The sequence below is a fragment of the Phodopus roborovskii genome, unplaced genomic scaffold (genome assembly GCF_943737965.1).
Source record: "Phodopus roborovskii unplaced genomic scaffold, PHOROB, whole genome shotgun sequence".
Classification (NCBI taxonomy): domain Eukaryota; kingdom Metazoa; phylum Chordata; class Mammalia; order Rodentia; family Cricetidae; genus Phodopus; species Phodopus roborovskii.
This window is the reverse complement of record NW_026126541.1, coordinates 28683839-28755927: the sequence shown is the minus strand read 5'-3', so window position 1 is coordinate 28755927 and position 72089 is coordinate 28683839. Positions and strand designations below refer to the sequence as shown.

At 43.1% G+C, this 72089-nt stretch overlaps 1 protein-coding gene and 1 non-coding gene across 2 annotated transcripts; one reads left to right on the top strand and one right to left on the bottom strand.

The window, feature by feature from the left end:
• The first annotated feature begins 17947 nt into the window (after positions 1 to 17947).
• On the top strand, positions 17948 to 56025 carry Pdcd1lg2 (programmed cell death 1 ligand 2). The gene is made up of 5 exons (XM_051199960.1): positions 17948 to 18187; positions 31023 to 31328; positions 41201 to 41470; positions 46964 to 47099; positions 55904 to 56025. The coding sequence occupies exons 1-5, from the start codon at positions 17950 to 17952 to the stop codon at positions 55938 to 55940; spliced, it is 987 nt and encodes a 328-aa protein (XP_051055917.1). The 5' UTR covers positions 17948 to 17949; the 3' UTR covers positions 55941 to 56025.
• On the bottom strand, positions 52715 to 52855 carry LOC127233590 (small nucleolar RNA SNORA42/SNORA80 family). The gene has a single exon (XR_007835487.1). It is a non-coding gene; the product is annotated as a small nucleolar RNA SNORA42/SNORA80 family (small nucleolar RNA).
• Positions 56026 to 72089: the final 16064 nt, after the last annotated feature.

The window sequence follows — 72089 nt, the reverse complement described above, 5'->3', positions numbered from 1 at the left end:
TAGGGAAATGTCCACAGATTTACAAGGATGACCTCAACTAACAATCTAGGCAACAGTGGAGAGAGATTACTTTAAATGCCCTTCTCCTATAATGAAATTGATGACTACCTTATATGTCATCCTAGAGCCTTTATCCAGTAGTTGATGGAAGCAGAAGCAGACACCCACAGCTAAACACTGAGTCGAACTCCTGGTATCCAATTGCAGAGAGGGAGGAGTGATGAGCAAAGGGGTCAAGAACTGGCTAGAGAAACTCACAGAAACAGCTGATCTGAATAAGGGGGAGCTCATGGATCCCAGACTGATAGCTGGGAAACCAGAACAGGACCGACCCAGATCCCCTGAATGTGGTTGTCAGTTAGGAGGACTGGGCAGTCTATGGGGCCTCTGGTAGTGGATCAGTATTTATTCCTTATGTACAAACGGACTTTGGGAGCTCATTCCACATAGAAGGATACTCCCTCAGCCTAGACACATGTGAGAGGACCTAGGCTCTACTCCAAATAATGTGACAGACTTTAAAGAATCCCCATGGAAGGCCTCGCCCTCCCTAGGGAGCAGAAAGAAGATAGGGTATCTGTGGGGGGAGGGCAGAAGAGGATGGGAGGGAGAAGAAACTGGGGTTGACATGTAAAACAAGATTGTTTCTAATTTAAATTAAAAATATCATTTAAAAAAATAAGCTTGCCTGAGGATTCAGAAAGTAAAGTCAGCCATAAGCAATAGAAGCCAGGCACACACCTTTAATCCCAGCAACCAGAAGCTAGAAGTGGCCCTACACACCTTTAGTCCTAGGACTCAGGATTAAGAGGTCGCTGGATCTGTGTGAGTCCAAGGCCACCCACATCTACACAAGATTGATCCAATCCTAAAGAGAAACAGCTCACACAAAAAGATGACCTCAGCACCTGGGATCACATGCCTTTAATCCCAGCACTGGAGGGTATAAAAGACAGGAGCAGGGGCTTCAGCAGGTATGAGCCATTCATTCTCCAGCCACGATGAGAACAGGAATGACCCAGCCCTGTTAGAGGTTAAGAGCTCTCTGATAGCTTGGCGGCTTTACTTCCCTGATCTTCAGATTGAACCCCAATATTTTTTGTGTTACAATACTGCAATCAGATTGCAAACATTTTCATCCCAAAATGAAACCATGCACCCTTTAGCAGTCCCCGCTGATACTTTCCTCTATTAAGCAGTCATTCAGTGTTCTCTGTCTCTGTCAATTTGTCTACTCTGGATGCTTCATAGCTATGGCATTACATAACACGTGGTCTTGTCGTTAGTGCCCAGTTTCTTTGTCATTGTGCGCCTTAAAGGTATATCATATTGTATCTATATCATACATACTGTATCATATCATCATCACATATCTCCATGTCATTTATTCCAAGGACTGACTTGCATTCCATTGTATGGAGCACTCTGTTCTTGCACTCTTTCTGGGCATTTAGGTTGTTTCCACTTTGTCTATGATGAATAATGCTGCAATGAATATTGACGTAGACTGTGTGTAAATATATATTTTCACTTCTCTAGCCGTGTATATACATCGCTAATGAGTAGAATACTAACTAGGTCATACGGGAACTCTGTGTTATGGTTTGAGGAACTGGCAGAGTCAGTCCCATTTAAAGTTCCAATCCCATATCTTCTCAACTCACCCTTACTCCCAAAGCAAGCTAAGCTTCTAGCTTCCCTGCCTTGGAGCGGAACTGGACAAGGCCACCTTAGCCTGATTGCATCCACTGTTAGTGGCCTTAGAGCCCTGCCTTCTGATGCCACAGGTGTCCCTCCGTTCTGCATTGTTGTAGCGGGTATTGGGGTTTTGTAGCTCCTGTGGTCCAGGCCTAGGAGCAAAGGTGTTCCCATCTCCTTCAGAGATTTCAGGCAGCAAGCCTTTGTAGTGAGTACACGGTCATATACCAGAGGAAAGCACAAGTCCTTTCTAGGCTCCTAGAAACGTCTGCCACACAAGTCCCTCTCCTCTATTTTTTATTGCTGAAGGCCATGACAAAGGTTCCATCTCTTCTCCCTTACTTCCTGCTTGGCCTCTGACCCCTGCTCCTGAGACACCTTCTTGGAGGAAGTGGTCTGACTTAAATTTGACAGTTAGGAGTTCGGGAGCCATCGCCTTAGTTATTCCCCAGGCGCTGTGCAGGTGTGGTGAAATTGGAGCGGGAAGGCCGTTCACTAGAGCCTGGCACCAGCCCGACTTTCGGAGCCCGTGTCAGTGAATGAGCCCGAGGTAGACTCTGGTCATGAAATGAACATCTCAGCTGTCTTGGACAGACGTTTAATCTACGCGCCTCTCTCTGCCTCACCTCAGGATCAGGCCTCCCTCAGCACAGATCTGCCAGAATCCTAAGCCAGTGTATATCCAGTTCCAGGGCTGTAATAAAAGAGTTTTCAGGCAGATTTCCAGGTGTGAGCATCAATCTTCTCCCTGTCCCCAGCTGTTTATGACTGTCCTTCTACCCCATTCTCCAAAGGTTAGCCTTTCTCCCTACTATTATTATGTTCCAGGTAAAACCCACATCTGAATCTTGGCTATGGACTTGGGAGAGTCAGGAAGACAATTCTAGAGTAGGTCTGGCTCCTCACAGGTCTCATGGCTTCCCCAGCTCTTGCCCTTTGGTTATTCCTTCAAAACCATTTTTCCCTCATCCTCATACTGTGAGCTTTCTCCCTTAGACAATCAGAGTGGACAGGATGGGATAAATTATTTCAGATCCGCAGGGCTATGGCTGAGCTGACTGAGCCCCTGACAGACACTATTCTGGCTGGCTGACATAAACATTTCACACTGGCATGTTTGTTAGGTGGCATCAAGTTCCATACATTGAACAGCATTTTCATGACAGTGCATTTAGAATAAAAGTCTTAGGGAAGGGTAAAATGGGTGTGACATATCCTCTCCTTGTCCTGTACTAGCCTGATAAACAATATAACCTCTCATTCTTCAGCTTTTCTCTGTACAGGTGGAAGACTGCTAGGTTTTGTATACTGATGAGAACATTGTCATGCATATTATAATGTATTATAGTGGCATGTTTTCTGACCGTATTTATCATTTTTCCTTTACCAAATATCCATTCCAATCTATCTCCTCTCTCTTTCCCTCTCTCGCTTTCTCCCTTCATCCCTCTCTCCCTCCCTCCCTCTCTGCCTGTCAGAGACCTTTGGGTACAAAGCAAAGAGCTTACAGGCATTTCTAACTTAAAAGCTTCCACAGTTGTGTGTGGAATAATTAAAACCATAGATGCTTGCTAAGTTCTTAAAATGTTCCCTTGGTTTTGTTCAGCAATCTAACAGTACTCTCCATTATTCTTTTGTTTTAAGTTATTTCTATGTGCTTAAAAGAATAATTCATGCTCATAAAAGGCAGAAAATACAATGTAACAGGGAAAAGAGCAACTGCAAACTGCAACGCCACCTCCATGTCCCCCGACCATGCTCTGTGGAGGCTTCAGTGTCTGCTCCCTCTGATATTGTTCTGACAGAGCAGGCCAGCATGACGAGACGCCAGCTTGAGTTGACTATGAAGAGACCTGGGCTCTCCCTTGCTCTAGATCCCCCCAGAAGAGACTGAGGGGTGAGTGGTGTCTGGAGCAAGCTCAGAAGGTGGGAAGAGTGGATTTCACATGCTTCACTCCTGGGGGTGGGCTGAGGATTCCACAGGGCTAAACTCCCAGAGCCACTCAGGGTGTGCATCTTAGAGTTGGGAGTGGAAGGCAGTCCTGAGAAGGAGGGACTGAGGGCTGCTTCTCAAACTGAGGTCCCGTTATTATGGTTACCCGCTTTGTGTTTTGTAGTTGAGGCAACCACCCCTTTTTGTAGTCATTCCTTCTTACCCAAGGGAGAGAGTAAAATGAATATGTTTTTAAACATTTAAAAAGCATGTAGACAAGTGTGAAAGGAGCCTGCCTTTTCAGAAGGAAAACCAGAGGTCAGAGGTCAGGGGGCAGGAGCAGAGAGCACGAAAACCCATGCATGACCTGCCTGAGCCTGCAGACCTAAATCTCCGACAGCCATAACCCTGGCCCAAGTGCAGGAAGAAGAAAACTGCCCCCCTCATCAGCACTTACTCCAGCTTTCCTTCTCATCACTGGGTTTGAATCTTGCCCTGCTTAGCTCTGTTAGAAGTGCTTTAGTGAGTTAGTGCCCCCATCACACCCACCTATATGCTGTAGTGAGTTAGCACCCTCCCAACCACCGCCTCTGGTCACACCCTAGACCTAGAACTTCAGGATTTACTTGGAAATTGGGAATTTACAGATAAAGTTATAATGGATCAGGGCGGACACTAGTCCAATGGCTGATGCCTTTATAAAAACAGGAATCACACAGGGATACACAAGGAACAAAGGCTGCATGAAGATAGAGGGTGATGCTCCACATGGCAAAGGATGCTCAGGATTGCTGATTGGCTGCCTGTTGAAAAGTGACGAAGAAGCTGGGAAGTGTTCTCATTTATTTGTTTTTCAATTTTGTGTGAGCACATGTGTGCATGTGTATGTATGTTCATGTGTGCATGTGTGTGGGGGCACATGTGTGCATGTGTGTGGGCACACTTTTGTGTGGATGTACATGTCCTTGTGTTTATGAATGTGGAAGCCTGAGGTTGATGTCGGGGATCATTGTCAAGGACTCTCCCACCTTATTCGACGAGGCAGGGTCTTTCTTTCAAACCCAGAGCTTGTGACAGTCTTGAAGCCAGCTTGCTGTGGGGATCCCCATTACATATGGGCCAGGAGCACGGACAGCTGACAAGGGCAATAGCTCCAGGGTGACTGACAAAGATGTGAGTTGAGAGCACCTACAGACAGAGCAACTGTGCTGAAAGCAAAAGCAAAACTCGCTTGCATCCAGTTCCTCAGAAACCATTCTGGGTGAATTACAGCCCCCACCCCCACTTTTTTTTTCTTTTTAACAGGAAAACAGAACTTCAAGGATCATGACCACATCTTTTCTTCCCTTGCTGAATATATCGTAATCTCAAATATGGGCATATTTTTATTGCATCCTCCTGTCTTACAACTAGGGAGAATCCACTTGCTGTGCCCTTGGTGGACAGTTTTGGTTGTGGGTGTCACTGGCTTCATGGGAATCTGATGCGAAGGCCTGTGGGAGCTGCTTTTCCTGGCTCTGCGGGCAGGGCTGTGCCTGGGCTGCTGTGAGTGCAGAGGGCGGTGCACTGAGAGCATCTCTTACTACCCTGTTCCGTGGAGGTGAGTCCGCCAAGGTGGGGAACACAGAGAGTACATCTTTTCTTTATGCCACATTCCGTCTGAGAAATTGTGCTTACAGGGAAATTTCTTTCTGCCTCCAGAACATCAGGGTTTCTCTCACTTCTCCCAGGGTTTGTTATTCTAGTTGAAACTCTTTACGTGGTAAAGATCTTTCTGCATTTAAAAAAAAAAAAAAAGTTTCACTGTGGATTAAACTCTTCTTGTTTGGGTTTAGATTATTTATTAATACTGTGCCGTGGTTGAGGAGTGTCGCAGTAGATGTGTTAAGGTCAGAGATCGGCTTGTAGCAACAGTTCTGCTTCCTACCTTTATGTCATAGGGATGGAGCTCAGGCTTGGAAAGCAAGCACCTTTACCACCAAGCCCTCTTAGCAGCCATTCTTGAGACTGCCTCCCTCAGAGGTTTTGAAGGGTTAGCAGTTTAAAGTTTTTCAGAATCTGGTTTTCTACAACTACACCTGTGGGTGATTGCCCTTTTGGACAGCAGTCACTATCCCCAGCTGGCCTGTGTTTACCAAACAAGGCTCTATCAGTATGATATTAGGGAGAGAGAGAAAAAAAATGTAAATGTAAATGGTTGTACTCCATGAATCTAAACTTTTTTCTTTAATTATTTTTAAATGTGAAATTGTAATATATATACATATATTATATATATTAATCATTCCCCCTTCTTTTTCCTTTCTCTAAATCCTTCATGTACGACTCCTTTCTTTCAAAGCCAAGGCCTCTTTTCTCATTAGTTATTGTTACATGGATGCGTGTGTGTGTTGTGTGTGTGTGCACGCACGTGCACGTGTTCTCCTAAGTACAGCCTGCTCAGTCTCTATAATTTTACTCATATGTGTATTTTCAGAGCTGACCATTTGGTATTGGATAATCAATTGATGGGCCCTTCCCCTCCCTGGGGAAGACTATTCCTTCCATCTCAGCATTCCTTAGTTGCTTGGAGTCCATTGTGTGGGGTTGAGGCCTTATAGGCTTTCTCCTTTGGCATGTCTATTGTTGTCCTTATTCCCTCCTGTTTAGGCAGTCGTGTTGCTGAACCTTTATGGGCATAGTTTCCAACATTTCTAGAGGACACATTCTCACAGTAAACTCCCCCACCCTCTGACTTTTACACTCGAATTTCTGCCCCCTCTTCTGCAGTGGTCCCTGAACCTTAGTGCAGAATGTTTTGTAGAAGTGTCCTTTGGAAATGGTCTCCACGAGTCTGCATTAACCACTATTTAGTTTAAAAAATAGGATTGCAGCCTACTGAGTAGCTTAATTTTACATATAAGGTAATCAGAGGAGAGCTAGGAAAGTTAAAACTGCAGTAATTGCTATTTATTCACATACCAAAGAAGAGAGTGTGATGTAGATTTGTGCATGGAGAGAGAGGGTGGGGTTTCTCCAGACAGTGCTGAGATCCATGCACTAGGGCACTATGTTTCACAGTTGATCAGGCCTACAAGGCGGTTTCTTCAGTCCCCCGTATTTGCTGACATTTCCATGTTGGAAATAACTCTTTGTCTAGCCCTAAAATGTTCTGGCCTTGGGACTCTGGTCATCCTCGTTGCTTCTCTTTTTCTCGCCTGCATGGTTGATCAGTTGCCAATTGTTTTGTCAACAGTTCTGTCAATGGTCTTACAGTTTCTCCTTTCTCTTGCTTCCCTTTTCTGACTCTAAACAAAAACTTTCTGAGCAAACATATAGAGGGGGACAATGACTCTCCAACCCTCCCTCAGTTGTGTGCATATGTACACACACACACACACACACACACACACACACACACACACACACATTTGGATGGTGGGCACTACAACCTCATTGTCACCTCGCCCTGGCACTGAGCATCTAATTATTCAGTTTGAATTTCAGAAACCACTTTAGTCTTTTGTGTTCCCTCAGCTTCCCCATGCATTTGCATTTCTGAGGTTTTGTTTCTGTACTTCCCAGGTGCCTACGCAAAGAACTTTCAGGCTAAATTTCCCAGAGCTTTAAAAGCCACTTCAAGGCCCCTAACCCTAGAAAGTCTCATCTCTGTAGTCAGTTTACATTTCTTTTACACCAGCTCCTACTGAAGTGTGACTCTTAGCTTTCTGACAAGGTCATAATGTCTTTAACTTGCAAGGGTCTTTTCTCCACAGACGCCTATAAAGACCGCCAAAAGCCAATGTGGATATTGGGGGCACTCAGTATTTATTGAATGAAAATTTGAGATGCAGCTTGAAGTTATGTATCCCACTAATGGAGATGAATAACAGTTTAAGACTATAAGTTGTCTGTGATGCCACAGGTGACTTAAATATGACACAATTGCTCATCTCCCCATGATAACAGGGCACTGGCTCTAAGATCCCCTATTATCTATGTAAACTAACTGTTAACCAAAATACTTGAGTCCAGGTAAATATGACACAATAGGGGGTGACATAATTCCAGCGCCAATTCTGCATTCTTTTGCTGAAATTATTTTCAAACATATTTCAAAAATATGACTCCAGTTTCAGTCTTAGATACTTGATTTCACAATCAGTAGCTAATTCAGACATGTTAATCTAGTCTAGATGTCTCTTTAATCTAGGTTGGTGTGGGGATGCTAGGCTGTGCCAGACACTTAGAGGATGTAAGAAACAAAGCCAGACAAAACTGGCAATGTTTAGTAATAATGAGGTTATACACCGAAATGATCTGATTGTCTCTTGGCCTTTTGGCTAAGACCAAGACATCCAGGATCTGTTATGCTGATCATTATTACAGCAAGGAACAATCTAGGATTCTTCAGATGTTGCCAGTCTGAGCCTGGGTTGTTCAAAGATTGAGGAGACTTTCTCAAACTTGTTGGCTGTGTCTTATATTCTGTAATAAGAGCTTGGCACTCAGTAAAGATTCTGAATAAAATAACAAATGAAAGCTTTTCTGCATTTTTATAACACCACAAACTTAATTTCTTTCATTTGTTAATTTGGTCAGATGACAGAAATGTCAAGAAACTAAACCTGCAACAACCCAGAAATGAAACTACTGGTCCCACTATGATTTTTGAGTCTCATACGTTTTTCTTGATTTCTCTGGAAAAAAAAATATGACTTCATAATACAATTGAATAAACTAATCTAAGTACTTCTTATGTAAAAATAACGAGAAAGGGAACTAAAATTCTACTAGGGAGCCAGGTCTATTATTGGCTCATGCCTATAATCCCAGCATTCCACTAGTAAAGAAGGAAGATCAGATGTTCAAGGCCAGTCTGGGCTGATGGGAGATGCCATTATGTATATATGTTTCTCATACTGGTCAATGAATAAAGCACTGTTGGCCAATAGGAAGGAAGATAGGAGGGACTAGGAGACAAGGAGGAAAGAGGAAGTAGGAAGGAGAGTCAAGATGGAGAGACTGGGGAGACGAGACACTGTCCCCTTTCCCCGGTAAGAAGACCATGTAAGACCATGTGGAAATACATAGAAATGGGTTAATACTTAAGACAGGGCTAGCTGATAAGAAACAAGTAACTGGCCAACAGAATTATATCTAATACAGAGTCTCGGTGTGTTAATTGGGGCTGGCGCTGTGGTGGGACCAGACCAGTGGCGGGAGGAAAAACCGTACTCCTTACACTGGGCTACATAAAACTCCACCTGAAGAAAACTGGGTAGTGATGATGATATTATTAGTAACTATACTCAGAAGAAAGTTGAATACAAACTACTGAAAACAAGATAGATAAAGAATACACTTGAGGTGTAACTACCTTACAAACATGTGCTTAGAAAGCCTAGGGGAGGTTCCTCAAAGTAGGTAGCCCTGTAAGTTTTGTAAACTATAGGGACCCTAATGGGACTTCTAGAGGAACCCTAAGTGGGCTGATGAAATAAATGGGCAGATGTAAAGTCATGCAACTTCTAAGCCTAAGATTGCCTGTCACTTAGAAGGGATAATAGCCATAAATTCAAAGAGTGATTTATTATTTACAACATATCACTCAAATACCCACAAGAATCTCTGTTCATTTCCTGAGGTTTGACCAAGTGTTAGTGAACCTGATGGTGTCTAGAATCCATCACAGTACAATTTTTTTTAAAAAAAAAAAAAAAAAAAGGACAGACAACAAGACTAGATAGATGGTGGGGTACTGACTTATAAAACAAGTGCATTTCAGAAAGGAGACTGGAAAGATGGTCACCTGCACATTTCATTTATCCGTGTTACCACTGTGTTCATGCAGCTAAAGGAGTGGATGGCCTGTAAATGATGACTTCATTAATTTTGTCTGTGTATTCACTCCATGCATCCTCTAAACTCTCCATTCATTCCATGCATCCTCTAAACCCTCCAGACCCTGCTTGCCTGGCTACAAAAGAATTCATGCTTCCTTCACTTCATTGTACTTGACTTTTGCTTTCCTAACTATAAAGGCTCTAAGGACCTATTCATTCAGAAAATATGGTTGTCACACAGAACTCAGAAGACAAAGGTCTTAATTGCAGTGAATAGTCTTGAGACAAGTCGATAAAGCAAGGTCTTAAGATGCCTGGGCTGACAACCTTGCAAGTCCTTTCTACCAATGGAAACTCTTGCTTTAACATGGGCCTTTGTCTTAATCAAGTCCTAGGAAGATGATTGTTTACCCATTACTAGCTCATCCCATTGTGGCCTTAACTGATAGAAAATCCTTCCTAAAGTTTCTGTTTATCTAAAAGAATCCATCTAGGAGCCAGAATCCTGAGGAAATGATCATGCTTATGAGTAGCAATTTATTGTCTATTCAACAACATTCTGAGACCCCTAAATAAATACAAAAAGCTTCCATTTTAGCAGGGAAGACTATGGTATAATCACTTGACATGCCAGTAATGAGCTACATACTAGCATTAGAATATACTCAAGATACAGGGAACGGCATAAGGCAGTTAGGAAAAGTTTGTGTCGAATGTGGTATGATATAAGGCATTTTAACAAGACATGTATGATGCCATGTCAACCATTGAAAACTCATAAATGAAGGTAGAATAAAACAAAATATAAAGTAAAATGAGATTAGAATTTTCATAACCATCCTGAACGTTCTTGTTCATGGAAAGGGCATGGGTTATTATTTTGTGACTAAGGAGGCAGAGGGGGCCAGGGCAGGAAAGGAACTAAAGACTGTCCCAACGAAAACTTGACCCCATAAACAGTAACATGTATGTTTTAAAAGAATCACTCTGGCTGCTGAACTAAGGGTGGGTGGGATAAGGATCTTAATGTTTTATTATCAAAAAGTTGCAGAAATCATCAAACAAGGGATGATAATGGCCCCACTGATATGGAATCTCTGGGGGTGGTGATAAATGACTAGGTTCTGAGTGTATGTGAAGAGAGAGAGCTTATAGGATGAGTTGATGAATCAAAAGTCAAAAGGGAGACGGAAAGAGTGAAGAATGAGTCCAAGACTGATGTCCTCTATGTCACCACGGCTGGTAGAGAGGAAGCCGTGACACAAGGAGGAAACCAGCAGTGAGGAGGCTGCACTGAGGCAGCAGGGGGAGGGATGAAAGTGCCCTACGGGGTACCAGTGGGTAGCAGAGAGGAGAGGGATCATCTAAGATGTGTGGCGGATGTAGAAGTAAGATGGTTAGAGCAGAGGATGAGATAACGCCTAAGATTCTGGCATGAGATGGTTATTATTACGATTATAGGAAAGTGCAAAGCTTTTATAAGTTGTCCAAAGTGTTAAAGGCTAATAACTAGTAATTTTATTGCCTGTGTGTCTATTTTTAGAGTCTGTCCTTACGAGTGACACAGGTTACATTTTCCCTAGAATCAAAAATAATTGGGCAGGCGTTTGCAGGCAGGAAAGTGCCTTTAGAACAGCCTGTTCCTCCGCTTTCCAAGGAGGCAATGTCCCAGAAAAGTTCCATTGGATGGCTACTGAAGAAAGGGAAGCTGGGCCAGTGGTGAGTGACCCTGGAGGGCTTTATGTCGCTAGAACACTGCTGTGTGTCATCCTTTCATGTTTTAAAAATGAATGCTGGCAAGTGACAGGCCTGCTGCCATGCATGAAGACAGTAACTTTTAAGTTATGCCTGCATCTTGTTAAGAGGAAGGCCATTGTCTGGTTCAACTAAGGTACACGGCAAGTGGTATGCCCTGAGTATTACCTGTGTGATGTGGCCCTTCCTGAAATAAAGGCAAGGACACAATGACTGTGGACTCATACATCTTTTCTTGCAAGTGTTCATTGCAATGAGTCATTGGTCTGGCTCGAGGCCTCTGGTCTCTGCTACACCATGATACTGGGCTCTCACTGGGGCTCCTCTTGGCTGTCCTGTTGTTGCCCTGTGTCATGGAGACCCTGTAGCTTTGGATCTATAGTACTGGCACTTTCACATGCTCTCGCAGTTCTGGGTTCTGGGCCTGAGTGGTATTTGGGTTGGGCAGCCCGCCAGCGCTCCCTCTTCCTCACCACCAGGGAGAGCTCTTACTGGCTCACCCAACACAGCAGGAAGCAAGAGGCGGGGCCTGTTCCCCTGCTTTCACACCTTGTGGGCAGCTTACCCCACCCCCCTCCACCACCTCCAGAGTCAGCTCTACTGGGTTCCCCAGACAGGGTGTGGGGCCCTCTCTCCAGAGTGCTGCAGCTGGTGCAGGGCAGGGCCAGCCCTCCTGCTTTCCTGTCCCTGAGACCAGCTCCACTGTGCTGCCCAGGCAACGTACAGGGCCTGCCCTCCCACTCTCATGACCCCAGGGCCAGATCTCCCACCTGCCACAGGCCTTGGGGGTGGGAGGGGCAGCTCTCCCATGCTCACATTCTCCATCCAGCTCGTACTCCCCACATCACCTCCCACCCCTCTCTGCAGGGTACAACGGGCCTTTCGGAACTTTTATTGATACAATGTCTTGGCCAGATATTCTGGCTTCTTCTAAGACTGTCCATTCTAGAAACACCAGTTTCACCATCCCCCCCCCACACACACACACACCTCAAGTGGATTCTGCAGACATGGCCTGAAAACAACCTAGGTACTTTGCTATTTAAAGAATGGATACCTGGTGTGTCAAGCATTAGTTCATTTTGTCTTTGAGAAGATAGTCTGATATGGTTATAAATCTCAAAGGAATTAAAGCCTTGGGCCACAGGGTCCCACATGGGGAAACATCGGGGTTATCCAGGAGGCTGAAGAGAGAAATGTAGGTTGGTGTCTGTCTGTGTTACTGTTTCACCAGGAGAAAGAAGTGAGACAGAAAAAGCAGGAAGAATTAGCACAACTCTGCTTGCTTTCAGCAAGGACTTGTTTCATAGGTTTGGCTGTGAGGAGTGAGACAGAAAGTGAACACAAACGTCAAGGTCCCCAATAAGGCAGGGCAGAGATCACAAAGACTCTTGAGTTGCCTGGTTTACATTTAAACAAGAGTTCCTGCTCCATCGATGCCACCATGCCACCTCTTAGAACTGGCTGACTTGGGGACGGTGGTCTGTTCAGCATCAGTAAGCTTTGAATTTACCAAAGATCAGAATACCCAGAATATCCATCGTTAGCAAATGCTGCCATGGGGGCTTCTGCCCTTCGCCTGCCTCGTCTCTGCTGGTACCTGTCCTCACAAGGGTGTTGAAATACCCCAGGTCTGTTGCTTCATACTTTGTCTTTCCCAACTCTCATGGCTGATGTCATGCAGGCTGTGGCCTCTTTCACTGTTACACAGGTCTTCTCATAACCTCCAACTTTGGACAGTCTGCCCTCCCACCTCTGGAGCAGCTTTACTTGGAACTCTGGCAGGCTCCTCTGATCTGGTGGCTAGCTGTTGCTGGCTATCTGCTACCCTAATGACTCCATCCCCAAGCCAAGAGTTTTTGCTGTATTTTTGTAACTACTTATCTACACAATCAGCAATTCCCTACAGGTTTCCTTTCAAAATATAGATCTAAGAAAAGGGATCTAAGTCAGTGACCACACAGCTCAGATTGTGATCGCTCACACCCTTACTCCATTGTCTCCTCACACTTGTGTGAAAGACCAGATGTGGCTGACTTCCTGAAAGTCAGTAAGTGGACACTGAAGAACCCAGAAATGTACAGGGGAATCTCTTCCTTCGAGAGAAAGAAGCAGACAGACAGGAGTGGGAAGATCACAGGCACTAGCAACATGCACTGCGTATCCCATGAATATGGCCTCCCGATTTTGCTTCTTTACACTGTTTAACTTTGTAATGTGAAGAGATTGTACCAAGTTTAAATGACTGGGCTCTCCTTTTCACATCACAGAATCCATAACAACTGGTAACAAAATCCTCTGCTTGCCTCTCCCATCAGGAGATCTGGCCAGCAGGAAAGGGAAAGGGAAAGAACTTCCTGCTGGGGAGCTAAGAAGCTGGGTGAGAGGTGGTGAGATCTAGAATAAAATCTGAGATAGTCCATGGTGTCCTGGAGGCTGCAACATGCAGTTTAATCAGAGTGATATTTTTTTTGTTCAAATTATTGTAATTATTAGAATGTGTAACATTGAAATGTGCAAGTAAAAAGTTTTAAAAGCTTGGGATGGTGAGATCACTCAGTGAGTACAGGTGCTTGTTAAGTAAGCTTGGAGACATAAGTATCATTCCCAAACCTCACAGAAAGGTAGAAGGAGAGAACCAAGTTCATAAAGTTGGCTTCCATGTGAAATCAGAGCACATGTACCCACACCTGCTCATATCACCAATAATAATATAATAGCAATAATAATAATAATAATAATAATAATAATAATAATAATAATAATATTTTTAAAGAAAAAAAGGGAAAAGGAGCCAGACAGACAGGCTTCTTTCAGGGCTTGGAAGACTTAATGTTGAGATGATCACATGCTCCTTGGATGAAGCTGCGAAGTCAATGCAATTCTTACCAAAGCACAAAGTTCATTCCTTTTGTGCAGAATAGACAAATCTATACCAAAATTCACACAGTAGTTCAAGGGAGAGGAGGAAAGTTGTGGGAAGGGCTGCAGGAGGGAGAGAGAGGACGTGAGAAGGAACAAAGTTGACAATCTCACTTCCTGATTGCAAACCTACCCCAAAGCTACAGTAATTAGCACTGTGTGCCAGGGACATGGAACAGACATAGAGGTGAGCAAAAAAGACGAAAAGTCCAGCAATATGTCCCCACATCTATCATCCAGGATGCCGTGACCATTCTACAGAGAAAGGATGATTTAGTTTTTTAAAATAGATTTTATTGGAACATGTGCAAAAAAAACCTTATTTATCCACCAAAAATTCATTCAAAACAGGATAGAGACCCAGATATGAGCAGAACATAGTTTGTTCTCACAAGAAAACATTAGCAAGTGATAAAGTGTGGTTTATTATACAATGGAATAGTTTCCCATTACAAAGGGATAAGGTATTGATTTGATGCACAGCAGATGAATCTTGACATTATGTTTATTGTAAGAGGATAGCCACAAAAGGTCAAAAGCCACTTGATGTCATTTATGTGACATGTTCAGCACAAGTAGTTGACCAAGACAGAAAGCAGATTGGTAACTGCTAGGGATTCTGGGGAAATGAAGGGGAAATGGGAAATTCTCTAACTGGGTATGGTTCCTTTCAGTGGTAATTAAAATGTGGCAAAATTAAATAGGGGTGCTGGTTACCCAACTCTACGTAATTATAAAACAACCCACTGAATTAATATTAATATTCTACTTTTTAGAATCTGTATTAAATTTATACAGCTTTCTTTGTGTGTTAACTTTAATAATTTTAATAAAGCTATTGAACATTTAAAAATATCAAATTTAAGGAACACATAGAAAATAAAACCCTCAACAGAACACTTCTCTCTTCCAGCCCCAGCACCCCAGTGCAAGTTATCACACTGCCCTCCTTAGTCTTATTGCCAGTTAACTCATCCTTCTGATAGCAGGCAATTCTCTAACCAAAGCAACATCCTCTTCTAAAACTGCAAAAACGTTCCCCAGGCTCAGAGAGAATCCCTCTGCCAGCTTACTGTACTCTCTGAACAGCTCTGCTTCCCCAGGACTTACATGTACAGCTTTCCCTGGAGAAGTGGGTCCTCAGCTACTAAAGCCTAAAGGTCCTTTTAGGAGAGAAGAACTGACAGGAGCATGCCTTCCCATCTGTGTTCAAACATGAGTATTCTGTGGATGCAGAAACCCTGAGATCAGAAGTAAGACAGGAGGTGGGACCAGGCTGAGTTGGAACAGGACCCATCACACCTCCCATTCCCACTAGACCCTAGAGCACTACCCTCTTTGTCTAGAACTCTCAGAAAACATTGAGTTTCCTCCCTGCCCCCTGGAAGATTGGCTATCATCAAGGAAACAGCAAAACACAGCAGATGCTAGAAAACATTCAGGGAAAATGAACTTTTGCACACTGCTAATGGGAATGAAAATTAGTACAGCCACATGGAAATTAGCATGGATATTCCTCAAAAAACTAAAGCGGATACCATCCTATGGTCCAGCCATTCCACCCCATTGGGAACCCAGTGGGGTCTAAGTCATCCACCAAAATACTTGTGTATCCACACTTATTGCTGTACCATTCATAGCAGCCAAGTTATGGCATTGGTCCAGGTGCCCACTGATGGATGGATAAAAAAATATGTTGCACATTTATACAATAGAACATTATTCAGCCATAAAGAATAATTCAGCCATTTGTTGAAAACAAATATGTGAAAGTAGGAGAACTACTGATGAGGAAGGGGCCATAACAAGGTGGGACATATAGGGTAATGGGAGTAAACATAATCAAAGTACATGTAGGAAAAGTCACAATGGAATCCCTTGTTTTAGACAATTAGTAGTTAATAAAGTTTTTACAACATGATTGTATTTTCAGCATATAAATCGTAATCAGCTTCTTTGAGGTATAACTTAAAATAAATAATAAATCATCTCCATTTAATGTGTTCAAAGAAATAAAAAGCAGAGCAGGCACAGTGGCCGTTGCGTACTCAGTGGGTAGAAGCCGGAGAACCAGGAGTTCAAAGCCAGGCTCTGCTACATTGGTAGAGTCAGCCTGAACAACAGGAGACCCTGTTCCAAAAAATAATTTAAAAATAATAATTAGAAAACTCATTAAGAGGCAAGTTACATTTCCCTGATGGCTAAGGATATTGAGCAATTCCTTAAGTGCCTTTTAGCCATTTGATATCTCTCTGTTGAGAATTCCCTATTTAGAGTTGCACCTCATTTTTTAATTGGATTAATTGGTGTTTTGGCGTCTTTCTTGAGTTCTTTGTATATTTTGGAGATCTGCCGTCTGTCAGATGTCGGGTTGGTGAATGTCTTTTCCCATTCTGTGGACTGCCATTTTGTCTTGTTGACTGTATCCTTTGCCTTACAGAAGCTTCTCAGTTTCAGGAGGTCCCATTTATTGATTGTTGCTCTCAGTGTCTGTGCTATTGGTGTTATGTTCAGGAAGTGGCCTCCCCTATACCAATTCATTCAAGGGTACCTCCTACTTTCTCTTCTAAGAGGTTCAGTGAGGCTGGATTTATGTTGAGGTCTTTGATCCATTTGGCCTTAAGTTTTGTGCATGGCAGTAGACATGTAGTCTTCTATACACTAGCATCCAGTTGTGCCAGAATCATTTGTTGAAGATGCTTTCCTCCTTCCATTGTATAATTTTTGCTTCTTTGTCAAAAATCATGTGTTTACAGGTGTGTGGATTAATATCAGGGTCTTCAATTCTATTCCATTGGTCCACTTGTCTGTTTTTGTGCTAATACCAAGCTGTTTTCATTACTATAGCTCTATAGTAGATTTGAAGTCAGGGGTGGTGATGCCTCCGGAAGTTCTTTTATTGTACAGGATTATTTTGGCTATCTTGGGTGTTTTGTTTTTCCATATGAATTAGTATTGTTCTTTCAGGGTCTGTGAAGAATTGTGTTGGGATTGCTTTTGGGCAGAGAGTCACAGCTAAGCACTGAGCTGAACTCCTGGAATCCAGTTGTAGAGAGGGAGGTGAGATGAGCAAAGGGGTCAAGACTAGGCTGGAGAAACCCACAGAAACAGCTGACTTGAGCATGTGGGAGCTCACAGACTCCAGACTGACAGCTGGGGAACCTGCACAAGACAAAACTAGACCCCTGAATGTGGGTGTCAGTTGGGGAGCCTCCTGGGAATAGAACTGATATTGATCCCTAGTGCATGAACTGGCTTTTTGGAGCCTATGGAAGAATGCCTTGTTCACCCTAGATATGGGGTTGGGGGGGTGGCCTTGGTTCTCCCCATGGGAATCCTCACCCTCTCTGAGGAGTAGGGAGAGAAGGGTGGGGAGAAGGTGGGAAGAATGGAAGGAGGGAGGGAGAGGGAAATGGGATATAAAAAACAAACAAACAAAACGAAACAAAAGAGGCAAGTTACACAATAGCACATGGGTCACAGCACTCAAGAGCAGGAAAACGTCTTCCTGCTCAACCAACTAGGAAGATTGAGATGGCAGCTCTGATCTCTCAAGCTGATCTCCTGTTCTCCAGGGTCCCCTTTCCAAGTGCTAGTCCAGCTAGAGAAGATGGTGCACCTGATTTAATTTGTAAACAAGGCTGGTGTTCAAGATTTTGATATTCAACTTTAGAAGTGAGATGGGAGGCATGAAAAAGTACAGATGATGTGGGTGACTGATGAGGTTCAGCCTCTTCTCCAGAAAAGGCTGCACGAGAAGAAAAAAGAGCATCTCATTTGAATTCAGAAAGAGTGCCTTCCTCCTCCTCACTGTGCATGGCCTCTTCTGCAGAAAAGGCACCTACTGCTTCTCCTCTTGCCTTTGCTGGCACCTCTGTCTCCCACAAGATTTGTATCTGGGTCATTACCATGCTCTTGGGAGTAGTTAAACCAGCAGAGACTGAGAAAGTTCACCAAGCCCTGAGACTCTCGATTGTCCATTTCAGATCGGCACAGACCATGCTCCTCCTGCCGCTGATGTTGAGCCTGGGCTTGCACCTTCATCTTATAGCAGGTAAGGAAGGACAGTGGGAGGGATCTGGGAGCGGCAAGCAGGTGATGGCCCCTAGCCAAAGCCGGAAATGAATGTGTTCCTCCATCTGTACGCTTTCTTTGAGAGGGAGTGTGGTTCAATTAGCAGAGAAGATGGTTCCCAGGGTGGCTGGCCCCATCTTTAATATTACTCCATCTGCCCCCATCATCTAATGCTTGCAATGAGGCTGGACTAGTCAGAACACACTCGTCTGAAAGGATGTCACAGAGAGGTGCTTCAGTTCCGTTTAAGGGAGGGTGCTAAGCAGCTGCTTCCCCTCTATCAGGGACAGGGACCAGGGCAAACATAAAGCTCTTCATAATGTATGTGAATTCTTTTAGCAAGCAATGGCAGCAGCCACTTGTCATTTAATGTCTTGATGTGGACTGGATTGAAAACTCGAAGTCTCCGTAAAGCCCTGATGGAAACCGAATCTGAAACCTCTGCCTTTGAACTTGAAGATAGGACATCTAGTGGAGGATGTGGTTGAGCAGGGAGAAAGCAGTTTCAGAATTGTTTCCCTGGGGAAGGCATTTCAGATCACTGGAGTGTGCCATCAGGGCGACAGTACACTTTCAAGAGAATACTGGGAGCTAAGAAAGGAGACCCGGCAGGGGGCTAATGGACCGGATGTTCCACAATGGAACCCTTGAGAGGAATCATGGCCAAAGTGGTCCTTTGGCACTGGATAACCTTTGGAGGAGTGGTCTCCTCATCTCATCCTGTCCAGGTTCGGTACCACACTTCTCTTCCAGCCATAATCTTCCTTCCCTGTGGGCCTCTGAATCTGATCTGTCACTAGGACACATACTGATACACTCTTCCTTTAAAAGACCCTAGTGTTTTTCCTCCTTATTGCCCCCCCACCCCAGTGCTAGCTAAAGGAGCTTGTAATGAGTGTGCCCTAATTGGACTAGAGCTTTTGTTCCCATAAAGGGACCAGTAGGCAAAAGCAGGGTCTGAAGCTGGAGTTCCCCTGCCCTAACAGCATTCTGCATTCAGAAGAAACTTCGGGAGTGTGCAGCCTCTATAGATTAGTAACTATAAAACCACCAGTGCTGGTGAATTGCTGGTTTTCTTCTGTGTTTTCTCCAGGAAAGAAAGGGGCTAGGGAAACAGGAATGAAGGGTGGCAAGGTTTTGTTGTTATTTGGTTTTTTTGTTTGTTTGTTTGTTTTTGCTGTTTGTTTTTTTTCCATTTCTTTTTCCCCCGTTTTAAAAAAAATTATTTATTTTACATCCCAAACGAAGTTTCCCCTCCCTCCTCTCCTCCCATTCCCTCCCTGAACATCCCTTCTGCCCACCCTCACTCCCCCTCAATCCACTCCTCTGTTTCTCATAAAAGGGCAGGCTTCTCATGGGTATCAACAAAGCATGGCATATCAAGTTGCAGAAAGACTAAGCTCCTTCCTTTGTATTTAGGCTGGGAAAGGTGATCCAGTATGAGGAATAGGATCTCAAGAGCCAGTCAAAGGGTTGGAGGCAGCTCTTACTCCAATTGTTAGGAGTCCCACAAGTAGGCCAGGCTACACAACTGTCACATAAATGTAGAGGGCCTAGGCCAGTCCCATGCAGGCTCCCTGGTTGTTGGTTCAGATGCTGGGAGTTCCTATGAGCCAGGTTAGTTGTTTCTGTGGGTTTTCTTGTGATGTCCTTGATCCCTCAGGCTCCTATAATCCTTCCTTCCTCTCTTCAGCAGAATTCCCTGAGTTTGGCTTAATGTGTGGCTGTGCGTTTCTGCATCTGTTTCCATCAGTTACTGGATGACTCTCTGATGACAGTCGGGGTAGTGACCAGGGGTCACAGGAGATGGCCAGTTCAGTCTACATATCCACTATTGCTAGGAGTCTTAGCTGAAGTCATTCTTGTAGATTCATGGAGTTTCCCTTGTATCAGGTTTCTACCTGACTCTGAAATGTACCCCATTTCCAGTCACCTCTCAGTACTCTCCTGCTCCATTCAGCCCCCCCCCCAGTTCCCATCCCCACCTGCTCCCAATCCACCCACAAGGTCTCCTCTATTCCCCTTCCCAGGGAAACCCATGCATTTCCCCTTGGGCCCTCCTTGTTACCTAGCCTCTCTGGGTCTGAGGATTACAACCTGGTTATAATTTACTTTACAGTTAATATCCACTTATGAGTAAGTACATGCCATGCTTGTCTTTCTGGGTCTAGGTTACCTCACACAGGATGATTTGTTTCTGGTTCCATCCATTTACCTTCAACTCTCACTGGCTCTTCCCCTAGAAGAAGGACTGTTATCTTTAAGAAAAGCATCACAGGGCAATTACAGTCATTATGAGCTCTGAGTTAGATATTAAGGGAGAAGGAAGGATGTAGGGGAACAGGTATGTTTACATTCACAAGAGGGCTTATAGGTGCTGAATGTTGAATAGGGCAATGTGCGTATCTAATTCAATCTTTACAACAGCGGTTTGGCAGGTAGAGAAACTGAGACTCAGGAACTTGTGTGTGTGTGTGTGTGTGTGTGTGTGTGTGTGTGTGTGTGTGTGTGTGTGTGTGCCCTGCATGAGTTACTAGTGGCATATGAAAGATTTGTATACCCTGATGTCCTTTCTGCCCTGTTAGCTTGGTGCTAACAGTATGATGTAATGGTAGACAATCTGTAAATCGATTAATTGGGGATGGCACTTTAAATAAGTTTGAAAATGGGAAACCTGTTTAATGCTTATTCTGAGCATTTCACAAACTAAAACAAATATATAACAAGTTATCTGATGAATTAATAAAAAGAACACCAAACCAGCACATTTTGCTGTCTCCATAAACTTGGAATTCTTTTTTTTTTCTGCTCTTTGTGATAATTTCAATACAAATGAGTATTAAATCAGAATGCCTCCTTCTTCTTGTGTTTCTTTTTAACTTTATCATTGTGTGTCTTTCTAATTAAAGCATTTTGATTGCAAACAAAGCTGTTGGTGGGAGTTCCTAGAAAACAAAGCTGAGGGATGCTGATCGATGAGCAAAGGAAAAGGTCTGAGATAGGGATAAAAAGGGAAGCTTCAGTATCCGTGTTTATTTCTTTGTTTAGGCTTTTCTTTCTAGGAACTGTGCATTTGGGTATTATTTGTTTAATAAGAAATTCAATTTTAAGAATATATGGAAAAGAGGATCCTGAGGGCAGTTGCCTTATAACATTCATTGTCTGAGAGAATGCCCTGGCTGTCATAATGTTCAAAATGAAGATCCCATTTCCTCAGTTGTTTGGTGTGCAAAACTAGGTCTGAATTCTTCACTGAAAAAGGAGTCCCCATACTCGAGTTACATCAGTCTGATTCCTCATTGCCCCATGGATACATTTCTAACTTTAGATTCTAAAACTAATGCTTACTGCAACATGTAGTCATTAGAGATGAGTAGTGACATCCTTAATTCTCTGCTATAGTTAGAGTATTATAGAGTGTGGAAGTGTAGACCTGGTCCTGCTTCCCTTCAGTCCCAAATAAACACACAGAGGCTTATATTAATTATAAACTGTTCGGCAAGTGGCTCAGGCTTCTTATTGGCTAGCTCTCACTTAATTATTAACCCATTTCTATTAATCTAAGTATTTCCCCATGATCTTGGCTGACCGAAGACTGCCTGGTGTCCTATCTTCCTGGTAGCTATATGGCGTCTCCCTCCTGTTTGTCGGTACAGACTTCCAGATCTCTATGGTTAGCTAGTTTCAAGCTTCATTCTCTGGCCTTCAGACAGACTTTACTTGTATAAGCAAGATATCATCACCACATGAAAGTAAATCACAAACATGTTGCTTCATCTGTGAATTTAGCAGTGTAACACCGAGTAAAAAGCCAAGCCCTGAAAGATGATATACAGCACAGCATCTTTTTCATAAGCCTGTTGCTCAAGGACCCTTAAATTTATAAGGTCAAGCTGAAATAAGCAGGAGATTGAGACACAATTCAGTATCAGTTGCTTCGAGGCAGTATACATGTCATGTGTCATGTTCAAGTTCTTGGATAAGAGGTGGCTTCTCAGATGTTTGCTTTTGTTGTTGCTGTTTCAAGACAGGGTTTCTCTGTGTGGCTGTCCTGGAACTCACTCTGGAGACCAGGCTGGCCTTGAACTCAACAGAGATCCACCTGCCTCTGCCTCCCAAGTGTGGGGATTAAAAGCATGTGCTACCACGTCTGGCTGATGCTCACTTACTTACATGAATTGCTTTAATAGCTCTTCTTTAACTCACTCTGCTGCAAAATATACCAATGACACTGAATGGAGCAAATTCAAAGCTGACACAACTGAACACTTTTGGAAACACCCCAGCCTAAATATTCCTCTTCAAAACACTATTCATGTTTATTCTTTCTGCACTGAGCTTCATAAAAATAAATGGCTACAGATTAGTAAAATAAATCTTTTTAAGCATTCAAACAGCATGAACTCTTTGTAAATGCCAAGCCAGCAAATGGAAGTAGCCCTAGTTTGGTTTTTTGTTGTTGTTGTTGTTGTTTATTTGTTTGTTTGTTTGGTTGGTTGATTGTTTTGTTTATTTGTTGTTTTTTTGTTTCGGTTGTTCAAGACAGGGTTTCGCTGTATTGCTTTGGAGCCTGTCCCGGAACTTGCTCTGTAGACCAGGCTGGCTTTGAACTCATAGAGATCTGCCTGCCTCTGCCTCCCAGATGCTGGAATTACAGTTATGCACACCAACTCCCAGCACAGTAGCCCTAATTTTTAAGTGACTATATATTTTGCTGGACATGCTATAGTTTATTATTTTGTCCCCCCTCCCATTCATGGGTACTGTAGTGATTTCAATTTCTGGGTTAAGTGTATATCTTCGAGACTGTAGAGAAACCTGACTCATTCTGATTCTATGAGCCATTGATTATTAACTCTTTCCTTATGTATGTTCTGTTGATATATACCATCTATAAAAGTTCAATGGGATGACTAGAGATACATTTTCATATTAAAAGTATTCAAGTCTTCTTAGAGTAAAATTTTCTCTGTCGCTAAAAAAGTCTGTGTATTTTGAAAAATACAATCAAAATGTGATTAGATGATCTTTATGTAATTACATATTCTTTTATTATTACTATATGTTCATTATATTGCTTATGGAATTCACTGTGTATAACATATACTGTAGATACTGTGTATAAACTGTAGATACTCTTTGTTTTCTGGCTTCTTTCTCTCAGTGCAGTGCATTAGAGGCTCAGCCAAATTGCTGTCTGTATCAATAGTTGATTTCCTTCTGTTACTGAGTAGTGTCCTTTTGTAGGCATGTGCTGCATTTTGATGACCCATTTCACACAGTTGAAGTGCATTTGGGCTGTTTCTCATTTGTGTCGAGTTTAAATCAAGTTGGGGCAAGTGCATGCAAGTAGGTTTCTGGTTTGACATATGTTTTGATTTTTCTGGTTAACTACATTGAACTTCAAGACCCTATGGCCAAATAAATGTATAGAAAACTTCCAGAGCTTTCCATGGCAATTGTGCCTACTTAACGTTGCCATCAGCAGTGTCTGAGAGTTTCATTTACTCCTGGTATTGTTCTGTTATTGTATGTTATCTCAAAAGATGTATAGAAATACCTTGATGTGGTTTCAGTTTGCAGTGGTCCAGGGACCAGTGATATTAAACACATTTTAGTGTGCTTATTGGCTAGCCATCTTAATGTGCTTATTGGGTAGCCATTTATCTTTGTTGGTAAACTGTGCATGCAAGTCACCTGATGGTTTTTAATTGTTTCCTGATGAAGTGTTGATTGTTCTTTATTTACTTCAGATATAAGATCATTATCGGGTATATGGTTTGTAAATATCATCTCTCAGTCTGCTTTTCCATTGGTTTTAAACGGTGTCTTTGCAAAGATGCCTCCTGTCTAATGTATGGGTGTTGGCATATCTCATACTTCTGACTCCATATCTAGGATCTCTCAGCAGCTCAACTAGAAATGATTTTTCTTTCTGAACATTTAGTAGCTGTACGTTTTTCATTTAGATTTGTAATCCACTTTGAGTTAGAGTTTGTGCAGAGTGTGGGGTAAAAGTTGAGGCTCATTTAACCTTTACATTCCAGTGCCCACTCATTCCCTTTTAGGACTTCCCTTTCTTTATATGGACACACCATTGAGTTTTTGCCACAAACCAAGAGTTCATATTTGTGTGGTCCATTGATCTTTGTGTCTAGCCTTTTGTCAGTATCTCTTTTGTAAGTATCTTTTCTTGATTATTATAAATTTGTACAGGTGATTTAATTTTTTTCATCTTTTATTGCAAAATCTAAAACTATCTTGAAACCCCGATATACTTAAGAAATAGTATTTCTTATTTGTTTTCCTTTTTGTTTTGTTTTGTTTTGTTTTTTTGTTTTGTTTGGTTTTTTGGTTTTTTCAAGACAGGTTTCTCTGTGGCTTTGGAGGTTGTCCTGGAACTAGCTCTTGTAGACCAGGCTGGTCTCAAACTCACAGAGATCACCTGCCTCTGCCTCCCGAATGCTGGCATTAAAGGTGTACGCCAACATGGTCCAGCTCTTTTCTCTTAAACTTATGTCTTACACAGAAACAAAATAACAATTTTTTCTATCATTGATGTTTGCCTCTTTCATCTTCCTCCATCTTCCAGGTGTGGATGAAGATGATAGGGTGGGGTAGGCAGGGAGACTTAGACTGTGATGATGCGTGAAGGACCCTGGGACAGAGAACACCCTAGTCATTCTCATTTTCAATCTCCAATGACTGTTGATATAAACAGTGTAATGGCTGATCTGATCTTGATTGTCAACCCGAGGAGCTTTAGAAACACCACAGACACACACCTTTAAGTGTGTCTGTGGACATGTTTACAGGAAGTAAACTGGGCAAGAAATACTCAGCCTGGATGTGGGCAGCACCACGCCATGGGCTGCAAGCTTGCACTAAATAAAAAAGAAAAAGTAAACTGAGCACCAGCACCCATCAAAGAGGAGATTGTGAACTGAGTACCAGCACCCATCAAAGAGGAGAAGGTGGACTAAACACCAGCACCCACTTCTCTCTTCTTCCAGACTGCAGATTCGATCCTTGCCTCTCTGCCTCTCTGCCTCCCTGCCGTGATGGATGCACTCCCCCAGATTGTAGCCAATGCAGGCCCTTTCTTTCTCACATTGCTTCTTGTCAGCCGTTCTGTCACAGCAATGTGAAGAGTAAGTTAAATAATATGATCAAGGAATGGAATCTGGCCAGGACAATGTCTCCAATGAAGGGTGTCCCCTGCAATGCTCACACACAGATCAGAGCATGAGCCTCGTGCACACAACAGAGTTTTCCGAAGAACAGTGGCTGTATAAAGCCTTCTAGCCCCTTCTCACATTTCAAGAACACTATATAGGAAGGCCAGAAAAGTAAACTTCTGTTGTTTAATGGAAAAAGTTCAAAATTAGCCTAAGGAAGAAACTATCTTGGGAGATCATGCAAATGATTTGTTTTGTATTTCCTGGAGATGTGACAGGTGCTAGCTGTCATCAAGGCCTGTTTGCAAATAAAATGCTAAATTGACCTCAAAATCTTCAAAAAAGACTCTAGAAGTATCTAGTTGGATATCCTTTGTCTGATCACCTCAAACGTTCAGTTCTAGATGGAAGCTTAATTTAGTTGCTGATGGCACATGAAATATAAACAAAACACGTTTACTTTAACGTACAGCCAAAAGTTTACCTATTTCAACCACAGACATTGTCTCTTCATGCCAATAGTAGCTGGCAGAATTTGGTAGTAGCTGGTAGAATCTGGTAGTAGCTGGTAGAATCTGGTAGTGGCTGGTGGTAGAACCTGGTAGTGGCTGATAGAAGCACAGCCATGAGCCATGGTGAGCAGCAGATGAAAGTGAGTTATACATAGAGAAGAATTTGAATTCCAGCTCCATGGCCTTCATTATTGGCCTTAAGCAAACTGTGTCCTTTGTAAAGCCTTGGATTCCTCACCTGTTAAACATGGATTATTCCTCCCACTTTGGAGGGTTGATGGGAGAGCCAATAAGAGGGGGATATAAGGGTTCCTTTAGTTCAGGGATCATTTAGAAAAGTCAATTATCAGCTTTTCCCAGTTATAGTCCAAATGCATCAAAGCCATAGTCTGCCTCGCAGATCCTGACTCTCTGGGTTTGGGGCAAGCCTGAGCATCTACATCCTAATTAGAACTCAGGTGAAGCTGAAGGCAATGCTTTGGCAAGATGGTGAAAGTATTTACAATTGCAGATGTTTGATTTGCTTGACTGGAGTTGTTCAGTACGGTTTGCACATTAGAAGCTCCCAGGAGAGTTGCAAAATGGCTGTCTGCTCTACGCCTATAAGCACTTTTTTTTTTTTTTTTTTTTTTTTTTTTTTTTGCAACAGAATGAGTTAAAGAAGAGCTATTAAAGCAATCCATGTAAGATAGTGAGCATCAGTCAGGTGGTGGTGGTGCATGCCTTTAGTCCCAGTACTGGGAGGCAGAGGCCCCTGAGTCTGAGTTTGAGGCCAGCCTGGTCTACAGAGTTCCAGGACAGCCAAGGTTACATAGAGAAACCCTGTCTCAAAAAATCAATGATGATGATGATGATGATAATTTCATCTAAAGAAGCCAACTTTGGACATTCATATTTCAAAAAGCCTTTGCTATGGTTTGGTTATGAGCTTCTCGAAGGTTCTGGTAGGGGCGCTTAGCCTCCAGCACAGTGGCATTATCTTGGCGGAAGCTTTCAAAGGTGGGGTTTAGTGGATGGTAATTAAATCCTGAGTGTCCACACTACCAAATGGATGATATCTGTCTTTGAAGAGTGGGTAGTTATAATGGGAAGCCACCTCAAGTATATGGCCATCCCTTTCTGCTTCTGCACCCTGTTGTGACACGGATAGACCTGGATGGTGGCACCTCGCCTCTTGGACCCTCCATTACCAGAATCTTGAGGCTCATTCAAAATAAAGCTCACCGCCTTTGGTGTTTTGTTCGAACAACACAGAATGGGTGCAGGCAGTGTTCCAAAGGATTCCCGAGTCAGGCAGGCTGAGGCCTTCTGCTTGGTTGCTCTACTGTGCACACAGCCTTGAGGAACAGCTCTTCACAGACTTGATTGTATTTTCATTTCCTCTGTGAAATGAAATGACACCAAAAACCCAAAGTTATAGTATTTCAAAAGTATGTTGCAACTCTCAAACGACCCATTTTATAATGAGCAAACAAGCTCAAGACTTTTCACATCTTGGAGGCTAAAAACGGAGTCAAAACTCGTGGAGAAAACAACCCTCGGTCATTCTGAGGTACTCTGGTGCATGGCTTATGTTGGCTAATTGCTCTCTCCACTCAGGAAACTTCAGCCCCCCCAATGCCACCTGTCTGAAAAAGTAAAGCATTTTATTTCTAAAGCTGGGGCGTCTTCTCCACAAAGTAGATGGGGGGGCAGTTGAAAAGAAAAGAGAAGCCACGCATAGGTTTGTATAAGGCTGGGCAGTGATTGGGGAAGTTCTGTCATAATGGGGAGTTCCAGAGGAAGTACCCGCGCCTCTCATGAGAAAAAAGTGTAGAGTGGTAAACAGATGAGCTAAGTCAGTCAGCACATCTCCACGTCCATGCAGCCCTGTCACTCAGACACACAACTAACACTCCTTGTACACCCGTCTCCCATGCCCCCTCCTCTCTCCCTGCTTTCTGTTTGGATGTCTGTAATTTTAAAGGGGGGATGTGATTTAACAGTAGTAAATTGCTACACTAAGTGCTCAGAAAGTAGCTAGTGTATTTTTTGATGGGTGATTAGTAATCATGACTCCTCCCAGGACAGAGTGGATTTGGTACAAGGTATCTCATAGTTATAAGGCAGTGAAGGATTTAGAGATGATTTCTTTTGTAGCCATTTTACTTCCCTGGCTGTGACAAAGTACCCAATGAAAGCAACTTAAGGGAAGAAAGGTTTATTTTATTTCAGTTTGAGAGGTGGTAGGGGAAGGCATGGTGGTAGGCGTGTGAGGCAGCTGTCACAATGCATCTGCAGTCAGGAAGCTGAGAGAGAGGGACACTGGTGCTCAGTTCACTTTCTCACAGTTATTTAGCCCAGGACCCTAGTCCGAGCATGGTGCCACTCACATTCAAGGTGGATCTTCCTTGCTCGATTAAGTCTCTCTGGACCCTCTCACAGACATGCCCAGGGGTTTAGATCCTAGGCGTTTCTAAATCCCATCAAATTGAAGGAAAAAAAAACCAAACTAATTATTACAGTTCTCATAAAAACAGATCTTAACACTGAGAGGGTCCTGCTATGGAAACTACGTGTAAGGTATGTAAGAACTTGTGATTTTAGCATTCAGTAGAGTGTCCAAAATGGAATCGTACAGGAATTCTTGAACTCCGGCATCCTTCTTCACTTGTATGAGCCTAGGGTCTTCTCAGCAAGGGCATGCATGATTAGCAATGTTTTGCAAAGGAGCACACACCTTAGAGTCTTTTTCCTGACTCTGCTGCACAAACAAGTGCTGATTCCCCATAGCTGAGACCAATATGCTAGATAGTAGAAAAAACACCAAAGCAAACTTACTCTTATCTTTAACTTCTTAGGATATCTTAGGATAAAGAAGGAAAAATTTGAATCAGAGGAGACTTGCAAGCTGAGTATGGTACAACACCCTGGCCACCTCCAGTACCCCGGAGGCTGAGGCAGGAAGGACTTGAGTCCAAGACCATATGGGACTACCTAGCACTGCCCTGCCTCACAAACAAAAACAATCTAAAAGAGAATTTCAGTGTGAGTCATCAACCAGCAGGAAACACAAACTTACTCACACTTTGGAGTTGGGTCGGGGAATAGACAAGCATTCTGGTTAATTAATATCCTAGTTCACCACAATTGTGGTGTGCAACTAGAATCTGAGGGCCTAGACCGCTGAGGCAGGAGTAAAAGTTAACAGCCAGCCTGGCTACATAGTGAGACCCAGTCAGTGAAAGAAAGAAAAGAGGGAAGGAGAGAGGAAGAGAGAAGGGAGGAAAGAAAGAAAGAGAGGGAGAGAGAGAGGGAGGGACGGGCAGAACATCCTAGCTAATAAAGAATGACTACCTGTTCCATATGGACTACTACTGTCCCAAGAACTAAACCATCCCCTGGAAGAATGTTTTCTGACAGATGTGGGTGGTACATGTGTTCCACCTTGCCCACATTTTCCCACAGAACCAAGAGATAGATCCTAGCCTCCTTAAAAGAAAATGGACAGGCTCACGGAAGTTGAATGACAGGTCCGCACTCAGAGGCTCCTAACTGATCAGGCTACTACTGGGATCTGAATCCAAGCTCACCTCTCACTAGATGAAAATACTTAGAAAACACCCACAACTATTTGATGATCAGATTATTTGACTGTATGACTGAGTGAAAGCTATATTGAATATAATTCGATCTGATCTTCTGCAGTGATTCAGAAATGGCTTCCAGATCTTTCCATACCTTCCTCTAAGGGTGCCCCGTCAACACTGATGGATACAGCACACACTTTCCCACCCACACACTACTGCCCTTCCTATTTCTGCTATGTTAAAGGCTTATTCAGATTAACCAGGCTTTTAAAATGCAAGCAAATGGGTCACTCTGAGTAGGCAGAAACCCAGTAACACACTAGTAAAAGAGAGGCTAGGCACAAAAGCAAGAACTTTTTAAATTTAAGTTCTCTGCTGGCACTGCTCATCTTCCTGGGAGCTCCCTGCCTTCGTAGAGTAAGAAATATTCATCCCCAAAGAATACAAGTCTACTTAGAAAACATGTAGGGGGATTGAAATCAAATTAAAGAGGGGTAAATTTCCCTCTAAATAATTCAACTCCCCTAGCCTGTGGTTCTGCCTCCATATGAAACTACCTTGCATATCTCTGGTGAGATGTGTCTTATATCCTGGGAAACACTGCAAATAGATACTGCAGCTTTTCAGGCCAAATACCAATGGACCCGGAATTGTAAGCATATTAACTGTATTCTTGGAGCCAAATGTCTTTGAACAAAATCATAAGATCCTAATGACGACACATGTTTCAGGTCAAGGTAACAGTATTAAAGAATATAGTTATAAAATACCTTCTGTGAAACTTGGCCTGTAGTAGTTAAACATCGTTCCCTATCTTTTTCCTTTGACTTTATTGATCCAAAATAGTGAACATCCATGGTGGATTCACATGACCTGGTGGTCACCGGTGAAAGATAGAAATACAGCACAGGTCTTAGCTGTGCACTCTTAGTTAAGTAGATTAACCTTTCTGTGCCTCATCCCGTTTTCAAAAGGGAGGTAGCAATACCACCTGTCTCACTGGCTTCCAGGAGGACTAAATGAGGTGCTGTTGTGTCTAAGTATATCTAAGAGCTCTGTATGAGGTGGGTGTCATTACCAACACTGGTTAGAGATGGTGCTATTTGGCAAAGAGAGGTTAAAAACTAAAGGAAATCATCCCAGATGATAAGATAGAACAACAATAAATAAAATGGAGGTAGCCCTCGATGGTAGGGCAGCCTATGGTCTCAGGAGTAGCATGCTCTGGGCTAACTGCAGGGCTCTGAGGTGGGATATTGTTGGGAGCAAGGAGGCCTGTCCATCAGAAGCTCCTACTGGGCTGTTCAGGAGAAGCAGGAGTGGGGATCAGCTGGGCGGGTGGGAATGTTCAGAGAAGGAAACCACCTCTGCATGCTGAAACAAGAACTCCACTGTTTCTGTATGGGACGGGAAGGGAAGCAAGGAGAGCCATGAGGACAGCCCAGAGAATGACAGGGGTCTCCTGGAAGATGCCGGAGGGGTGGAGCCCAGCTCCCATTCTACAAGAACTGAAATGTGACAGAATTAGACAACAGCAAGCTGTCTTTGCCTTTCAGCTTTATTCACAGTGACAGTCCCTAAGGAAGTGTACACAGTAGAGTTCAGCAGCAACGTGAGCCTGGAGTGTGACTTTGACCTCAGTGGATGCGCGGAGCTTGAAGAAGTAAGAGCCAGCTTGCAGAAGGTAGAAAACGATACCTCATCGCCCAGTGAGAGAGCCACCCTACTGGAGGAGGCGCTGCCACTGGGGAAGGCCTTGTTCCACATCCCCAGTGTCCAAGTGAGCGATGCGGGGCAATACCGCTGTCTGGTCATCTGCGGGGCTGCCTGGGACTATAAGTACCTGACGGTGAAGGTCAAAGGTGAGTGTTTGCAAGTCGTCGCTGATGGTAGGTTGTAACAGCTGCGCACCATAGCACTCTACTTTCAGTAGCTCGAGTGAAAGCTGAAAACCTGGTTGAAAGAGGCTATATTGGTTGGTTTTTACTCTTTCGGCTCTTTCTCTGTTGGGGGGGGGGCACCACCCACCTCCCAAATGAAATCACACAAGCAGAGGCTTATTCTTACTTATGAATGCTCAGTCTTAGCTTGACTCATTTCTAGCCAGCTTTTCTTAACTTAGCCCACCTACCTTTTGCCTCTGGGCTTTTATCTTTATTCTATATTCCTTTCCTTATTTCTTACTCCTTGGCGTCCTGTGTAGCTGGGTGGCTGGCCCCTGATGTCCTCCTCCTCCTTTGCTCTGCTCTCTCTCTTCCCTTCTCTCCTTCTATTAATTCTCTCTGCCAGGCAGCCCCACATCCTTTCTCCTGCCTTGCTATTGGCCATTCAGCTCTTAATTAGGCCAATCAAGCTTTACAGAGTTAAACAAATGCAACGTAAAAGAATGCAACACATCTTTGCATCATTAAAACAAATGTTCCACAGCATAAACAAATGTAACCCATCTTACAGTAATGTTCCACAAGAGGGGCAGCTACTTCAAAGGGGACAAAGGGGCATCTGAAAAGAAATATATTTTGACATCTGGTATAACTAAAGGTAAACTGGCTAAAGGAAGTCAGAATGAGGAGACATCCTGCCTTTTCCTCTGCTGGACTCAGGACCCCCTGTGCAGGGAGATTTCTTCCTTAAAGCAATGGTTGTCACAGAGGGAACCTTTTGGTTCCCACAGACTCTGTGAGGGAAACACAGGCTTGGGGTCTACATCTTCATTGTTCTCAATCTCTTTCCCAAATGGATGAACCTGAGAATGAACCACCAGGCAAGGCATTTAGGGCTACCCTTTCTCTCTCCTCACGAAAGGCCTGCCTCCCTTCACAGATATAATCCATTGCCCCAAGGTTTAAAACCTCCACAGAGCCACACAAGAGTGAAGAGAAACCCCATGCCTCACAGAGCAGTGTAGCTGCTGCCTCTTCTACCTGGACAGCAGCTGCCAGATGCTCACCTAGAGGATCCTCGCCTAGAGATAACAGCTGGCAATCTAAATTAGCAAGCTTTGCCTGATAAACTATGCCTTTCAGCTTGCTTCCAGTTCCTACCTAATTCAAAAAGCAAGATTCATTAGCCATTTTAGCTACAAAAAAATGAAAAATACAATGAATGTTTTATTTTTCCTTCATTTTTCACACTTAAGAATTGTCAATATCCATGATATTTTACATTTTGGTAATATGTGTTGATAATGGCAGTTGAATCACATGTCTTAAATAGCACCATCTCTAACCAGTGTTGGTAATGACACCCACCTCATACAGAGCTCTTAGATGCACTTAGACATAACAGCACCTCATTTAGTCCCCCTGGAAGCCAGTGAGACAGGTGGCATTGCTACCTCCCTTTTGAAAATGGGATGAGGCACAGAAAGGTTAATCTACTTAACTAAGAGTGCACAGCTAAGACCTGTGCTGTATTTCTCTGTCTTTCACCGGTGACCACCAGGTCATGTGAATCCACCATGGATGTTCACTATTTTGGATCAATAAAGTCAAAGGAAAAAGATAGGGAACGATGTTTAACTACTACAGGCCAAGTTTCACAGAAGGTATTTTATTTTTTATTTTTTTTTATGCATATAGAGTATTTTTTATTTAATTTTATATAACAAAGTCCAATTAAATGAAAACAAACATTTATACACAATATTTGGGAATTTGGGCGTCGTTCTTTCCAAACTACTTCCTGCTGGTAAGGGGCGCTGTCTTGGGGGGATTCGAAGAAGATTCAGATATCCTAGCTGTAGTCTGTAGGGCTGTTTTGTCCAGCTGTTTGGAATGTAGGATCAGCTTGTACTCTGTTTCAGGCGGTCTGGTGTGATCAAACCACATTAGTCTGGAAGGAATCCACATCTTTTCATTTTCTGTGGAAACAAAAATAGAAATACTTTTCCCCAGTAACTTGTTCTTCAACTTAAATTTTGGAGTCAAAGCGTTTTTTTTTTTTTTTTTTTTTTTTTTTTTTAATTATTATTTTACATGTCGATCCCAGTTCCCTCTCCCTCCCTCCCTCCCTCCCCCCAAGCCCTCCCTCCCTCCTTCCCTCCCTTTTGCCCTCTCTACCCTCTCCCATGCACTCTAAACACCCTCCCCTCCCAACCCCCCACCACAATACAATATGTAGGGGAATGCCATCCAGTTGGGGTCATGTAGATCTGACAGGTCCTGTGAAGTAGGAACTAGGGCTTCTCTCCTATCTCTAGAATAAGGCAGTTATCCCTCCATGGGGGATATGTTTGCAAAGTCCTTTTGTGCACCAGGGATACATCCTGGCTCCACTGTCTGAGGTCTCTTAGACTGCTCAGACCTTCACAGAAGGTATTTTATAACTATATTCTTTAATACTGTTATCTTGACCTGAAACATGTGTCGTCATTAGGATCTTATGATTTTGTTCAAAGACATTTGGCTCCAAGAATACAGTTAATATGCTTACAATTCCGGGTCCATTGGTATTTGGCCTGAAAAGCTGCAGTATCTATTTGCAGTGTTTCCCAGGATATAAGACACATCTCACCAGAGATATGCAAGGTAGTTTCATATGGAGGCAGAACCACAGGCTAAGGGAGTTGAATTATTTAGAGGGAAATTTACCCCTCTTTAATTTGATTTCAATCCCCCTACATGTTTTCTAAGTAGACTTGTATTCTTTGGGGATGAATATTTCTTACTCTACGAAGGCAGGGAGCTCCCAGGAAGATGAGCAGTGCCAGCAGAGAACTTAAATTTAAAAAGTTCTTGCTTTTGTGCCTAGCCTCTCTTTTACTAGTGTGTTACTGGGTTTCTGCCTACTCAGAGTGACCCATTTGCTTGCATTTTAAAAGCCTGGTTAATCTGAATAAGCCTTTAACATAGCAGAAATAGGAAGGGCAGTAGTGTGTGGGTGGGAAAGTGTGTGCTGTATCCATCAGTGTTGACGGGGCACCCTTAGAGGAAGGTATGGAAAGATCTGGAAGCCATTTCTGAATCACTGCAGAAGATCGGATCGAATTATATTCAATATAGCTTTCACTCAGTCATATAGTCAAATAATCTGATCATCAAATAGTTGTGGGTGTTTTCTAACTTTGGGCAGCTGAAATCCCACAATAATAAGGAAAGATTTAATTTCAATAGCTGTACCTATTTTGTTATTAAGTATAAGAAGGTTACAAATGATAAATCAGAGAACAAACATATATGCATGTGTATTTGTAAGAATGAAGCAATTATTTGTTGGAAATATTTATAAAATTCTAAATATGTATTTTTCAATATAAAAGCTTATAGAAAAGTCTAAGAATCACAGTGACACACAAGAGGGAACATTGTGTCTAATTTTCATCAGAGGAGTGTAAACAGAGAGCAGTGTTAAAGACTAACAAGTAAGAGTAACTTATGGAGATGCTGAGCTTCAGATCTGGGGCCTAGGGAAACATCCTACAAATGGAGTATGAACAGAGGGTTAGTTTGACCTTCAAATCTAGGGAATAAATCTGTTCAATAGGGTATGTAACACCTCTCTCCACACAGTGACTCATTAAATATAGGGGGGGAAAGTGGACTTCAAAAGGATAGAAAAATGATGAGGCAGAAAGAGGAAAAGATCCAGACGAGATGGTGGCTTCCAAAAAACCCTGCTGTAGCCACGTGACTAAAAGCCATCAGGCAGGAGAGTGGCTGAAGAGTACAGAGGCACTGAGAGAGGCCAGGGCCTCACAAAGCTGCCAGGTGGACGAGTGATGTGCAAAGAGGCCTCCAGGCAGGCTCAGAGCAACGGAGCAGCAGGCCACAGTCAAGCTGGAGCTAAGCATAGAAACAGATGAGCCACTGTGGGGAATGAAGTACTTTAACCCAACAGGAAGATATGAATACAACTTCAAAAGGCTGAGGAAGGAGGCAACATGCCTCCCATTGCAGGGAATCCACCAGAAATGATGACAAAGGGCATAGCAAAGGAAGCTGGAAAAGAAGCCTTGGGTGGAAAGGTAACTGACATCTGAAACTCTGGGCCTAAGGAAAGCATAGGCTGTATTGACTTACTGAGGGAGCCATACCTCTTTCCTCAGCTCCTTTCCCCTCAGGGAACAAGGGAATAAGGCTATTAGAGTCAAGAACATACTGTCCTGACTTTCCAAGAGGGTCAAGCATCTGGAATCTGACCCTATATTATTGTGCAGGCTGTTTAATGACAGACTGAAAGCAATCCTCAAAGTTGTTTCAATGATTATTTGTACTTTGCCTGGATCCTGTAAGACAAAGACACCTAAGAACTAGGTTTCCCACTTTATTTGCAGTCACTATGATGATTAAGATAATAATACTTTAGGTACAGTTTGTTCTAATCTTAGAAGTGATAAGGAGACTAAGAGATGGGTAAGAGCACTTACTGGGCAAGTATAAGGATCTGAGTTCGAATTCATAGCACTCACATTAAGAAGAAACCATGTCTGTATCCTCAGTGTTGTAGGTTAGGTACAGCAGGTTCTGGAACTCACTGGTCATGGTATCCTAACCAAAAACAGTAAACTTCAAGTTCAGTGAGATATCCTGTTTCAAGGGAATACAGTGGAGAATAAGAAAAACATGCAGGAGTTTCTTCTGATCTTCACATGGGCATGCCCACCTGCATACACACACGCACACACACACACACACGTGCTCACAGAAACATGTACCGTATATACCACATACCTCCAATGTGAACATGCCCACCTGCACACATGTCACAAAGAAACATACAACACATACTCCCCCCAACCCACACATACCAGAGAAATAGAAACCATGAAATTTGTAGAAATCAAAAGTAGAGAGTTATCATTCTTTTAGAGACTGAAAGTCAACAGGGACCAAGGGACGAAGTCACATCATCCATGGTGCCAAGGAAGAGGTAAAGGGGAAAGCCGGGCCGATAGACCCCCGGATGATCACTTCACAGACTCATCGGTGAGAGCTGGTACCAGGAATGAAATGATTCTGCTGCTATAGAAACCATCAGAGCAGAGATGGAGGGAGATGGCCTTTGATTAATGAGAAAGCTGAGAGTTTGAAAGATCATGTCACCAGCCATTGGCTAACACCTTTCAGATTTGCGAGAGCAGGTTCTTAGCCACTGAGCTTATTCTGTGTGTTTTACTCAGCCAAACACGTGTCTGTGGGATGAAACTGATGACATAAAAATGAGCTCAGTTACTTGTTGTGTTCATAGCAAATACAGCCTCTGGGGGAAGTAGGGACTTCTATTTATAGATATAACTACAAGTTAGGTAGCTAACTGATTGCCATTATGAGAAAAATAGAGGTTACTAAAGATAAAAGGCAGTGTTTTTAGTTGGTCTAGCCACAGTGGAAATCAGAATAGAGGTTCCTCAGAAGACTAAAAATAGTACTGTGTTTGATCCAGCTATAGTAGTCCCGAGTATGTATTCAAAGGACTCTAAGTCAGCACAGCCTAAAAATACCTACCATGTTTATTGTAGCACTACTCATAATAGCCAAGTCATAGTCTAGTTGCCCTCAATGCACAAAGAAAATCTATATGTGGTTAATGGAATATTTGCCTATAACAAAGAACAAAATCAGGTCATTTATAGGAACATGGATAGAGGTGGAAATCATTGCGTAGAGAGACATAATGGAGACTTGGGAAGAAGGTATGTGTTTGGTCTCATCTGTGGAATCTAAGGGGGAAAGGGATGCCATCAAAGGAAAGGATGGAAGTGGGAGGGAATATAACTGAGGATAATGGAGGAGTGACTGTCATTCGAGTACAGTAATGCATTATGGAAATGTCAATATAATCCATATTTTATACAGTTCTTGTATGCCATAAAAAGAATGGTAGGATCTTTTAAAAGCCACATTCCATAATGATAAGAATAAGCTCCATAGGGAGAAGTGACTTTTCTAAATGTACATGCATCTAACAATATATCTTCACTTTGTCCGCACCTGTGGCACAGACCACACCCATTGGGAGTGGGGACAGGGGCAGATGTTACCTGAGGGAACTAAGTGAATATCTCACTACACAAGATGAAGAAGACAATGACAAATGAGTGTATATGTGAGTTTGTGGTTCATCTCTGCATTTGACTCATCTGTATTTGATTCATCTCTGCTGTAACAGGTAGGGCAAATAGGAAGCAGAAGACTACTTAGCCGTCCTGGCCAACCTCAGATTACCTGTTGTTTCTAGGCTTATGTCCAACACTAACCAAGGTAGCTATCTAGCAAAGTTGCTAGAGAAGATACTTCTCAGTGAGCAGGAAGTTGGAACTCTTGGATTTTAAAAACTATTTTTACCACTGAATCTCTAAATTTTACTCATCTTTTCTCAAGAAAAGTCTAGCTTCCCCATTATGCCTTTTTGGGGGTGATGCCTCTCTAGCCACTTCCCAAATGAAAAGGAGCTACGGAAGCATTTTTGATACTGTAATTGTTCCCCAAACCCTGCTGGTTCTTTTAGCTGAGTATCTATCCCTTTCCCATGTGTCACTTCATCTGAACATCACAAGGCAGAGTTTTAGCCAGCCCTGATCCCTGGTCCTGTCCTCCATCTTCAGAATCATATCTCTGTTCAGCACAGACCAGTTTCTTTCTGTTTGAAGCTTTCCTGCAGGAGCTGGCTGGAGTTCACCTATAGCACACTACTCCAATAAATCTAGGCTGCTTTGTTTTGTTTTTTGTTTGTTTTTGTTTTTTTCTACCCCCAATCCATAAAAGATAGAAATAAGATGCAGTGTAAAGTGTGGCTAAATTAGAGATAAAGTGGCTACTCCCAAAGGTTGCTTTAGACAGTGTTTGGTTGCCCCAGACAGCCGAAAACTTGGTTCCAAGGTGATTGGTAAAACTAGACCAAATCATTCAGTAGACTATCAGAACCCAATTCTCTTCATTATCTGTGAGCTCTGGGTATTACAGTTCCAAGTTATAGTCTGTCATTGAGGGAAAATCAAGGCAGGAACTCAAGGTAGCTACTAATATTACATCCAGGGTGAGAAACAGAGAAAAATAAATGCATGTACACCTGCTTGCTTGTGCTGTTTAATTCTCTACTTTTAGGTAGTTCAGTCCCACCTGCCTAGGAAACTGCGCCACGCAGAGTGAGTTGGGTCTTTCCATATCAATTAACTTAACCAAGATAATACCCAATAGAGCTTCCCACAGACCACCTCAGTGTGGACCACCCCTCATTGAGATGGTCCTCCTCACCAGATGACTATAGGTTGCATCAAGTTGGCAACTAAAGGTAACCATCGAAGACCCTACTCATAAAATGTAAGAACATCTGCATCGTGGCTGGGGATAAAGCACAGTGGAAAAATACTGGCCTAATATGTACAACCCTAGGATTAATCCCTAGAGATGGGGGTGGGTGGGGACCTTGCTCCATGCCCCCAGATATAGGCAAACTAGAAAAATGTCAGAACTTTTGAGGCAAACTTTCCGGTCCGGGTGGGTATGCTCACTACATAGAGACACAAATGTAAAGAATGGGCCCAAAGGTCCACTGGTTATGATCACAGTACAGCTCTCTGGGAAAGCCCTGATTCAAAGGGTGTCTGGATAAGTAGTCAAATTAGTAAGTAAAGACACAAAAGAGGACGATGGAGAGGCAAAACACAAAGAAAAGGACCTGACCATTCCTTCTTCTTTCTGATTTACATTATATAAAAAGAGCATGCCACAAAACTTATAGTTAAGATTAAGTCAATTGAATGTATTTAAGGGTCTTTATAAAGCCGTTACCAACCTGACCATGGTGATTCAGGCCTATAATCCCAGTACCTATTAGGGTGCAGAAACCAGAAGGCAGCAAATTCAAGTTCAACCTGGGATGCATAGTGAGTTCAAGGCTAGCCTGGGCTACATTGAGATACCCTGTCTCAAAAATAAAATCTAAAAAAAAAAATATGGTTTTTAGTACTTTAGTACTTTAGTATAAAATAGTTTGGGATGCAGAGGCAGGTGGATCTCTGTGAATTCGAGGCTAGCCTGGTCTACAAAGTGAAAAACCCTGTCTTAAAAAACAAAAAAGAAAATTTTCATGCTTGTACATATTCTATTTGTTGTGCCTACCTGGTTTCCTCAACCTCCAAGAAAGTGACTCCCGACTGCAAAAGCAAAAGATTTTTATTGCTAAGAACAAAACAGGTTGGAACCTCACTCTACCGGAAGAGTAAGGCACAATCGTGAAGCATTTTCAAAAGGGAAAATGGAAAGAGAAGCTTGAGACCAGACCACTAGTCTCAGTCACAAGGTTTTCAAGGTTACAGATTTCACAGAGTACAAAGTTTCTTTACAAGGTTGGCAGGCTCAGTGGCCTTGTTCTCAAGATAATAGGGCAGCGAGGATGCTGGTGGTGGGTTCCAGCTTACTCTTTATCTCCTGGGCTCTGGTCCCGTACTCTGCAGTCAGGGAGTTATCTTCACTCTAGTTTTCCCTTCTTGCCATAAGCCCTAATTTATACCTCTTAGTTATTAATTTTCCACCACATGATTAGTTTAAGAACCTGTTGTAACCCAGCTGCTAGCAGTCACTGTTCACCATTGTAACAAACAACTCAAGTAGGGAGGATTTATTTTAGCTCATGTTTTCAGAGGCTTCAGTGCATTGTACACAGGAGGGTACACACAACAGAACTCCCATCATGGTTTGTTTTCTCTTTAGTTCATTGGAGTCTCCAGCCCATGGGGTGGTTGGTGCTGCCCATGTTCAAGGCAGACCTTCACATCCCCTAATTAATTCTCTCTGGAGAAGTCCTCACAGACACACCCATTTTGCTAATATCCTAGGAGCTTCTCATCCAATTAAGTTGACAAGATTAAGCATCTCAACAACTGTATTTTCACTTCAAAATTACTTTTCCTTCCATGATTGTACTAAACATCAATTTAAGTCAATAATTCCCACTTAATAAAAGCTGGAACTTGCTCCATCACCAAAAAGTCCACAGTTTACTGTCAACACTTCTAGCTCTACACATGTGGTGTTAATATTTGTTAATTTTTAGGTATGACCTAGGACTGTTGGGTAGTCTTTGTGTCTTCCTGACCCTCCAATTATCTCATTTCAGTTTTAGATATCTATGTTCTAGGAAGTAGGGAATCACACATGAATAATTCATTCAGCATATACAGAGCAGAACATGTCTGTATTGAGAAGTAATAATAAATACACCCAACTCTTAATTACTTACAACTAATCTTAAAAATAACAAAGGACATGTCTGTATTGAGAAGTCATAATAAATACACCCAACTCTTAATTAATAATCTTAAAGATAACAAAGGGAAACGGAAATTATGGGTAAACTTTCCACTGAAAAAGTGATCTGTGGGGGTTATTTAGTGCTAATCCTGTATTCATCCTCTTACTTCTCTCCACCCACTGATTATGAGACAGTTTAGACTACAATACAAGAGGCCACAGAATATGGCATAGTGCTAAGATACAAGTTTGTAGCCTTCTTAGTTTTAAACATTGGGTCTACCAGTCTTTATTCTTCTGACTTTGAACACCATTTTCAATATACCTGTCCTCAATTAGTTGAAAACATCAACATAGCATTTTTGTTGTATTGTACTAATTAAACTATTCAGTCTATGCAAAGTAATGTACCTGAGACATAGAAAATATTTTTAAAATGAAAAAGTATTACCTAAGATCAATAGTGATCATTTTATTTTCTCCTGCATTGAAGTAGAATCTACAGCAATCAAAATAAAACTTCTTTTTCTTCTGTTGTCCAGCTTCTTACAAGAAGATAGACACTAGGATCCTAGAGGTCCCAGGAACAGGGGAGATGCAGCTCACCTGCCAGGCTAGAGGTTACCCCCTGGCAGAAGTGTCCTGGCAAAATGTCAGTATTCCTGCCAACACCAGCTACATCAGGACCCCTGAAGGCCTCTACCAGGTCACCAGTGTTCTCCAACTAAAGCCCCAGCCTGGCAGAAACTTCAGTTGCATGTTCTGGAATGCTCACACGAAAGAGCTTACATCAGCCATTGTTGGCCCTCTGGGTAAGTACAGCCCCCATTTCCCAGTTCTACTGATCAGGGTTCAAGTGAGAAACAGATGGTGTGCTCACACAAGTCATTCAAGGAAGGTGTTATCAAGGGGCTCTTTGTGAAGTTAAGGCAGAATCTAGACGAATTACAAGGATAGAACAGGACAAAGATCTCTATTGAGCAAGAGTTCCCCACTGTTGGAACTGCCACCAGGAAAAAGGCAGCTGTGGGGACAGACACCCCTTGGAGTACCTCATCTGAGCAGCTTCAAGGAAGGAAGTGTGGGAATGACAGATAACCCAACCCCACACTTCAGGTCCTCCAGTATCGGGCTGGTGTCTCCCATTGGCTGAACCCAAAGATATATCCACAGGCTTCTTCCAGAAAGGTCAACATCCAGATCTCAGAGCATAGCATTACACTGTAGAGCAACGAGTGAATAGCATCGCATTGCTGGTGTTTGGCTGGCTCTACTGCTGGCCATTTGGTTATGTGGCATCCCTGAGAAACTGATCTCTAACCAAAAAAAAAAAAAAAAAAAAAAAATCACTCAGTCTGACTGGCTAGTTTTAGAAGCGGATTTCATCAGTTTGAATTTTTGCACCAGCAAAATTTGATACTGTTTGGACAAACCAGTACCTTTTTTTGTGCCAGGTATAGACATTTGTTTGAAAACTAAAATCTATCCATTAGAAAAACAATAATTTTTTTAAGAGACAGGATTTTTTTTTTCACCTTGTATGTAGTTCTTATTGCTCCTGTATCAAATTGCCACAAATGGAATGGTTCAAAACAACAAAGCTCTATTATTTCATACTTCTGGAGGTAAGTGAGGGTTATAGAGGCCCTAGGAGATAATCCATTTTCTTGCCTTTTCCAAACTATCATCTATATTGCTTGACTTGTGACTACTTCCTGCATCTTCAAAGACAATAGTCGGGTCACCCAGCCCTCTGCCCTTTGATCAGACCCTTTCACTCTCTTTCTCTTGAACCTTGGGCTTCATTAGACGCTCCCACCTATGTGTCCAAATAGGTTCAGATTTTGGGGGTACAGGAATCCAAAGGCTGAGATCCGCTTTCAGAACTAGCTAGGATGGCCAGTCAAGCTCTAATACTTTAATAAGACACCCGTTTTCTTGGAAGTGTCACCAGAACCAGTTAACTAGCACCACACGCAGTGAAATAATACTGATCCTACTTGCTTACAGCTCTGAAAGGACCCAGTGAAAAACGCCCCATTGGTCAGTGCTGGACAGAAGGGAAAATCCAGGGCCTCAGATGGTTTTTCTACTTTGGTCAGAGAATGCTAGTTTTCAGTTTTTTTCGTTAAATGGATAATTGGTTGAAAGGAAACAATCATGAAAGATGGAGTTAAAATCCTCTTTCCCTGGGGTTACTTAAAGCAGGCAGAGGGGAAGGAGCAGAGGGAGTCTCCCCTCCATGTGTGCCTTCTGCTTAGATGATTGTGGGGGGCTGCTAGGTGAGAGGCTTATACTTTCTCCACCTCCCCATGGAGCCAACCCTGACTGAACAGGAAATAAGCCAGTGTTCCTGATCCTGGAAGAGAGAAGGTGGAGGGGTTTCTTTGGGGGGGGGTCGTCTCTAGACAACCTGGCATATCCAAAAGGATTCAGGTCCCCAACAGGAGGGGGTACTGGTCTTAAGCTAGGGGGTTCTGACTTCAGCGAAACCTCTTGGTCAGTACAGGAAACAGAACTGACAGAAACACATAGAAACACACACACACACACACACATGCACACGCACATGCACACGCTCATGCACACGCACACAGGCACACACACACATAGCACAGTAAAGACAACCCAAGGTGCCCACTGCACTTTGATGAGCCTGAACAGAGGGAGAATTCAGTGACAGCTCACGTGGATTTCAGACACTGAGTCAGCGTCAGTCCAACGTCTCCTTTGTGTCCAAACAGGAGGTGCCTTCACCAGTCTTACCTTTAGAGGTGACAAACCAGGCAACTTTCTAATTTGTCTCCTTGTGAGGTGGAGAAGTCAGACTCTTCCAAAGCATTGGGCATCAATTGATCAATGAGAGCCCCATAGTTCAGGTTTTGTAGCCCCAGGAGTCCCCTTAGGACTTCACTCTTCCTCACTCCAAGGATCTCAGAGACACCCCTGCCCTGTGTCTTGAGGTCTGGTCTCTGTGGGACCTCTAGAAATGTGGGGTATCCACCTGAGAAGACTGCTCAGACATGGGTTTCAGTCAATAGAAAGTCTTTATTAGCCCTCTGGCCACTAGATCCCAGTGTAGGCCCAAGTATTTCTCCGGGTGAGCTTTTAAGAACAGAAACTATATTCTGGGTTGACACATTTCAGTTAACAAGAACATTTAGCCATAAACATAACTATAGAAGCCAAAAAGCAAGGTTAGTACTTTAGAGACTTTCCCAGGACTATGGACGTTGATGGGTCAGGTCTTTGTTTTCATTGTGGCAGGTGGTTCTGTCTATGTGCTGAGTTTTATGGTCCAAATGGTACTTCCATCATGGAGTCAGTTATGTTAAGATCTAGGGGCCACTTCCACACCTTTGTGCACTAAGTTCCTTCCCCATAAAACGACACTATTTGCAGCCCCCGCCCCCAGCCCTGTCCCTCAGACCACTCATGCAGCTTCAGACTCAGGTTCTCGTCTTGCTCATTAAGGTCTTTTGCCCACATCTCTTCATTAAGACCTTTTACCAACACCACTTGCTTATCTTCCTGTGGCTGTGTATTATGTTTTCTCGGGTTTTTATGTGTATTGTCCATGTGTTTTCACAGTTCATACGGGCATTCTTTATATCCAGACTGGAGTGAAAGCAGCGCTTGGTAAATGCTGCAGTGTTGGGTGGGAGATACCATCTTGAAGACCCCAGCTCCCTCACCTCAGCTCCTAGTCTGTGTGGGCAGTCAGCTCAGAGACGATGCCCTCATGTGTGACACAAAGCAGCAGCAGCAGAGATAACCACAGTCACACATCCTCCCAAGGTGTTGCCTGGCTGACTTAAAACTATCCTGTTTCTACTCACTCTCCTAAACCAAGCTACTCACTCACTGCTGACCTCTACGAACCACGTCAGGCTTCTCCAGAAGTCAATGAACAAAACAGATGCAGAAACGAGAAACTGGGTGTGGGAGGGTGTCTGCCACTACAGACAGAAAGCTGAACATACTGAATTTTGGTCAGAAGTTAGGGAGTTATCAGGTCATTTTTCTTTAGAAACAGGGCTGTCCTCAGCCAGCTGCTATATATTGTCATTGGGAAATATAACTGGGCTAGACTGTGGGAGTGATTATAGAATGCCTGGTGGGGTTGGCAGAAAAGTGAAACCCACCTGGCACATCTGAGGGGGGGGATCCAGGCAGCAGAAAAGAATGTGGGCTCTGTAACCACACAGATTTCAATGCTAAAAAGTTACTGTGGTAATTACATGAAACACAAGACTAAAGGGTGAAGTGAAAAACTAAGTTACCACCAGTAAGATTCTTGGCTTCTTTCTGAACAGCAGTAGTCTGTGGTAAGAACAGGACAGTTGTTTTTTCCCATTGCTTATCATTGTTAAAGAGAATGCAGTTATAATAAAATAATATTGAAGAATATGTAGACTAAGCCGCCACAATGAAGAGACAAGCATACAATGAATCAAAGCAGCCATGTGTTTTCCCATTACATAACACTCAAATATAGAAAGTGCTCTAAGCAGCTAAATGACTACATCCCATAAGTCATGTAGTGACCCAGGTTATTCCCATCTTGTTTCTCTGCCATTCTTCTGGTTATTGTCACTGTTGCACTGCCAAAGCAGGGTCACTGCCAAATCCATATTTCTACCTTTGGAGAGAGAAAAGTGGTAAAAGATACTTTGATGTTTTACAGTCAAGATCCAGAAGACCCACTTTTGATCTGAACTTAGTTTTTGCTACTGGGTACACCTAAATTCTGGCCCATGTGTTAGAAACGCAGTCTTTTGAGAACCATGCCTAGCTAGTAGCCTAGCGCTGGGAGGGGAGGGAGTGGATGAGAAGAACCAGCAGGTTGCCACAAGGTAACTACTAGGTGATACAAAGTATCAGCTAGGTGGACTAGTCTGTTCAGCCCAGAAACCGACTGACACCTCTCACGCAGTGATGCTAGGCTTCATACAGGACTGAGGGATGACTTAGGTGCCACATCTGTCCTCCAGATACAGTCTAGGGAGGCTAGAGTGTTCAAGAATGAGCAGAAACTCGACACATAGAAGATCTGTGAAGAAACTTGGCCAGAACAGAGGTTCCCAAAGGCACTGAGGCAGGGGCCTGATTAGCATGCACTTAGTAGTGAAGAGGCAGTGCGGTCACCCAGGGTTTTGTGACATGGCTTAGACAAGCAGACTCTGACCTTTTTGTTCTTCTTGGGTGAAGATGATTCCTATGGAGCCTGAGCAGATCTGGGTCTGTAACCCTGGCTGTGCCATTTCCTTGGAAGCAGTGACCATAGATAGATTATTTAGCATCCCTGAGGTGCTACAGTGGCTCAGGACTAAGTGGTGTCTAGCACTTTCTCAGTTAAACTATTCCATGGTTCTCAACCTTTTGAGGGAGAGTCAGGAGCAGAGCAGCCATTGGTTCAAGCCCTCCTTCCTGAATAGTTCTGTACAGTTTTCCTTTTAGTCTCTGTCCATCACACCATGAGGCAACGTTCCAATCTCAGAAACAGACACAACCTGTGAGCCCATTCATTACCAAATTGTGAACACTCCGGTAATCCTTTCTTCTTCACACCTGGCCGACCTGAAGATACCCAGAGCTCTATAAGGCTGTCCCCCGGCCTCTGAATTAGTCTTCTCATCACCTCTAAATGGATGCTGTCCTCAGCACCAGCACCCTGGTTGGTCCAGACAAGCTAAGGATCCCTTGTAATCATTCACCCCATGACCTGAATGGCTAGATTTAATATGTCACCACTGCCTGGGATGTTCTGCTTTTTCCAACGGACCTTGCTAGTCTTTAAAATCAAATAACTAGTGGTACTTTTAAGCCCTTGAGTTCTCATCAGTGAGGGAGAAATTCAATTTTCGAACTGAGGTTTTGTTTTGTTTTTCCTGCTTGAATGAGAAAGGCAGGTTAATGAGGAGAATGGAAATGGAGACAGAGACAGAGATGGGGGTGGTGGTGATGGATGGGTAAGTGGGTGGGTGAGTGGATGGATGGATGGATGGAACGACAAAGTGGCAACAGGCACAGGATCTGGCCCCAGTCTGGGGTGTATCTCAGCTAAGCCCCTTGCAGTCTAACTTTGGGGAAATTTCATAGCTTCACTTTTTTTTTTTTTTTTTTAACCAGTGAAAATGGAGATCAAACTAGAGACTAATTGGGTGGCTGGGAAAGGAAATGAGGAGAGGCAAGGAGTGAAGGCTGAACCCTGTGGGTGGGGGTGGGGGGGAGGGCTCAGAAAGCCACACCAGCCTGGCTGTGAGCTGCCCTGTGATGGGATTTTGATTCTTTCCTTCACCCAGGTTGGACTGAACCCAGGGTCCCCAGAACATCACCACTTCATGTGTTCCTCCCGTCTTGCATCATTGCTTTAATCTTCATAGCTGCAGTGATAGCCCTGAGAAAGAAGCTCTGTGGAAAGCTGTATTCTAGACGTAGGTGAGTGACTTACAAGCAGTGGGAGCCCTCTGCTTGACTCACAGTAGCCTGCGACCTGCCAGTCTCCACTGAAACACGTCAAGGGCAGGAGGGCTTTGAGACGGCCCCGGGAAATTTTTACCCAGTGAAGAAAAAGGTTCAGTCTTCAGTGAGCTGAACCCACACACAGACTTTCCTTAAGCGGATGCTTGTTTCTGGACTGAAAAGGTTTGCATTGCACTCTGAGCCTCCAGAGTGCTGTCCTTTGGGTAATACAGGCAGCATTTGCTGTGAGAGGTTGCCAGCGGCGGTTTCCATCATTCTTTTTCTGGTTCTGGGCATGAGCTGTGTTAAACCTTCCTGGTCTCCTAGGGATCCACCCCTTCTGTCTGGGTGAGGAATAGAGAGAGACTTAGGAGCCTTCTCAGTTTGGGGAGGGTTTTGTGAGCATCAGCTCAGCCTGGACCTATTCGATTGGACCAGCCAGGGCTGGGCCATGCCTGCAGCTTCAAGTCCTAACCTAAACAGAGCTGCTCTGGTGTCTATCTGCAGTCTGTCTGTCCCTCGCTTCCTGGAAGGAGCCAGTACATAAAAACCCCAGAATTATGTAAATCTGTCTGGTGCTTTCCTTACTGGGACAGAGGCAGTACCCAGTAATCTTCTTTCCACACTGTCTTTGTCTGTCAAAAAGGAAATGGCATCTTTGACTAATTTGTTTGAAGTGGGCAGCACCAGCAAGGAGGAGAAGTTTGGGCAGCTGTCATCCTACACTGTGTCCTCATCTGTTGAAGTACTTTGTGTGTTGTCCACTGCCCTTTGCATGAATTATCAGGGCTGACCACAAGACCTCTAACTGTGGAGTTCAAGAACTGTTGTCAGAGGAAAATGAGAGCTTAGCATTCGGGGGGAGGTGGAGACTGGAGTAGCAGCCTGGGCTGCTCAGTGAAACCTAGCCTTGGGAGAAAAAAGAAACTATAAGGAGGAAGGGGGAGAAAGGAAGAAAGGGAGAGGGGGAACAGGTAAAAGCAGTGGGGAGAGGAAAGGGAAGGGAGGGAGGGAGGGAGGGAGGGAGGGAGGGAGGGAGGGAGGGAGGGAGGGAGAGAGGCAGGAGAGAAATTAGAGAAAGACACAGAGATGCGGGCAGAAGGGATCAGAAGAGCAAAGAGTGCCATGAGGCATTCCAGAGAAGACACTGGCAAATTCCCCTATAAAGATAGCAAGTTCTGCTGTATTAGCTCGGCCTACGTTTCTTGGAAATTGGGTTTCTCTCATCGATAGGTATATTTGCAATATCTCAAACATTGTCTGGTGTGTGTCAGAGGATGCTCAATAAAAGTGTGAGTTTTTATATTTTGACTCTATTTCTATCCATACGTGCATATGTATGTATAATGAATTGTAGGCATTTCGTCCCCATTCCCCACTCTTACTCCCCTTCCTTCCCTCCTGGCTTTCTTCCCAGCAAGCCCCTCCTCTACTTTCATTTCTTCTTTCTGGGTGTGGCTCACTGGGTTTAAGTGGAGTTGTGTTGGTTTTTTTGTTTGTTTGTTTGTTTGTTTGTTTTGTTTTGTTTGCAGGAGCACGGTGGAAGTTGTTTAAAGAAAGGTCAATATATAAGTAACTACACCACAACAACCATTAACTGCCAACAGCCCCTCAGAAGGATGTGGGCATCGCAGATTCCTCTCTTACCCATGATGAGATTTGACAGGACCAGTCTTGTGCAGGTCTTGAGTGGATGGATAAACATATTATAGTGGGTTCATGAGTACAGTGGCTGTGTCAGTCTTTGTGTTGAGTATCTCCCCACCTTCTGTCCCTTACATCCTTTCCTCCCCCCTCTCCATAATGTTCTCTAATATATATATATCTCACCATTTAAGGCAGAATGTTCCATCATTGCTTACTTTTGGACTTCGGCCAGTTATGCGATTCTGAAGTGCATATAGACACTGAGTCTATTTGTTGGTAAGCATGCCAGACCTGCTCTGACTGGTGTAATAGCCAGCTGTGGCCATTTGAGTTTAGGGCTTAGTAGCCATATTTAAAGAAATCACACATGGTAGCTAGAGGCTACAATATGGGACACTGCAGATACCCAATATTACCACCACTGCAGGAAATCCTATTCTTATTCATGGTTCTGTGACAAATCTAAACTTTTCTTTTAATTATGAGTTTTGCCCAAGGCAGGGAACGGTGCCCTTATTTTCCCCATGAAGGAACTGAGACTCAGAAAAGCCATGTGATCTCTCGAAATCACACAACGTAGACTCAAATGCAGTCCCATAGGCCTGTCAGACTCTAAAACTTGTGACATTTTCATAATAAAACAGTTTAATAAAAGATTATCATTCTGGGTGGTATTATCCATAGGAAGGAAGAACAAGTCTTAATCTAAAGAATTGAATGGGTTGTCATTCATATGTTGGGCCCATCATAAAGTCAGAGTCCCATATCAATTACCTGCTACAGAGTTTAGATTTATAGAATTTATTAAATCATGGGTAGTTTAAATGAATGGGGATTCCAAAAGGAAACCTTGGCAAATGGTGTCTGAACATGAAAGGACCAATAGTCAATTCAAAAGTAAATGTATAGTGAATCTGAGGTGTTTGTCAGTATTTACCAATGCTATATCACATAATTTCATGACAACATGGTTCTGAACATGCAGCAAAATCCCGCTGCACTGTGCATGATGTCATACAATGCCACACCAAGGAATACTGTAGAAACACCTTTCATCTGATTTGAGAGTACCGTGTGTTATGATTTGCAGTGTTATGACTTATTGTACATACAGAGCTTTATTATTTTACTAAAATATAATGCTTTGGTTACAAAAATGTCACTTTATTTCATTTTTCAAGACAGTCTCATTATTTAGCTCTAGCTGTCCTGGAACTCACTGTGTAGGCCTAGCTACCTTGGATCTCACTGAGATCTGCCTGCCTTTGCTGGAATTGGAAGTGTGTACCACTACATGCCACACAAACCACTTTTAATATTTTTCTACCATCTATCCTCAGCAGATATCAAACTTATGTAACTTTACATTTAGTTGCATTTAATATTTTGTTTCTTAAAACTTCATTGTTGGCTAGCATTTCATTCAAAACTTAATAAATGAATTTTGGTTTGCTATTAGGACAGAATTTCCAGCAATTTCTGAAATAGTCCTAGATATACTTCTGCTAACTTGTGCTGTATATTTATGTGTTGGTGTTCTGCACATTGATAATTATAAACACAACCGAGTCATTAGTATACAAATTTTCTTTCATCTTTAATGAATGGTAAAATTACATATGCACAAAGAATTGCTTTTAAATAAGTTTATTATCGATTGTCAATAAATGCAAGATTTCTGTAGTTATCAGCCCCCCCCACACACACACACAGAGATAATTGCATACATGCATACAAATTGCTTTGTGGAAAGGAGGTTAAAGATGTAAAAAGTTTGGAACAAGTCTTCAGATTTTAAAAAGTATGTTTCCCAAACTCTGGGCAACAACAGGTTTGTGTGTGTATGTCACATGTGTGTGTTCAATTTTCAAAGTGTTGTTGATACTTTCATAATATACTATGTAAATTGGATTCTTAAAAACTGTAATGGAAAGCCAAGTATAGTGATTGATGCATGCCTTTAATCCCATGCTCGGGAAGCTAAGGAAGGAGAATTTCTAGCTTGAGATCAGCTGGGGCTACATAGTAAGTTTGTGGTTTATATGTAATGGAAAAAACACAACGACGTAGTTCCAACTTGTATTTGTATTTTATTTTATCCATGTGTATGTGAGTGTGTGTATGTGTGTGTGTGTGTGTGTGCTGTGTGTATGTACATACATGTACATGCATGACAAGGGCACATATGTATGTCTGAGTGTAGTATACAGATTATCAATCTTGGGTACCATTCCTTGTGAGCCATATACCTTGTTTTCTCCACACAATGTACAGCTGGCCACTGAGCCCCAGGGATACTTTGTCTTTCAAGTATATGCTACCACACTCGGCTTTTTACACAGATGCTGCGGATCAAGCTTAAGTTGTCATGCTTGGGCATCAATTGTTTCCCTATGTTGTCTTCTTACACCCCCCCCCCATTTTTATTAGTAAAACAAATATAACACATTTCCATAACAGAAATGATGTTTATAAAAGTTTCTAAGTTTTAGACTCAAAACTATTAACTAGCAGTTGTCCAGCTAACACCAGCCCAAGGACCAGATCTTGGGTGGTCCTAGAGGACCGAGTCAGAACTTTTTAAGAATCTAAACCAAAAGCCAATGATTTTGGTTTCTGGTTGCCTCAGGCCCATGGAGAACAGTAGCATGACCTCTGGCAGTAGGGTGGTGCTATCCCTGGGCTTTTGGTCCTGGGTTTTATAAGGTTGTTTGAACAAGCTGTGGGAAGCAAGTTAAGAAGTAGCACCCATGTATGACCTCTGCATCAGCTCCTGTCTCCACAGTCCTGCCCTGTTTGACTTCCTGTTTTGACTTCCTTCGTTGATGAACAGCAATGCTGAAGTGTAAGCCAAACAAACCCTCTCCTCCCCGACTGGCTTTTTGGTAATTCTGTTTCATTGCAGCAATAGAAACCCTAACTAGGACAGAAAGGAACTCAAACATGGTAGGAACCTAGAGGCATGAGTTGATGCAGACACCATGGAGTGGAGCTGCTCACTAGCCTGCTCCCTATGGCTTGCTGAGTTTGCTTTCATATAGAACCCAGGACTACCAGCCCAGAGATGGCACCACTCAAAATGGACTGAGACCTCCCCCATTGATCACTAAGTAAGAAAATGTGTTATAGCTGATCTTATGGAAACATTTTCCCAATTAAGATTCCCTCCTTCCAGGTAACTCTAGTTTGTCAGGTTGACATAAAACCATCTAGTAGAGAGCCCATCAAGGAGGAAGAAACAGATTGTAAGAGCCAGAGGTTGGGAAGGACAGGCACAAAACAGTTTCTTCTGGACATTGATGGGACAGCTATGGCTACCTGCAAAAGCTGGAGCATCCTTAACATTCCAGCATGGAGCAAAGAGGGTCTCATGAGCCCCCACACCTATCTGAGTTGTTGACAGTTGATGTCTTCTCGGGGAGGGAAAATCCATTTTCTTTAAGAATGTAGCTCCTGGTAAGTTGACCGTGCTCCAGTAGATGGTTCCATGTCCTGAGTCAATGGGCAGCACACATGAAGACACAGAGTTGGAAGGATTTGTGGGGATATGGGTGAATACTGGAGAGTATGGGGAGATTAATACAATCAAAATCCGTCCTAGGCATTTATGAAATCCACAAAGAACTAATAAACCTATTTTTAAAGTGAAAAAGGAGGAGTAATACAGAAACTAGACATTTCTGGGATTTTTGCTTTGCAGACAATGAATTCTACCACCACAGTACAGAAGTGAACAGAATGATGAGTAAACATGGTTTTGCTTTTCTTTCTCACCTATTTCTCTATCTCAGTTTGAGTTAGAAAATTCAAGTATCCCCTGATATCCATGGGAACTGGTTCTAGCCTCACTTAAATTAGTGAATCCTTGTATCCCTTTGGTAAAATGGCCCAATATTTGCAGATATACTATATGCACCTGCACATAGGCTTGAAATCATTTTTTTCACTGTGTGACCTGCTTCAGTGCCAACAGCCTATAGGTACAGAGGCCGGGCAATGGTTAGGAGCCAGTTTGGTCCAGCGTGGGACATTATGAGATACCCGGGGGGGGGGAGGACAAGCGTGCCATAAATCCAAAACTGTGCATGTTGAAAACATTTTGATTACTTAAAATACCTATTACAGGGCAAATGCTTTGTAGATAGTAGTTATGTTGTATTATTTACTGAACAAAAGGGTGTATTGTTTACTTTTCTCAGTGTAGCAACCAATTGCCAGACAAGAAGCAACTTAAGGGAAAGGTCTATTTTGGACCATGGTTTGAGAGGCTATATAGTCCATCATGGAAGGGAAGGCATGGCAGCAGTCATCTTCACGGCAGTGAGAGCTTGCACCTCAGTTCCATAGGAAGTGACTGTGGAACGGGATGTAGGATAGGAACCAGCTATTTACCTCAAGGCCAAACCCTAGTAACCTACTTCCCCATGCTAACTCCCACTTCATTAAAGGTCTACATCTTCCAGAACTGCATCACCAGCCGGGGACCATGTATTCAAACACAGGAGCCTCAGGGGATGTGGAACACAGAGATACGGAGGGACAACAGTATCCATGGTTGTGCTAATTCATTCGTGAAAGTCGAATAGGATCCGTGTACACAGAAGCTTTCTAACTGGTAGCAGTTCTACTAAGCTTGCTCTTGCAATTGTACTTCGCTCCATGTCTTTGATGGAGAGCAAAGATAGCATCCATTTCAAGCCTGGAGCAATCCTGCCATTCTTTGCTCTGTCTGTATCCTTAAATTCTCATAGATGATATACCGAGTGGGAAGTCTGTAATGGTCAAGTTAGAAACACAGTCAAAATTTGCTAGTGAGACAGTAACTCGGCTGAGGTACAAGTGACTGAGGGTTTATGGCCAACAGTGCAAATATGTTGTGGTGCTGAGCTTGGAGTATTGCCGGGCTAATGAGGCCTCTCGAAGAGGGTGGCAGGCTCACAGCTGGAATCGGTGACTGGGAAGGGATGCATTGTGGACATCAGAAGGGGGGGTAACAGATTCCTGCAGGCTGGTGGAATGGAGGGTGTAGGGTTTGGGAAGCAGCTTCTGGTAGACCTGGGTCATGTGAGACAATAGGATGTCTAGTTTGCTTCAGTAAAAAGCCACTTCTTTTGTGGGCTAGACATGATATAGTGTGACACTTGAGTTGAACAAAATGATAGAGGAGAATCAAACTTCAAAATACCTTTGTGTCAGAAACTCGGGATATTCATGCTACTTGGTTTAGAAGTCTAGTGTGGCAAGCATCACAATTCCAAAGCCACGGGTTGTGAAACCTTTGGCTCAACCGCAAGATATGGCAATCGTCAGCACACATGTGATGGAAAAGAGTTATCGCGGGCCCTCAGCCCTTTCCCCAGGCCTACCCACAACTGGCCTGAAAGCCATTACTGAGGGCCCACACCCAGGGCGCAGAGCCAGGCAATAAATGCAGCATAGGGCAGCATAGGCTTGATTACTCAGCTCGAGTCAGCAATTAGATTTGCTTGACTCAACAGTTTCCCGCCAGCCTTGGAAAGCCTGATTAAATATCTGTTTCTTCAGACATGGGAATCCCAATTCCTATAAATGGATTCTTGACCCAGAAGCACCTGCTTGTGTAGGTCCTACAGGCTCAGTGTCTTTTGTGAGCCTAGCCTTTAAGGGTTGAGCTATCCTTCCAACCCAGCTCAGTGTCTTTCTATAAGTGACTCCTTCACTTCCTCGGGACAGAAGAAATGGGATAGGCCTGAGAGCAGAGGTGAGAAACTCCGATTTCCAGGCAGCCGGTGGTGAAATGGAAGGAGGGTGGTAACTAGATAGGAGTGAGGACGGTGGCCAACTGGAGAGTAGCCTGCTACTCAGCTCGAACTTGTCACTGACAAGATGGGAACGCAGATGTTTATGTAATGTCTGCTAGTTAGTAAAAAGTAGGTGAAAAGAATTTTAACTGCCAAATTAGCCAAATCAGATACACCCAGACGGGACCCATTTGCAGCTTCTGGGCTAGTGGTGAAATACCAACAGCCAGCCTTAAAATGTGGGTCATTGAGGCAGACGCAAGTATCTGCGAACTCAAAGGACATACATATAAAGACTTGTTCAGTCTCCTGAATGCCTTGCCCTCTTGCATGCCCACATGCTCTGCAGTCTTAGAATGTCTTTGTTGAGTCAACAGTATCGTGAGGATTTTGTAACGAATATTTATCCACATAACCGGAAAAGCCTCAATCCTTCCTTTCTGTCATGCAAAATAAAGCAACTAGGAAAAGAGAAGAGATAACCGGGGAAGCTGGTCCCTGCTGTTGGGGTCCAGGGTCTCCCTGGGGTGGAGGAGGGGAGAGTGAGAGGCAAACATAGGGAGAGTCATGTTAAAGCTTTGGCACCCATGATGGTGGGGACAGTGAGACTGGGCTTGGTAGAATAGGCCAGCAGACGACTTTTCACATTACAATCTCCGGGCAGAGTGTCTTCATCTCTGGGAACTGGGTTTGTTCTTAAGCCCTCACTTGATTGGAAGGAACCTACACTTCAGAACATAATCTGCTTAAAATTTACCTGACACTACATGTTAATTACATCCATGAAGTGCATGGCAACATCTAGACTGTCACTGGATAAGACAATGGGTTGGTGTAGCCTATCCAAGTTGATAGAACAAATTAAACCAAGAGATGAGGAAACAGTCTTGACCATGCACTTGGTCAAGTGCATGGAGTAAGTCAGCTGGTTGGAACTGCCAGAGTCTTTAAAAACAGAAGTAAAGGATGTGGGAATGGTTCCATGGTTAAGACATCCTTGCAGAGAATCTAAGTTTGGTTCCCAGCATTTATGTTGAGCAACTCATAACTGCCTGTAATTCCAGCTCCAGGGCATCTGACACACTATGAAATGTTTCATCAGCGTGCAGCTGTCTGTGATCCATACAATGGTGGGGTGGGGTGGGGGAGCTCTTGCAATAGTGCTGGGAAGAATTTTGGACTGGGACAATCAATGGTAGAGAGAGTGGAGTGAATGGCTTTGAGTCATGATGGGTTAGTTATCTAGATTTTTTAAAAAGTTGTTTCTCCCTCCAGTCTATCCTGAGAGGTTATGTATGCTCCAATCAGAACAGTGCTTTCTTTATTTTCCTGTTTGTGGTCTCTTCTTCCCAGATCTGGACCTGTGGCCTTGGGAGTTGGGATCATCTGATGGGACACTCACAAGAGGCTCTGGACACTGGGTGAGGATTCCCTTGGCCTACAGAACCTGCCATTTGCACTTCCATGAGGAGCCTGCCAGACAGACTGACGGCCTCTGTGGTCCCAAGACTCCATCCAAACCAGCACAACCGCACTTTGAAACATCAGTCCTAGGATCCTGGATGCAGAGAGGGACTGAGCCCTCCTGGCCACCAGCCCGAGAGCACAAAGAATTGTTTTCCCCTGGCTTTCCATGGGAAGACATGGAAATTTCCAGTTACTAAAACAGATTGTCATAAAGTTATGTATATCCATCATTTCCTCTGGGGGCTGGAAACTCCAGACAGTTTTGTGTAAAAAAAAAAAAAAAAAATCAAAACTGGTGGGTTTGAAGCTTCCTAGAATCCTGGCAGCCTCTGAAATCCTAATTAACAGGAGGAAACAGTTATGAAGATTTTTAAGTACACAACCACGAAATAAGACTTTGTTTAGACTTCTCTTTTCTAAAAGGTCTGAGTCACAAGGCATTTGTTTTAACCTGTAATGTCACAATGTTTGCTAGTGTTTTATCTTTCAACTACATCTTTCCTTAAAACAAAGTGCTACAGAGTTTTGCTGTTGTTGTTTTTCAGTGGTATCACTCTAAGGGAAAACAGCATGCCAAAGTGTTGTGCCTTCAGGGATTTCAGATGTGTAACTGTCATGCCCTGTTCCCCAAGCTAAGCCAATTACCCTAGCATTCTGTGTAATTTTACAGTGAACCTTCTAGTAGCTCTTTCCACAGCTGTGATGTGGTGATGTCATTAGCTAGGACATTTGATGATGGGCATTCTGGAAGGCCTTTTAGATCTCCTTTTGCTCAAATTACACACAGGTGCTACAATTGGTCTGTATGCTAGGACCATGAAGCTCAGTGAATTTACTAACCAGCAAATTTATCCAAATGTACACATGAGCGACTGTGACAACTGTAGGTCAGTGAGCCTGAAGCAAGTTCTTTACCCAGTGTTTAGACTGAATTTGCAGTTAATGGGATAAAAAAATTTAAAGGTGCTATTTAGATTATGCATCTGTAGCAGGGTTTCTCAGACTACCAACCCCCAAATCATGTCATGGAGACTTAATATTAGTTAAGTCTCAGCCTTAGTTTAGGCTTGTTTCTGGCTAGCTTTACAAAAACAAACAAACAAAAAATGTAAATTAACCCGTTTCTTTTCATCTGTCTTTTACCTCGAGGCTTTTTTTCCTTTCTTTCATTCTGCATGTCCTACTTTCCTGCTTCCTCCATGTCTGTCTGGATGGCTGATGCCTGGCTGGACCCTGGCATGTCCTTTTCCTTTCTCCTGTTTCCCTGTCTCCAGCCTAGATTCCTTCTACTTATGTTCTCTGCCTGCCAGCCCCACCATTCCCTCTATTGCCTGTTCCGACTTTTTACTAGACTAACCAGATGCCGTAGATGAAACAGCAACACTTCGTTATGTAACAGCCCACAACATAAACAAATGTAACACGTCTTTACATAGTTAAAGTAACATTCCACAACCTGCATCTTTCTCTATCATCCTCTGCCTGCACAGAACAGAGAATGCCTGAGAAGGACAAATCTCTGTGGTGTATTTAGATGCCTTTTGCAGCAAAGTGGGTCTCTCACTGCTTCCATGCCAAAGCCTAAGATTCCTGTTGGGGAAGCAGACCCTCCCAGTACCAGAGAGAAGGGCAGACAAAAACAAAACAAAACAAAAAACCCTTTCTGGTTATACAGACCCACTTATGTGATTGGCAGGCAGGCTGAATCCTGATTGGCAATCAGCGGTAAGTGGTTTGTTTGCTTTATTAGGAATCAGCGATATAATGGATTTTGACAAAAATATTGCCATCTTTGGCCCTTGCTGGGGCTGTTTTCTAGCATATCAAATAGAGAAAGGTCATCTAGAACCAATATCCTAAAATCCCAAAAGGCCACAAGATAGTGTGTGCAGTGTGTAAACTGTTTTACACTGTGACCTCTCACATCAATCCCTAAGATTTACCAAATACTTACTGGGTGCCTGATACTAGGAAGCATTTTACACTCACCATTGAAGTGACTTCTCTCAAGATCCTCTGAAAAGGGAACTATTAACGATGTCACTCCTGGGCAAGGATCCCAGAGTCCAGAGAGGTTAGACAGTCTGGCCAGAACTAACTGCTTTGTTGAGAAGAAAGTGAGCAAGGGCATCAAGCCCATATTTATTGTAGCCTTTAATGTGCCCGGGTTTCCCTGGATGGGACTCAAGGTGGACTTTTGACGCTTGCATATGCCCAGTGGCATTTTGACTGATGAAGGATTAATTTCATGCCAACTCTTCCTGGGGAGATGCAAGAGATATGTGTAGGGGAAGTCCAGGTTTGGGGGCCCCAGGCTTAACAATTTAAGTCTTTAGACCCATCAGCTGACCTCCTTAAGCATTAATTTTCCTATCTAAAAATTGAGTAGTAAACAAATGGTGCTTATTGATTCCTTTACCAGGCACTATTATGTGTGGTGTGTGATGAATACTTGGTAAACATGTGTCAGTGTGAATCCCCCATTCAGGCATTACCAGCTGGCTTATCAGCAGCACAGCATTCAGGCATTACCAGCTGGCTTATCAGCAGCAGCATTCAGGCTTTATCAGCTGATTTATCATCAGCACAGCATTCAGGCATTACCAGCTGACTTATCAACAGTACAGCAGTCAGGCATTATGAGCAGATTTATCAGAAGCAGATTTCTCCTAGTCCCACTCCTAAAGAAACTTCCAGCCTAAACATGTTGCATGGGCTTTCCAGTCCGAAGAACTGCAACACAGGCCTCAACGTTCAAAGTGCCTACTGGTCCTTGTGTGTCTTACATGGTCTCCTCCACCCACAATACCTCATTTCTGACACCTCAAATTTTCCTGGAAAAAGTCCATGATTACCTGTCCTAGGAGATATATTCTTTGTAATTTTCCTCCAACTGATTGTGATACGTCTTTCCTTAAGGCACAAATCTCTCTCTCTCTCTCTCTCTCTCTCTCTCTCTCTCTCTCTCTCTCTCTCTCTCTCTCCCACTCAAGAAGCATGTGCATGGTTTTAGTTTTGAATTAAGAGGACTAGAGCACACATTTTATCTCTCCCAGCTTGGACTCCTGGAAGGCAGAGAAAGTATAGACCCTTCCCACTCCCATAGTACCTTGTAGGATATAGGTATTTCGTACAGGATTGACTCTTTGCATCTTTATATACTGAGGATAGAATTATACTCATTAGTCTAACTTTTTATGACTTTAATGTGATTTGTTAAAAAGTAAATAATGACAATTTCCAAGTAATTAAAATATAACTATGTCATTCCTGCCCTTCCGTTTCTTCCCTCCAACCCCTACACTCGTTCTCAAATCAATGACTTCTTTGAATGTTATTGTTACTTATGTACACACATAAATATATAATATTTATAAATATATGTATACACATAAATATATACATGCCAACTTCCTGGGTCTCTTAAGTGTTGTGTTTTTATGCATTCAAAGTTGACCACTCGGTATTGGATACTCAGTTAGGGGCTCATCACTGGAAGATGCAACCTCTCCTCTCAGAAGTTAGTAGTTGTCTGTAGTTCTTTTTCTAGGACTAGTGACCTATGAGACTTCCCCCTTCCATGTTAGCAAGTCTAATTGGTGATGCCATTGTTCAGGTCTTGCTAAGGCAGCCATATTGTTGAAGTATCCTGGATGTAGCTTCCCAGTCATTGCTGGGAGACACAACTGCATAGCAGACTTCCTGGTCTTGCCACCCTACTATTGCCTCTTTCAGGACATTCCTTGAGCTTTACATGTAAGAGTTCTATTGTATATGTGTGTATCCATTAGGCCTGGGCACCCGTGATCAGTATATCTCTGCATATATAAAAGAAATTAAAATTTTCTTTAAGGTTTAAATTTTTTATACGTGTAAAAATTTAAACCTTAAAGATTTTCTAATTGCCTTTATGTGTGCAGAAATATGGATATGCTTGTATATATATGACCTCCATATCTGGGCCATGGCATGTGTTTTTCACGCGCGCGCGCGCACACACACACACACACACACACACACACACACACACACACACACGGAATGAGGTTGAAGCAGACACTCCCAAACTGCATGACAGAGCACAGAGCAAATCTTCATATTAAAAGTCACTGTCCCTCTGCATGTCTTTTATTACGTTTAAAGTGACTGTGAACCAAGTATTTTCCTTGGAAATTCTAGAGCATTCCCTAAGTTCTATTCTTACACATTCAATTTCTGCTTGAATTGTGAGGTTCTGTGCTATCGCTTTCCTGGAGGTGGTGACCTCAGCAGGGATTTGTAGAGAAGGTGAACTGCTTTCTATTTGCATTGCTACTCATACTTTCCCACTGCTGGTATGCTTAAAGCTTCACTTTGCCAATATAACAGGCTAAAGCAATGATACCTTTAGGTTTTCCTGTTTTGGTCACCCTTGGCCTTGCTCCTAAACAACCATTCTTCCTGTGGCCACCATTAGAATCTGCATCTAATAGCCTCTTCCCTTCCCTGCTCAATCTCTTGCTCAGTGTTTTATATACTCTATAACTGAATCATTTCTATATCTTGTTTAGCTCTTAAGCTATAACGTCTTCACCTATATATGGACATCATAAGAATAACACCCCTCTCACTGGACTGTCAGATGAAAATTATGTATAACTGATTTTTTTTAAAAAACTTTCTGAGAAATGTGTATCCCTTTCTTTAACAAATATGAATTGAGAATGAATAAATTATGTAAATTTTGAACAACATTTTGTGTCAGTTTTCTATGACATTTACGCTAAAACTTACCTCATAAAGTAGTAGTTTTCGGATCTAGACAGTTCAGTTGTATCTGATTTGCTTTTGTATTATATGGCTCTAGATTCTTAACTGTTTTAGACCAAAATCTTTGAACAATTATATTTTAAATTATTTTTATTAGTTGTGATATATCTCACTAAAATATCCTCTGACTCATACCAATGTTGGGATAGAGGAAGAAGCAAGGTTCTCAGTTGTGGTAAGACACATCTGGTTTCTAGTCTGTAATTCAAGGTAGGCTTTATAGATGACATAGCTCTTGGTTCTTAGAGGCATGCCCCATCAGAGATTCTTGTGGGTAAGAAAATTCTGAGCGCTAGTCTGGTATCTTCTCTTCTCCTCCTCATCTACACTGTGATGAGGAAATCCAACTCCGAGGTGATGCTTCCCACCTGCCAGACTATGCTTGGAAGTGTTATAGTTTGCCGAGACTCACCTCACAAATGTGGTTCTCAGGGCTTCAGAGAAGGCATTACTCTCTAGTCCCTGCAGGACTCAGGGGGTGAGGCAAGATATATAATTATACATGATCAATTTTCCATTAGTCTTCTCTCCCTGAATCTGTAAAATCCTCCCATAGACCATGTGGTGAGTTAATGTCACTGCATGTAGCTTACTGTTAGTCCATCTTCCAACCAAGAAACTAAAACCTTTCCCAGATGCACAAGCTGATATATTTGTTTCACAGCTTTTGCTGTGTTACAAGCTGCCCCAAACTTAGGGACCTAAAGCAATTAGTGATATTTTATGATTTTCTGGGTTAACAATTTGGACTGTATGATGTATTTTATTTTCCTTTTTGTAATTTTTTTTTTCCAAGACAGTGTTTCTCTGGGTAGCCCTGGCTATCCTGGAACTATCTCTAGTAGACTAAGGTGGCTTTGAACTCACAAGGATCTGCCTGCCTCTGCCTCTGCCTCCCCATTTCTGGGATTAAAGGCATGTACCACACTGCCTGGATTTTTATGCTATTTTTAATTATTTTCTATGTATGGGTGTTTTGCCTGAATGTCTGTGCACCACATGTATGCAGTGTCCTTGGAGATGCAGTGTCCTTGGAGAGGGTGCTGGATTCCCCTGGAACTGGAATTTTAAATGGTTGTGAGCCAATTTGTAGTGCTGGGGATAGTACCTGGGTCCTCTGGGGATAGAACCTGGGTCCTCTGGAAGAGCAGCCAGTGCTTTCAACCACTGAGCCATCACTCCAAACCCAGCCACACCACATTTCCTAATGTCTCTTTGGTCAAAGAAAGCACACAGGCATGCCAGATTTCAGTGTAAAGAGATGATATGAACCATGATATTCCGTAGGAATACTGCAACAGTCTAAAATGTTGAATCCAAAGAATCCAGGAAGTGACAGTCAGGGCTCCATCCAATGCTAGTATCTGTAGTCTTAATCAAATACCTTTAGAATCCACTCCACATGTAATATTCTGTTTATTCCAATATAAATTTTAAAAAATGTGATTCTCTTGGAATATGAGTCTTTTCCTTCCACCTAGACTCAACTCCTGTTCCTCCAAATGAGGCGGTACATTGCACTGGGGCTTATGGGGAATGGGGACACCCCCTGGGAGGTCATTGATCATATGTGGTTATACAGGGTTTTAAGCAAGGGAAAGTTAGTGTCAGCAGACAGGAAAGTGGGACTTCTTTCATTATGAAAAGGAGTTCAGGGACGAGCCCCATCAAATGTCCCCATTCCTAGCCTGGGTCCTGCTCCATGACCCTGTTCTCCACTGACTTGTCAGTCCCTGAATGCTTAGTTTGCTTCTGAGTTGTCAGCCATATTTAGTTATTCCTGCAACCAGAAGGAGTGGGAGATATTTTTAGAGCCAACTTAGAACCCCGACTGGTGCTGTGCCTGTGGTTTTAGGGGAAACCTGTGAGCTTAAGCAGCCACCTCTCCTCTCATCCCTTATCGCCATGTTTACTAGAATAATGCTCAAATATAACAGCTACTCAGTCCAAAATCCTACTTCTCCATCAGATCCCTCCTCTCAGGTCTCAGGAACTCTACGGTATTGTTGATATTTTGGCTCATAATACTTTGGGCTTTTTTTTAAATAAACAAAACAAAACAAAAAAAAAACAAAAAACAAAACAAAAAACACCTTTTTGCTTTTCTATTATGTTTTCCAATTTTGTGTTTTTATGGTTTTGTAGTGTGTGTGTGTGTGTGTGTGTGTGTGTGTGTGTGTGTGTGCGTGCCTGTGTGTGTGTGTGTGTGTGTGCGCGCGCGCGTGTGTGCGAGCATGTGTTTCTCGTGTTTTTTTCTCTTTCCTGTTTCTTTCCTTTGTTTTATTTTGGATTGCTGCCTTGTTTATTGGCTTGGTTGTTTTTTAAAGAGAAAGGCAGTGTGGAGTTGGATGGGTGGGGAGGTGGGGAAGATCTGGGAGGACATGAGGGAGGGGAAACTGTGATCAGAATATATTGAATGAAAGAAAAAAAAACTATTTTCAACAATTTTAAAAAGGTAAGGCTGGAGCTGGCATGGTGGCATGTGTCTGCAATCCCAGCACTTAGGAAGCCAAGGCGCATGAACCCCTTGAGTTGGAAGCTTTTCTGAGCTACGATTTGAAAGCCAATCGCAAAACAAAAACAGCTCATATACAAAAGATGAATTATGCATTTATGCAAATGAATAACCTAGAGGTGCAATGGATCCTAACAAATGCCCTCGGGAGTCAAGCTCTGGCCGGCTACCGTCTATTCATTCTGCTTCTGCACTGTTGCTGTTGTTGTGTTGTTTTGTTTTGTTCTTAGAAACAGAATTTTTCTGTGTAACTCCAGCTGTCCTGGAACGTGCTCTGTACACCAGGCTGACCTTGAACTCACAGAGATCCGCCTGCCTCTGCCTCCCAAGTACTGGGATTGAAGGCGTGCACCACCACCACCCAGTTCAGTGTGTCCTCTATGATCACAAGATGATTGTCTGTAGTTAATAGAACCCTCTATGTTCAAACCCACGGGCTCTCTCCCTCTGGAACCAGAGGTCAAAATAAACCCTTTTTCCCTGAGTTGCTTTTTTGTGTTTATTTTTATCTCGGCAATAGAAAAGTAACTAGTACTTCTCTGGGGTCACAGGTAAATGTAGCCCTGTGGTCCACTGGCTGTTAAGACAGAGATGCTCAACAATCAGAGAAGCCTTTAAGCTGATATGTTGGACGTTCCAAGTGCATCTGTGGACATTTGCAAAAATGTGTAGGGAAAGCTGTCGGGAGTTCTGATAGTTTCTGCGCTGCTGTAGCAAAAGCCACAGAAAGAAGGAATTGTCTATCCTGACTCATAGTTCAAGGGGACAATCCACCATGACATGGTGACAGGGATCTGCAGGAACTGGTTGCATTGCATCAGTTGTCAGGGAGCAAAAAGAGACTAGTGCTCATACCCAGATAGCTTTCTCCTTTTCTATTGCAAATAATTTTCCTGAAGTACTCTGATCACGGTTTCTCCTCCCTCATCTCCTCCTAGATCCTCCCCACCTCCCCACCCACCCAATCCCATGACTTCCTTTTCTCTCTCTTTAGAAAACACACGGTCGAATTAAAACAAAACAAAACAAAAAAAAACAGAATAAAGCAAAGTAAAAGGGCAGAGGCGGGAAAGAGAAAAAAGAGCATCAGAAACATAGATACACACATACACACTCACACATATACAATTCCTAAGAACATGCAATCAGAAAACAGAAAAGCAAAAGACAAGTAAAAGCATTAAAGAGACAGAACACACCACTGAGTTTGTTTCCTACTGGCCCTCTATGGCTGGGCATCTGGCCTGCCCTGAAGTTGGTTTATATGCCCAAGGAGACGCCATTAGAGAAAACTAATACTCCACTGCCAGAGGCTGTGAGTTGGAGATCGCTTCTATGTTAGGATGGGAGATCATATCCACTTCTCAGTGCCCGGGGCCATACCAGGCTTGGACCTGTGCAGGCAGGCCCTGTGCATGCTGCCGCGGTGTCCACACGTTCATATGTGCAATAACCCTGTTGTATCTGGAAGACACTTTTCCTTGGTGGCCCCCATCTCCACTGGTTCTTGCAGTCTTTGTACCTCCTCCTCAGCATAGCTCTCCCAGCCATGACCAGAGGGGTCAGTGCTCTCGTTTTTTGATGTATGCAGTCTGAAACCCCAGCCCATGGAGAAGTGCTGCCCACATTTAAAATGGGTCTTCCCACCTCAGTTACCTTAACCTAGACGCTTCCTCACTCATGTGTTCAGAGGCTTGTCTCTTTGATGAGTCTAAATCCTGCCAGATTGTCAATCAATATTAACCACCAAAGGAGGAAAAACTACCACTATCATCCTAAACCCCTGGGTAGCAGTATTTCTGCTTCAGACAAATGATCATAGGCTCAGGGGTGGGTGTGCCTTTCCTGACAGTGTGTCTCTTTCCTTTCACAGGATACGCATGTGTTCATGTGCAGGAAGGGTTTGGACTTTTCCATGGCTGGGCGTGAAACATTAGATTGTCCATGCCATGCACCCAGTATCTAGCACAAAAGTTGATCAAATTAATCATTATAGCTGTCATCCATTCCAGTGTCTATTGTTAGTTGGTTTTATGAAAGTAGGCCTCATGTAGCCCAGACTGGCCTTGATCTCCTCCTGATTCTCTTTCTTCCTCCTGCCACGTGCTAGGGTGACAGACCTGCATTACCACACTTAGTCATTGACCTAATAACCTCACAGGTGTTTGATGACTCTGACCTCACAATTTAGAGACATACGGACTCTTAAGGTCCTTATTTTGTACATAAGCAAATTATGTTTAATTAAAGTTTAATTAAATTGTTTCTGTTACCCAGCTAGCAAATGACATAGCCTTTTATGTCTTAAGATTCTTCAGCCAACTATGATAAGAAGAGGCCTAGACATCCTAGATGTATCACAAAGAGCCCTCATAATAATGGCATTTTGTGATTACATCTCTGACGGATTATCTATAACTACCTGTGCGGTAACTAGAAGCAAGAATTGATTTTTTAAGCTCATTTTCATAATCACAGAACCAAAAACAAGGATTGACATTTACAAAATACTTTAAAAATAGTATGCATGGGGTCTAGAGAAAAGAAGGGAAGAAGGAAAAATGTGTCAGTGAATCTCAGGCACAACCCTGGATCCACACACTCCTGTCAGATCCACCCCTCCAGTGGCGGAGGAATGTTATCAGGTTCACACAGCTTAATGGAGCCAGCCATGGCCATCAGTCCAGCCATCTCCACTGCCTTTCACCCTCTCCTGATGCAGAGTAGTACTGAGGAGTTTTATTTTCATAATCCAGACAGGTAACCTAATTTCCAGTTGACTATGACTAACCGTTTTTCTTTTCTTTGTTGAGTGTGTGTGTGTGTGTGTGTGTGTGTGTGTGGTGTGTGCATTATGTAGGTGTGTGGGTGCATGTACACATATGTGTAGAGGCCTGAGATTGACGTTAAGTGTGTTCCTTGACTGTTCACTTATGTACTGAGGCAGGGCCCCTTGCTGACTCCTGAGCTTGTTGTGTTGGCTAATCTAGCTAGCCAGCATGCACCTACTGCCCCTCCAGCTTGCTGGGATTGCAGGATGGCTACCGTACCCACCTGGTTTTTACATTGGTTTTGAGGTTCTGAATTCTGTTGCTTACTCTTTGGGACAAGCACTTTACCCACCAAGCCATCTCCACAGTCCCTGATGGCTAAGCTTATCAACTTGATTATACTGAAATGTTTGAAACTGGGACACTAGTAAAGTTTACTCATGTATGTATCTGTAAGGTCACATCCAGAGAGAATTCTATAAGTGGGGAAGACCTGTGCTGGATGTGGACAGCACCACACCATCCTATATACTGAGGGGCCTTGTAAACGTGGGATGGGGAGAGACCTGAAGAATGGACTCATCCTCAAACTCATGCCCACCCCCATTCTGCTTCCTTCCCTCCTTGTTGGATGTCTGTGCCCTCTCTGCCATACCACACCCTTCTTGCCAGGATGACTGACAATCTCAAACAGTGAGGCAGAATAAATCTCTCCTTTCTTAAGTGTTTTGTCAGATATCTTGTCACAGAGAAGGCTAATTAATACACTAACAGAATATCTTCTGTTGACCTTTGGGACAAGATGGCAGGATGCTTCCTGCTCAGTTCTGTTTGCCCTGGAAAACTGACCTCTGGGTTACAATAGCTGCAGGAAGTAGAGAGGAAGCAACCAGGTCCAGAATGGTTTATCTGCAGAGACAGACAGGGAAAACAATAACATTGTTTGTCAAGTCAGGAAGCACTTTAATATTCAGTTCCCCTCATTCCAAAATCCCAAACTGAAATGACTAACTTACAAAGTAATTTAAAATTTAAACAATACAAAGTTGTTAAGACCAAATTTAAAAAGGAGTTGTTTCCCTTCTTACACTGGCTAAGACGTTTCTAAATTATAACACACAATAAATATATACACTAAATATGTTAATATACTAGACCACATTCAAAACTGGTAGTATCATAAATTGTTAATGGTGGAATAAATTCTCACAATGCAGCATTCATAGTACTTATAGTGTGGAGGCCAGACCATTTGTCCTACAGTTTGCTCAAGTAATTCTACTGCTTGGAACCTTTCTAAGGAAATAATACAAAGTATTGAAGAAGCGAAGGCACAGAGAGGTCCTCTCTCTCTCTTTCTCTCTGTCTCTCCTCTCTCTCTCTCTGTCTCTCTCTCTCTCTCTCGTGTATGTGTGTGTGTGTGTGTGTGTGTGTGTGTGCGTGAGCAAGTGCACACGCGAGCTTTGTTACATTGAATGAAATGGGCAAAATAAAAAACTTTTACTTAGATTACTCAAGGTTAATGGTTCTACTTAGAAATACTATTGCAGGAATTCTTCTAAAGAAAAGAAGTAGAACAGAGGGGGAAGAACATGCTTTAGTTATAACATGCTTTCATTACAGTATTTGACCCCAGACTGGAAATTACCTGTCAAGCACAATGGAAATAGTTTAGTCATAGTGAGTTGTGCTTGCATTACAGGTCACTGTCTTACCATGGAAACGTGGAAATGTCAGGCACTAAAACTACATAGAAATATGCAGTAATTGTTGGATGTCATTTTAAGTCTTTGTGTATTGAACACTTATTGTGAAGTCAGCACACAATATGCATGTATTTCTTCATCTTATAGGGCCCTACGGGAGAAGAGGGTTCAAGCCTTACGCAGATGAAAAAAATGGAGACTAAGCTGCCAAGTAACTTTCCCAAGTTTTCACACTTAGGAGAGCAAAAAGTTCAGATAAAAGACAAAAGTGCTGTGTGTGCAGGAGGGGTGTGTATGAAAGAAGGGTCGGGGGATGGATGGAGCAATGGTTCAGTGGTCTTACAACTAACTACACCTTAGCACTATTTTGGGTTCAATGCCAAGCCCAATAACTAACATAAGAAAAAGGCTGTAGCTGGGCATTGGTGGCACTTGCCTTTAGTCCCAGCACTCGGCAGGAAGAGGCAGGAGGCTCTCTGTGAGTTCAAGTCCAGCCTGGTCTACAGAGCTAGTTCCAGGACAGGCTCCAAAGCTACGTAGAGAAACCCTATCTTGAAAAAAAAAAGAAAGAAAGAAAACAACAAAAACAAAAAACAAAGAAAGGAAGGAAGGAAGAAAAGAAAAGGGCTGGAAAGGGGTACACTGACTACCAAGAGGGTTCTGTTCACATGTAAGGCTGTATATGTCCTCCTAGAGAAGCAGATGCACATAATCCCTTATAATGCAGACGTTGGCCTTTATGCAAACTCTCATTTCTCTAGAATATGTTCTCTAAAGAGGCCTGGCCACTGAAATGCTGTGGTATTCAAAGACAACAAAATCACCTCTGCAACGTTATTATTGGTAAGATATTTCTCTGTCATTTCTTTACAATGATGGCAATTCCTCCATAAAATCCTTCTGTAAAGATTGGAGGGGGTACTAAAAATCTCATATCCCATTCATTTTTCTTTCCTTCCTTCCCTTTGCTGTCTCAGCTGTGTCAAAAGAATAGTAACACTGCATAGCTTTGCCCATGCCAGGAGACTATGAGCTATATTTATTTTACTACATACTTCCCATACCTGAGAGGTTAAAAAAAATGGACCCTTTAAATATATATTAAAATTTTAACATTTTAAACTTAAGCATTATTTTAAAAATATGTTAAAATTTAGAATTTCCTTGCCTACCTATTAAAAACTCAGAAGGCCATAGATACACTGGAGTTTTGGCAAAATTTTTATATGTTCAACATGTGTTTCCCTTATGTCAGGTGCAAACTTTCACCTATGTTTTTATGAAAATCTAAAGAGAAACTAAAAGGCAAGCTGGCCAAGTGAAAGTCTGAGCAGGCACCGGGCTTGCCAGCAGCATCCTGCCAGCCTCGGGAGATGTCACAAGGGCCAGAGCACATACGCATGACTGAGCTGTGGCTGAGCACATGAGGCACATGTGACAGGAGCAGTTGTATGCATCGGTTCCAAGTAACGCTTGGGGAAGTTGTCGTCAAGACCCATCCCATGGCAGATTCATGCCTGGGGAGTAAAAGGGGCCTTTCCAAAGACACAGAGACTTTTGTTGTGTGGTTTTGAATGAAGAGAACAGAAAGACGACGTCCACGGGTGACTGCTATATAGTGGGGGTGATGTTTAAGGGCTGTCAGGGGGTGGGATGCAGGCTGAGAGGGACAGGTCAAAGCCAGGTCAACAGAGCTTTTATTTTCAACTGATCATCAGTGTGACAATGGGCATCTTGGCAGCGCTCTACCCTTTCGAGGTATATGGGGTACACCGAGTCCCCAGGGCCTATTACCGTCTATCTTGTGGTTTGAATCCTCTTCAGCTATGTGTTCTGAAGAATACAAAGCACTGCATTAGGGATGTCTCACACTGAGGACTTCAAAACAAACTAGAGAATTGCATCACACACTGAGAAAGTTATATAAAAACCAAGGTTGCATGCAGTTGCATGTCTGGTGAATGGAAATAGACTCCAAGGAATTCAAAACAGATGGGGGAGCTCCTCATGGGAGTCAGTAACACAAGAAGCAGGGAGGAAATGAGAAATGTGCTGAGCCTGGAGGCTTTCGGGGATGTGTGCAGAGCAAGTATCGAGAGCCGGATTGGTACTCCAAAAACTCACCCAGCCGCATCCCTGGCCATTCCGGGTGGTCACAGGCAGAAGTGCCAGAGAAGCATCTCAGAAATGCCTTGCTGAGGCAAGAGTTACTCTTGTTGTTGATTGTGAAGGTCTCTGAGGAACCCAGAGGAGAGACAAGTCCCAGAGCAATGGTCAGGGAAGCAGGGACCACTCAGGGTGTGTGGGAAAGTGGACATTTAATCCAGTTCTGTCTGTTACAATGGTGTAGCCACAGCCCTGGGTACTTGATGGAACTCAGCCCTGATGGAACTCAGCCCTGAGCACTTGCCTTTACATTACACATTGTATTTTATTTGACCTGCCTCTCTTCCCATGTGTTGGTATAACTGTCCATCTGTTTGTCCATTTTGGGACAAAAGCAGATGAAGGTGCAGAAGAGAGAGTTTGGTGTGTGTGTGTGTGTGTGTGTGTGTGTGTGTGTGTGTGTGTAGGGGGTGGCATTTACTTTCTTCTTTCATTTTAGTCCCAGCTTCTAGGGAACTGAGTGCCCTGACATTTATCTGATCATGTCAGGGTTAGGGAAGGACCATGGTGAAATTCTGAGCTTGGTTTTGAGGCACTAACTAGGGGCTGGGACAGGGAGACGGATAACTGCTTCAAACAAGCACACCTCTGAGCAGACTCAGACAGCCCAGAAAAGGGAGAAGCTGTGTGAGTGTGTCAGGAAGTGTGTACATATGCCCCAGCTTTCCCTCTGCACACTTCCCTATTCCTGTCTTTCTGCCTCACCATGCACTTGGGGATTGTTTCTTTTAAGCTTTCAAAACTGTTTTAGGTTTCTTTGCTTGGTTTTGTTTTTGTTTTTGTTTTTGTGAGACAAGGTTTCTTTGGAACCTGTCCTGGAACTAACTCTTTAGACCAGGCTGGCCTCGAACTCACAGAGATCCGCCTGACTCAGCCTCCTGAGTGCTGGGACTAAAGGTGTGCGACACCAATGCCCAGCCTGTTTCAGGTTTTAAGACATTCTTTAGTTCTATTCCTTATCTCTACTAGAGCCGTGTTATGTGAGTCCTTGGGGAAGGGGCCATGTTTTTACTGAGGCAGACACCAGAACTATTCTAGGAAATAAGCATGGGAAAATCAGTCTGGTGTCCTTTTTCTTTTACCAAACCATTTGTTGGATGCTAAACAAAGTAGTAAACAGCATGGATCCAGAGACAGTTCACAGCATCTCTGTCATGAGGGGCTTAGGTCCACTGATGAGTATTCTCACAAGCAGAGACAGAGAAAGAGAGGTTCACTTCAACACACAGCTTCTAGATGTGCCAGCAAGATGAACCTATTCTGTGTTCCTTTTCCACATGCTCTGACCCTGAGTAAATGCTTTGGTCACCAAGAAAAGTGGCCAGAAATAGCTACCAAAGCACCAAAATCCCACAGATGCAAGTGGTGCTCCAGAAGTTTGTTGGGAGCTGTGTGGCCTAGTTTCGCCAGCATATGAGTGCTTGTCCAATGGGTCTCCATGAGGCAGAGCCAGTAGGAGACAGTCTCTCACTAGCTAGAACTGGTAGCCCTTGGGACAGCATAGAGTGTTGCTGAGACTAAGTGGCTTGCACACTCCCTTCCCTCTCAAAATACTGATGATTCTCTTGGAGGTTTGTCAGCCATGCGTGGGACTGATAAGGTTAATGGGCACAGGTAAGTAAGCAACACAGGGGACATTAGCTGTGTCTCTCAATTCTGGGAAAGAACATTAAGAACAGTGAGGCAAAATGGAAGAGTGACTGAAAGTTTGCCCGTTATAAAGAGGCTTAGACTCTTTTGTAGGACAAGGGAACAGTTGGAGAAAATATAAGCTAACTGTATGCAAGCAGCTTATAGAAAACCACCCCTGCTTCTGTAAATACGCTTTGTGAAGTTTTGGATGATATTGCTGTTTTTGAGACCGTGTGCCTATGTCTGTCACCTTTGTTTGTTTAACTTTCACTGGTCCTTTATGGATTGCACATCATGCACTCTGACCCCACTTATCTCCCTACCCCCTTGCATCCACCCTCTGCCCTAGTAATCTTCCCCACAAAACCAAACCAAATTTAAAAGAAAAAAAAACAAATAAAACCAAGAAACAAAACAAGGAGAGAGAGAGAGAGAGCGAGAACGAGAGCGAGAGAGCGAGAGAGCGAGAGAGA

Coding starts and splice junctions, on each gene's coding strand:
- Pdcd1lg2 (XM_051199960.1), top strand. CDS start 17,950: ATGGCCTCTTCTGCAGAAAAGGCACCTACTGCTTCTCCTCTTGCCTTT. Junction 18,188..31,022: donor GCACCTTCATCTTATAGCAG/GTAAGGAAGGAC, acceptor TTTGCCTTTCAG/CTTTATTCACAGTGACAGTC. Junction 41,471..46,963: donor AGCCATTGTTGGCCCTCTGG/GTAAGTACAGCC, acceptor TCCTTCACCCAG/GTTGGACTGAACCCAGGGTC.